This window comes from Megascapheus bottae, chromosome 4 (genome assembly GCF_031878675.1).
Source record: "Megascapheus bottae isolate mThoBot1 chromosome 4, mThoBot2.hap1, whole genome shotgun sequence".
Classification (NCBI taxonomy): domain Eukaryota; kingdom Metazoa; phylum Chordata; class Mammalia; order Rodentia; family Geomyidae; genus Megascapheus; species Megascapheus bottae.
Window position 1 is genome coordinate 5,859,866 of NC_143512.1, and position 72,089 is coordinate 5,931,954.

A 72,089-nucleotide genomic window follows, 5' to 3' on the forward strand; every position below is an offset into this window, starting at 1 on the left:
GCCACCATGCTTGTTTCCTAATGATGAATGTGCAAGAATATATCCCTGTCTTCAAGCAATGCAGGTCTGAATTCTGAATGGAAAAGCCAAAAGGAGCTTCCTAGGAGGTCTTTTACACCATTGCACTGATCAAACTTGTCCTATGAAGAAAAAGCTAAAGTTTTAGGGGATCTTTACGTCCATGCCACTTCACTCAGACCCTGCTACCTTTCTCGTGTGGACTCCTTCTACTCTCCTTCCTATTCCCTTTTCCCTTAGCCGCTTTCATCCTTGACATTTGCTCTCCTCCTTACATACAATGTGTTTCGTTTCTCTCAGATCTATACATGCTCCCTCCTTCACATCACAGTGTTAACATGTGGGACTAAAACTACAGCATATAGCTGAGCATATGCTGTTAGACAAGCATGTCATTGTGAACACCACCCATCTGGTATCCAGTCTCCCTGTATTTCTTGTTTCAGGAAATCAACTAAACCCAACACTGGATTTGCAGAGTGGCAAAGCCTGGCATGGCAGTGAGGCTGGGTTTCAAATGGAGGCTGTGTTGACACCTCAGTGTAGGCACCCCTGATCTTTCCCGAAGTCTTATGGGTCTCATCAGGACCTTTCCTAGACACTCTGATGGCCTCATGATCTGACCCATTCTCAGTTTGCCTCTGAAGAATTGCCTCACAGCAGACATGTAACAACATGTCTCTCAGGAGTGGGTGCTTTTCTCACGAAATGTCGTATTTCCCAGGCGTGGCTTAGCAGCAACATGGAGGAAAGCCTTGGTTAACATCTGATTTCTTCTTTCTTCTTCTAAGGGGACGACTTGCTTTGGATTCTTGGAGTCAGTATTATAAGACTTTTTTTTTTTTTAAATCATTTTTGTTGTGGAAGATGGCTCTGTGTATTATACAACTGAGTAGCAGCAATCTTGGCTTCCATCCACCAGGTGGCAGCAGGGCTCTGCTGTCTCCTTAAGGACAATAGGTCATGCCTCCCCGATTGGTTTGGCTCAGTAGAGACAAAGCACTCTGGGCTGAGAATGGCTCCCTTAGACGCACTCGTGGTCCAGAGGCTAGAAGGGAACCAGTGAAACCCCTCACTGGTGTTGGAATAGATAGGCTTCATTGGATCCATCATCTTACCAATGTTCTATCCGCATTGTGCACAGATCAGTACTTTCTCAACGGGGTCACTGTGAGGCTTTGATAAAGGCATAGGAGTGATTGGCACAGCGCAATTATCAGCACAAGTCAGCAAAACAGAAAGGTAAATTATCACGTTCTGTTGGCAACGTTGGACGCTGGCTATCTGGTGTTGGTGGCTTGGATTACTGACACTGGCCTTAGAGAAGCAGGCAGTGATCTTGCTTCTAAACTGCAGAAATTCCAGATAAATCTGTGCCAGATGTTGGTGTCTTGGTGATGAGATGCACCTGCAATGGAAATGGATTTAAAGGCAATTAAAACATCAAGTGCAACAGTGTGACACAGCTAAGGAAATAATAAACACTTGTCAAGTAGTACATTCCACTGTGATGTTTAGAGTCAACTTGCTACCTCATTCAGCTAAGTGATTTGTGAATGAGAAAAGATTCAAAGAGACAAATATACTTAGTTTTTGATTACAGACCCTGGGTGATTTATTCCTCTCTCTCGGCACTTTAATGTGATTGAGAAGAGAGGATATGGATGATTCTGGTACTGCATGAGGGGATACATAAGCTCATTCTCACAATTAGTATAAGAGTCCCAGGTTTTGAGGAGAGGTACCATTCACGCTGCAACCGAAGCCTGTTTCTGCTAAGACTCAGTTTCCCTACTTAACATGAGCAATCTAAGAAAGTCCTTTGGTCTTTGTTCCCGTGTAAAGTTCCATCCCCACCCCACTCCAGCTCTGTGTACCCCCAGAAGCATGCAAAGACCAGAAGACCAGAGTGAAGGGATAGTTATCCTCAGTGACTGTGCAGGATGCCTGCTAACTTCTCATGTCTTCTCTTTTTCTCCCTAGGTATACAGTTCTGCATAGCAGACACCACCAGGAACTTGAGAAACTGCCCATACACAATGATCCAGAATCCTTGGAATCATGCTTCTGACAGAGGAAGCACCTTGCCCTGTAGTCATTCATTCTCATTCATGTTTGTATGAACTGGACAGGACAGCTGGTGTCATTCCAGGTCCTTATCACCACCAGTGAGAGATGAAGCAGGCAGAGCGGAGAGCCTGGCAAAGGTACCCAGAAGGCCGCGATGGACACAACACCTGCAGTCAGACATTGAAGATCTCAGAGTTGTAAGGAGACTTCTGGGTTTAGGTCAGATGTCCTCCCTCTGCATCACAGATATGGGGTCGGTTTGAACACACTGCCAGGGAAAAGAGTGCACCGATATTAATCCTGTTGGGAGAAGGGGCTTGCGCTGTAAGGAAGTCAGGTCCTTGGCTGGAACACAAGGCGGTCATGAATCCAGCTTCCATCTAGGGCTATGAAAATGCCCACATGTTAGCCCTTAGATATGGGGAAAGAATGATCTTGATCTGCCACCCTCCTACCACCCATCCTCACCCCGTCTTCTCTCAAAACCAAACATCTCCAATTTCTCCTCCAGTTGTACCTGGGGAGTGGAATTCATCAGGAATTCATCTTTAACTTCTTTATGAAGCTAGATGTCTAAGAGCGCAGAAATACAATGAAGTGCAGCTTGGAATTTGGGTTTACACTGCTTTTATCTTATGGGTTTGTTTGGTTTTATGGTCTCTGGATATGGCTTTAGAGAGAGTGCTTTGAGATCCATTATCAAAAGGCACCTTTACAGTTGGTGGTGGTGGTATGGTGTGTGCCTACTTTGTGTGTGTGTGTGTGTGTGTCTGTGTGTGCAAAGTTGCCATTTCTTTACTGCCAAACTTGTGACTGAAGCTCCTCTTTCATGACTGTGGGCAGAGGTCCTGCCCCGTAGTGTGGGAGGGAAATTGAGCCCGTCCCAGAAGGGAAAGTCAGCCTGGAATCACAGTCTGAAAAAGGAGAACCACTGCCACTTTTCTTTAGTTGGAAACAACATTGAATCTGTATGGCTTCTGAGACTCTATTTTTCTCTACCATTTAGTAGCCTCTTATTCGCTCCGAATACCTAAGAAGGTGCTTGCCTTGCAGTGTGAGAGCTTCCACCATCTTAGTGCATCTAGAGTAAATTATGCCCCCAGATGCTGACCTCTGAGGACAATTCATTTGGTTGCTGACATATATTTCTTGCTAACTGTGGCATTATGACAGAAAGGCGATGGAATGCAGTAGTTCTGGTGGTGGGGGGTGATTCCTGTGTTTCATGCACTACTGGATCAAGATGTATTAGGTGTTCAAGAAAGAGCTCTAGACTTCTCTCTACCCTTCTACTTGGTCTATCAATCCTTCTCTGTCAGTGATCTCACGCCACAATTGCCTTCTTGGCCCCTATTTTATCCATAGAGGCAGAACTCGCTGTCCTTTCTTCTTTCCTCACTTACTGTGAGAAGAGATGGTCAGATTCATGCAGCACCAGGTAGGTGAAGAAGCAGTTTTTATTATTATTATTATTATTATTATTATTATTATTATTATTTGTTTGTTTGTCGGTCCTGGGGCTTGAACTCTGGGCCTGGACTCTGTTCCTGAGCTCTTCAGCTTGAGCCACAATGCCCCTTCTGGTATTCTGGTGGTTAATTGGAGATTAGAATCTCACAGACTTTTGTGCTTGGGCTGGCTTTGAACTGAGACCCTCAGATCTCAGCCTCCTGAGTAGCTAGGATTACAGGCGTGAGCCACCCAGCTCAGGCATCATTTTTGCAATGAGAATCCCATGACTAGGACACTGGGCAGGTGGTTGACGAGCATACTGATGGGACTGTCCTTGTGCTGAGGAGATGACTCACTTCTTAGACAAGAAGAGTTAATGCAGAGACCCAGAGTTCCCCACATGCTTTCTGGATATTGACTCCATTCTCTAAGCACAAAGTACTTCTTAGGAAAGGATAAGTCCAACAGAAAAAAATCATGTTATAGGAAATCAACATCTGCTTGGTGCTTTGAGGCAGCTGCTAAACTGTCAGTTTTGCTTAATGCCCCCATCAATGGGCTCTATACTACAGAGTACACACACACACACACACACACACACACACACACACACACACACACTCCTTCATGAAATGCTTCTTTTCCTAGGCTCTTAGCCAACATTTCCACTTAAGTAAAATGCTATTTCTCACTGGCAGATTTCCCATATTCAAACGCTATTTAGACCCAAACATTAGAACCTAGGTAGGAAAGCGTAATCATGTTCTATCTGCTCATGTTTCTGGTAGCCAGTCCATGATTCTGTCAGGGACCTATATAGAATATGAAAGAACAGCCATTGCAGAAATTGTGTGCGTGTGTGTGTGTGTGTGTGTGTGTGTGTGTGTGTGTGATCATTCTTAAGCAAGTTGTCTCTTTTGCTGATAAGCATCTTACAAGCATTCTTTGCTGTCTCTTTAGACAAGGGTAGGGATGACATGGTGACAGACCATATGTCCAGAGTGGATCGTTCCTGGATAGGATCAGACTTGTTCTGTCTAGACGGCTACTAGCCCGGCACTCGTGAAGTGGGTAGTTTTCTGAATCTAGACAATAGCGCATGTGCATGAAACTCAGAAGGAGAAAACACCTAGCTATGCAAAAACAGAAGAGACTTACATGAGCCTTGTTCTCTTGCTAAGAATACTCTCCTCTTGTAGGAAACCCACATCAGGGATTGTTGCTTCTGAGGCTGAGAGGGCTGTGCTCCCAGTCATGTCTGCCAGATTGGTCTTGGCAATTCTGAGAGCTAAGGGACACAAACAAACTGTGTCCAAGCCTGGGAAGAAGGGATTCACGATGCTTCCTCTCAACTTGACTCTCCGTGCATAAGAGTGTGCCATCCTGAAGTTCCCAATCCAGCCTACACTGTTAGCAGCCAGGAAGCAAAAGAAGTAAAATCTACTCCTTCAACTGAAAATGTAAAAGAACTTGGCCAGGAGTAGTATCTTTCTTCCCAGCTGTCCCAGCTACTTAAGGGGAGAGGCAGAGATCAGGACACCAACTGCTTTCTCTTCCCCGAGGGAATCCTTTAGATTTGGCCAAGTGTAAGGGCATTTAGAAGAGGAGAAACTTAACATACTTTAGGAGATCATTGATTTGTGTACATGGTACATCTTACCCTTTAGGAAACAGAGAATTAAAATCACCATTATATTTGATTTAGATTGTTTCTTTCCCCTTCAACCCATCCAGAATGGACACACACACACACACACACACACACACACACACACACACACACACACAGAGGCTATATGTAGCAGGCAATTTGCTTCTCAACAGTAAGCCTAGAAGTTTTCTTCAGGGTTGTGTGTACATGTCGTGCTATCAACACTATAGAGCTTGCAGTGTTGATTCTTTGAGGTTCTTGTATATTCTGTGTGAGAGTGGGGCATTTTTCTGTGACTGCACTGACCTCGTGAAGGTTAGCTTAGGTGGTTTCAGGTTGAAAGGGCAGCAATAGCTTACACTTGGCAATGACTCTGTCACTCAAGGCACTGTGTGATGGGCTGTATCTGCCCTCCTCCACTGAGGGCCTGAGAAATTGCACAAAGTCTATGGGCTTTGGAATCAGATTCATGACATCTTGTTTCCACTAATTCTTAGATGAGTGCTTTTGAACAAGCCAATCATGCCTATGTTCTCTCTACCAATCTAATGTTATTTTCAAGTAAAGAAAACTCTCAGTACTTAAAAAAAAGTTGTTTTTTTGTTTTTTGTTTTTTTTAGCATGTTATCCTAACTACACAGGAGCCTGAAATTGGATGATGTTTGGGAAATACCCACAATGAAAAAATTCACAAGATCCCCATTTCAACTGATTTATAATTGGGTGGATGGAGTAGGATGCACCAGTCATCTCAGCTATGCAGAAAGTATGAATAGGAAGGTTGTGATCCAGGCCAATCTGGACAAAAGGTGACATTTCTGTTTGTGAAATGGATCAAAATTAAAGGGGAAGGGTTCTAGCAGTAGAGTGCCTGAAAGCATCTGAATTCAACCCCTCTGTGGACCCCTCCCACACACAAATAAAAGCTGCTAATGTTCATGGTATGTGAGTACTGTGATGGAATCACCAGACCTCTGCTCCCATCATACATCCAGGGCACACTAAAATGGGAAGATTAGTCCAAGAATTACCTCAAATTATAGTGGATGTAATGCCACCTGTTTGCATTGTGCTGTCCAGTCTCCTGGACCATCACCCCACTGAACTCTCACCACTGCCACACAGAGAATATTAGTTATAAATTTCCAGATGAGGACATTCAAGCTTCCAGGCTGGGGCTGTGACTGTCTCTTGGTCAGGCAGTGGTTGAGGAAATCAAAATATCAACCCAGGTCTAATGGCTCCATGAATGACCCAAGAATGATGGTACCCGTAGTTTGGAATCACACATCTGGCAATATGAGGTAGCAGATTCTGATACTGATATGCATTTAGTCATCCATCACCTATGAAATACGTAAACTTTAAAACATGCCAGGCACTCCCACAAGCTCAGTGGGTGAAGAAGGCAACTAAAACAACAGTTTTGTACAGTAGATGTGAGTAAACGGGACTGGAACTGGGGAAGCATACCCGGTCTGTAAGACTTCAGTATGGTTTTTACTGGGTAAAACATTCAAGAGTAATATTTTGTGATGTGAAATTATGTGAAGTTCCAATTTCTGTCCATAAATAAAGTTTTCTGGTAACACAGCTGTCTGTTCATCTATATTGTTGAAAGCTTATACATTGTGAAGTTATGTCCCAATATTTACAACATATAACATTGCTATAGTTTGCTGCCCTCTGCTGTTGGGCAGTCATTATGCAGTCTTTCCGATGTAGTAATCAAATGCCTACACTAGTGGGCATCTACTTAGTTTTCAGTTGCCATCTTAGCATCTTTACAGTAATTTTAGCTAACCCTGCCATTTTTTTTTTTTTTTTAGGGTTTTGGCTTAGAGATAAGATGGTTAAGCCAGAAAGAATAGTGACCTCTAGTTGCTGAAGCAAGATGACTTCATTGTTCAGTTACTGTGAAACAGGATTCCAATGGGATTTACCGAGATATGGGGATTTGTTTGGAAACAGCTTGAGTAATTCTGTATTTTCAATACAAGGCAGAAATAACACCAATTTTAATACAAATAGAATATTTTCCTAACTAAAAGACAGGTTAAGACAATATAACAAACAGATGAAAAGAATGAAGTAGCCAATGAAAGTATACTTCATAACAGAAATTAGTTCAAAAAGCATTGAGAGGCCTTTGTAGAAAGACATTGATCATTATTTACAATGGCTGTGTTAGAAAATCTTACTGGCACCCTCATTAATGGAAGAAGTTTCAGTAAATACAGAGGAAGTGCAGTGGAATTAGATTCCTGCATTCTTGTTCTACCTAGAATATACCAGGTCCTGAAGACCAGGTGAGGAGCAGTATTTCTTGGAGCATCAAGTAATCCCCAGAAACTTGTGGTAAGCCAATTGTGGAGACCCTTTATACCGTACACATCCCATAATTCCTGTCCTTATGTTAACAAAGTTTCCCAACGATCTGCAGCTTACATGTTTTGTTAAGGTCATGCAGCTACTCAGTGCAAACCCTGAGGACACTGGAGTTGCTCTAAAATGTTTCATTTTGACTGAAAATCATACTATAACTTCCATCATTGCCAAGTCAGGGAAGCCTGTTTTTAAGAAAGAAAAAAGCCACCTCCTGATGACCTGATCAGTTCGGTAAATTTCACCTATGCCAATGTTCTGCTATATGAAGTTGAGTTAAATGCTGTACAGCAAGAGAATGCTTCAAGATTTGAAATTGGATAACAGAATTTAGACAAATGTATTGCTTCTGTGTAGTACGTTCTTTAAAATGAAGGATTCAAGTTCAAGGCAAGGCAAGTTTTTAATAAACTTTTATTTTTTATATTGAAGATAAAGCATATACACAATTGGATATGGAAATAAATAACTAGAAATGCTTTGGAAACACTTCCATTTCCCCTTCAAATTCATTTTTTTAAGCTCATGAATTCTTTTATTTAAAATATGGCAACTATAACACTAAGAAAACAAAGGAATCACATCTTTGTACAGAAACATATAGCCTTCTTTGACTATGGAATTTAGTGGATATTTTAGTAACAAAAAAGCACTCAAGACACAAACACGCTTCAACAGATTTACTCAAACAGCATTGCTCGAGAGGAAAAAGGCACAGATTGAAGGGGAGGGTGGTGATGACGAAGAATAGAGGAAACAGGGCTCAGTTCAAAATGACACTAGGAACGAAAGGTGTGAAAGATAGAAACAAAATGAACTCCTTCAAATATGCGTCTTCATTCCAAGGAAATTTTAAATTAAATTGTACAGACGATGATAAAGTTGGTATTTTGGAGAGAGTGTTTGTATATTTCCTGTATGTACAAATCTTTGTACACAATCTCCGTGTTCCTCATACAGATCCTACATCATGTACCAAACTGAGCCAGGGCCTCCCTCACCCACGCCAAGCCCCAAGTCCTGGGAAGCACTCCAGCAGCACGTGGATGGCTCCACCTGACTCCTGACAGAACTGCTAGGAGGGCGTCTCAAATGTAGTCGTCCTCAACTGGCTCTCCGTTGACATCACAGTAGTGGATAAATATGGCCACCACTCGCTGAAACACGCCCTTCTTCATCTGACGCATTTCTGAGATCTCCTCCCCTATGGTTTCCATACAGATGTCCGCAGACAGCTGTCCTTTCCTGCGAGGAGCATAGATGGTACCTTGGGAAGAGAAAGAGAGATGCACATGGGAAGCAGAACCACTCAGCAGGTATATGTGATAACCTAGTCCATGGACATGCCTGTATCTTACAGCTGATACATGAACACGTGTGGCATACATCCCTAATTACTTCAGTGTTATGCCAAGTCTAAAGCCTAAGACAGCAGACATGATTAAAGTCTCACTGAAACAACAACAACAAAACTATTAGAAGCTTCCTCTGACTAGGCGTGGTGATGCATGACTCTATTCCCAGTGATAAAGGAACCATCATAGTCTCAGACCACACGGGGGAAAAAAAGGCACTGAGATCCTATCTGAGAGGACAACAGAAAAGGACAAGGGGACAGGGTATAAGTGGCAAAGTACCTACGTAGCAAGTCCAAGGCCCATAATAAGCTTCCCCCGAATTCCTATACCTAAACCACAACAAGCTCCCACATACTGTATAAATAGGTCACAAGGAGCAGAAATGCAACTATTTCGAAACATTATTTTTTGATCAATTTTCCAAGAAAGTAACATGATTTCCTAAGGCCTTGGGCTCTATCTCCAGCACTAAACAGATGAATTACTTTACTACAGTAAATCTGTTGGAAGGAATTCTCCTCACTGCGTACCTCTAGTCCACTGAGAATGTACTGTACCAATTCATAGCTGTCTTCCTTGGGGTAGTGTGTGTCTATGTATAAGACAGTTACATGAAAACCCATTAAAGCTGCAGTGCTGTCACCCAAAGTATTACAAACAAAGTAGGATATACTCAAATTAGAGAATACAAGTCAAGCCAGGCTAGAATTACTTTCTTCATCATCTTCAAAATCGTATCGGGCAAAGCTGTTGGGCTCTGCTGCTCGAAGGGACCTCAGCCAAGGGAAGTCAGAAATCATGGAATACGGAGCTCCATCCACAACACCTACAAGAAGAAGACAAAAGTTCCACCGTGTGGGCGTGCTAAGTGCACTGGACTGTATAAATGTAAAGCAGACTGAACCAGGGACCCATCTGTCTACTCTATGTAGGGTACTCATTTAGGTAAATGATCCTTGTCTGGTCCCAGCTTCTTGCAGGAACTCAAATCACTCATTATTCTGCACTGTAAGACTAACCGTGCATCCAACCTAAGACATTTCCCTACATTAGTTTTGATCAGCAGCCAGTACTCACCCTCTAAAGTATAGATTTCTCTCCCCCAGGGGTACTTGGGGTACTTTTTTAAGTCTTCTTCAGTTCGAGTGGCTTCAGGGAAGAATTCATATTTAATAAGCTCTCTGGAAACAATGGGGAAAATTAAATAAAAATTACAAAGCTGAAAATGTAATGGTAAAAGGTAGAACACAACTGTGACATAAGTACTTAAGGCCAAGAGTCTACCAAACATGTGGGACAAAGCACGGAATCACTAACAGCTCCCATTTTCTCAATGCCATAGGTCTAGCCAAGGTGACATGCTTGAGTATCTTTGAACTCGCAACAAAGAAAGCAAGCATGTCACCTTAGGCAAATGTTTCAAGAGCAGAGGGTGCTTAATATAATATTTATCTAGCAAATACATAAAAGGCCCAACTTTGTGACAATGAAAAATTCTAGTTTTAAGATGCTCCACCTCTTTCCCATTTCCTACAACTGAGGACACAGTCAAACCTACACGCAACGGATTCTTGTCACTGTCCTCTAAGCTTGGACATACAATGCTGCATGTATTCAGTGAAGGAGCAGGCCTTACGTGAGGCAGCTCCCCTCTCCGTGAGGAGGCACGGGACAACTTACTGATTGATGTTGGCTATGGTGTCCATCCAGCTGCGAATGCGCACCTTGTTCCGCACATTGGGAGGGTTACTGAACTCATGGATGATGCAGATGTGGTAGGGGTAGGGACCACTGAACAGCTTCTGCTCTAACGTCAGGGTGTCCACCTGTGGAAGCAGCAGCAGCAATAGTTGTGGTAAGTGTTTGGACAGAGAAACAAAGCCTTGTAACACTATCTCCTACAGCCTGTTCTCTTCTGAAAATCAAATAGTTACATTCAGGCCTGACCATAGCTTGCTGTGCTGAGACAGCACAGTGAAAATCCCAAGTCAGGTAATAGATGTATTTTTATTATTATTATTATTATTCTGTCAGTTCTGGGGCTTGAACTCAGCATGAGTGCTGTTCCTGAGCTCTTTTTGCTCAAGGCTAGCACTCTGAACCACTCCAGCCACAGCACCATTTCTGGTCTCATGGGGACTGTTCTGCCTAAGCTGGCCTTGAACCATTATCTTCAGATCTCAATCTTCTGAGCAGCTTGTGAGCCACCAGTCTCCAGCAACATGCAGCAAATTTAGAATATGAAGACACTCAAGACTTTATTGAACCAACTCTTGGTGCTTGGCCCATATGTTAACTCCAAGGGTTGTTTAGTATGTCTTTTCAACTATCATATAAGCTTTCTCTTAAGAATAATTGCAGTCATCATACTGTTTATTATGTAGCAGCAGCTGATCTGACATATCACAGGTACTAACTGAATTATCACAATAACCCTAGGCATATTCTTTTATTTTAATTCTATGCATGAAAAGATGTGAGGAATGTGTTACATGTCAGAAAGAGAACTTCAATCAACTTCAAACTTGAGATACAGATATGAGACACAGGCAACTGAGCAACTGTTAATAAGAAAAATCACTTGCTGAATAAAAACTCAGTACATATAATTTACTAAACATCTATAACCATCTAAGAGAAGAATTAACAATACTAAGCATGTTACCTGCTGCATTGGGCGTAGGTAAATGATACGGTTCCTCTCAGGAGGCATTCTTAGTATCTGGTCTAGAACCTGATCCATATTGAGTTTCTTGCACTGGGCATAGTCAAATCGGTTCACAATTGGTGCATTTTCTACCTTTAAATGCTTCAGTACCCTGCACCTGGTGGCTACAAATAAGAATAACAAACTATACAATGTATACAACCAAGAGAGTAACACATAAACCATTTGGAAGCATATCTGGAGACTGAACTTTTACTAGCACAAGACACTGCAGCTGAAAACATCTTTAACTAGGGTTAAGTACTAGCACAGAGGAATTATACTGAATTATGCTGTCAGTTGATTTTAATCATAGATATGAAAACAGAATCTTGAAAAGGCCTAGAAATACTTCAGTCTGAAGCTCTGTGGTACAGTATAGTAGCCATTAGCTACCTGAAGCTATTTAAATTTAAACAAACTAAAATATAGTAAAATTACTAATTCAACTCCAGAAGCACTAGTCATAGTTGGAGTATTCAACAGTCACATGTGGCTACTGGTTATTAGATTGAGTAGCCTAGAAACAGAACACTTCCAATGTTGCAGAAAGATTTATTGAAAAAACTGACCTAAGACATTACTAAATAGTGCCCTTGTTTAACACGTCAAATCCCAGGTCACAGAAAGAAGTAATTGTGTCTGAGTGTATCATTATGCACTATTAAAATGAATACATCTTACTATATTAGAAGTCGTGCAACTTAGTGTATTAGCATGCCAGCTTAAGAAAAATTTAATCTTGTGTTGTGTGCATGTGTGCGCGCGTGTGTGTGTGAGATATGCTTGGACTTGAATCCAGAACCATGCGCGTGCTAGGAAGCACTCTACTACTTCCAGTGCTCCTTCTTTTTTCAGATCGCAAATTTCGACCTGGTACACTTAAGAAATGAGGATTAAAGAAAAGCAATTATGGAACCATAATTTCCTTCATACACACACACACACACACACACACACTTTTAACATTTTCCTGGTATCTTCTGTAAGATCCTTGACACAAATCTCATCATGTTCCAAAGCATTTTACCATTTTAACACTAAACCAGTGTCCTGAATTTGACATTCATTTTCTTCATGTGCCATGGAAGAGCAATCAGTTAGAAGCAGGAAGGCAAGAAAGAGGGAAAGGATCAGATTGTGATAGGACTGAATGATTCTGTAAAATCAAACTGTTTTAAGTTGGCTCTAATCTCATTTAGTAATCTCATCGGCCACTAATTTAGTTAGCTAGTGTCTAGACACTAAGCATTTATCTAAGATTCTCTGGCTGAACTAAACAATCTGGTTTAAAGGGCAGATGGCTGAACCTGATATATGATCCTTCACTGTTGGAACAGATAAGGGGAGAATCAAAAGTGAAACTCAATGAAATTCAACAAGAGAAACCTTCTCCTTCCCTTCAAAGAAAAAGGAAGGGGATGTCAAGGAGCAATGCCTGAGGTTCTTTTAGATGCACAAGAGCCTGAGCTTGGGGTGCTAAGAAACTGGCAGAAAGAGCAACTTTGCTCTATGATCTCTGAGATTTGAAGAACCTTGATTTTCTTTTCTAGAAAAAAACTCCTATAGGAGACAGTGACTTACCAGATATTACAAAGACCTTAGTGGTTGGGATGGAGAAAAGTACTAACTCTATACTGAATAATTTCCAGGGTTTTATGGAATTCAGTGGAGATGTATTTAACTTGTTTCATGTTGTTTCTGTAATTCTTCTGCTTTGACAAGTGTTTAGTTAAGTGCCTTTTAATGGGGTTTGTTCTGTTTACTATCAATATCATAAAATGACACAAAGCTCCTTATAATAGTTTTTGCTATACTGATAGGATACAAATGAGTATTTGCCAGCCACTTACTAGAGGTCAAATCTCATACTTTGTACATGTGTATATCTACACATGTATACACAAACAGTACATTCAACTTTCACAAATGAAATTATGCATATTTCACAAAGCAAACCAAAAACTGAATGTAGAATATATAACTTGCCCAAGGAAAAATAACAAATCTGATCTTGATATTTTACATGGATATCAAAAATATAACTTAGAATGGAAAAGAAAAAAGGTAGTTGAATGAACGTACTATATAAATTCTTAAAAGCTCACAAAAAACAACATTCTATATTTAAGATGGACATATAGTTAGGGCATGAAAAGTATCATAGAAGACATACACTACAGCTGGGAATGTGGCTTAGTGACAGAGTGCTTGCCCAGGGTGCATGAAGCCCTGGTTCCAATTCCTCTGTACCACATACACAGAAAAAGCCAGAAGTGACACTGTGGCTCAAGTGATAGAGTGCTGGGTAACCTTGAGCAAAAGAAACTCAGGGACAGTGCTCAGGCCTTGAATTCAAGCCCCAGGACTATCTAAATAAATAAATACCTACCTACCTACATACATTAAATGCATGACCAAACATGGTGGGAGTGGAAGGCATCAGTAAGAAGACAATAATTTTAAAAATGTTCCATAGTGTTGAGAGTGTACGACACACATAAATACACAGGTAATGTTGTAGTATTGGAAACTCATTCATGTGGCTTTTGTACAACATAGACCCAAATGCATACCATGGATGAACATCATCTTGGGACAGTCTTTCAACACGAGGTCTGTAATTCCACAATTGGTCATGGTAACTCCAACGAGGTTTTTGGATTTTAATACAAGAACCTAAAAAAAAAAAAAAATTACAAGTTAATTGTGAGTGTAGTTTTCTGTTCTTTTTTAAGCTGAATTAAGAAGCAGCTGTTCCCATTTTTTTTCTTTAGGATGAAGAAACTACACAAAGATCAACATCTCAGCTTCTTTGCATTGCTCAAGAACAGGACAGGCTGGGAAGGAAGGCCTTTTTCTTTACCTGTACATGGTCATCTTCAATCACAGGATCACTGGTGCTGGTGGATTTATCTGCTGTCCGCTTCCGTTTCATGGCATGACGTGGTTTTGTTTTGGCAACTTCTAGAGAAGGCAAAAATAATTTCAAAGTTTAGTTTTGAAGTTTATCCTTCAACAGAGTATATTCAATCACATACTCAAACTCCATCAAACCAATTCCCAATAGAACAGTGACATCAGTACCTCAAGCAGCCGCCTCGACCCTCATGGCTCTTTTCATACTTGGGTCCTTCCAACAACCTCAGCCATCAGTAGTCTTTGCTTTTGGTCTCTCTGACTTACCCTATCCTTAAGATCACTGATGGGTTAAACTTACAACTTGCCTGCTAAAAATTAGTAAATAATTGAGTGCTGCTTCATAAGCATGGTTCAGTGTCTGACATTATTTGGGAAATACTTTTGCTCCAACTATTCTCAATCATATTCCATACAAACCCTAGTCTTCACTACTGGTAATACTTCCAATAATCACCCTAGCAACTTCTGCCAAGATCTCTTTCCTTAGTTTACCTTTTGAAATATGACACATTCCTATATGGTCCAACTCATTAGCCATGTGATTCTAAAAACTCACTCTGGACCTCCAAACTTTATATATTGTCCTGTAGTTTCCTGAACTTTTTTTTTTATTGTAATTTATAGAGGGGTTATGAACTTTTTTTCTGTCTCCACATTTAAACCAAGAGTTCTTTGAAAGCAACAACAGCCTTATTCCATTTTTGTTTCAATGTCAGCTACTAGCAATTAGCTCAAAGATATTTACTAACTGATTTGACAGGCAACAATTGCAAAATGAATGAAGGCATCACAGGTACATAAGCAGAATAAAAAAATATTCACTGAGCACTTACTGTGTGTCAGGCACTGTTCTAAGGGATTTTACTTATATTCATTTGATCCTCCTAACAGCTCTCTGAGACAGATTTATTATTCTCTTCTTTTAGTGTGTTAGAAAATAGAGGCATGAAAGTAAAATAGCTTGCCAAGTTGCTCAGTGAGAACCAGGAGCCAAAACTAATGGTAATTTGCCATTAGTCACTAATCTAGAAAACCTACAGTATTTTTTTAAGCCCCTAATTTACTTAATAGTACTGTACTAAATATTCTGATTTTATTTAAAAATAAGCATATATGCTCTAAGCATTAAAAGTTACAGGGCTTATCTCTGATACCTAACACAAGCACACACATGGTTGACTTTTTTAAGTTTCACATTATACACACTATTTCCCGTATGCTGGATAACCAACATTTCATTTGGTAATTCTATAACCTCAAGCAAAAGATCTTAGAGACAGAGAAATGAGGTGGAATGCTGCCAATTGCAAAATGCAGAAAAAAAATTTGAAGAGCGAAAGATCTACATGAGTTTTTAAAATAGAGGAACCCATTTCTTTCACCATGTGGAATGCTTGTGAAGGCCTACTATGCAAAATGATCAAAGGATTGAAAGGAGTCTTTGAACAAGGACCCTGAAACAAAGTAAAATTCTGAGGTTCTTAAAAGAATATGGGAGCTACCGACCCAGGTAATTATCCTCAATTGCCAAAATCAAAATACTTATTTCAACCTCCTGTCTTCCTTCACATTATTACAAAAATGAAAACCAAAAACTACCTTTGTTTCTACTCTCCAGGACAGTGTTCTAATGAATGTTCTCTAATAACATCTTTTCTCTTAAGATAGAATTTATCTTACAGAATTTCTCTCTTCCCTTCCTTTTATTGATTAAAAGATGGGATTTGAAGTCATGTTTCCTACTCATAGGATTCAAGGTTATCTTTCTTAATCTCCACAGTACCAAAATTGTTTTTTAAATTTTTTAAATATTTTACTAATAGATGATCATGAAAAATAAATATATACTCAAATAATAAGGCTTGTTGTGTATTTTTAATATTTTTATACCTTCCTCTGTTTAGGAAAAATTGTTTTAGGAAATTTCTAGTGATTTCATACATCTAGCACAACTATGCTGCATATGATGGATTCTACACTTAACACCTTCCCAACTGTTAAGCACATATATAAATCGTGCTAGAAGCTAGGAATATGATGGTGAACAAGCACTGTATGTCCTCTCATAGTTTTTAGTCTACTGGAAAGATAATAAAACAGAACTATAGCAGTGTGGTTCACATAGTATCAAAGATGCTATAGAAATAAGAAAAAAAGACCAGTCTAGTAGTCTTTGGGATATCAGAATTTGTGAATTATTGTATGAGAATAAAAAGAATGACTTTCTAGTACTTGTTTCTGAAATACAAAATCACACACAAAAAAACCATTAACTTTTAACATGGTTCTACCACTCAAGGCCATGTATCAAAACTAATAACAAGTATTTCAAAAGCTATTTCTAAGCATCAGTGGTTTACACCTGTAATACTAGCTATTCAGGAGGCTGAGATCTGAGGATGGTCCCAGCTAGAAGCTGGCCCAGGCAGGAAAGCCCATGACATATTTATTCCCTAATAACTATCAGAAAACTGGAAGTGGCTCAAAATGCTAGCCTTGAATGAAAAACCTTAACAACATCCAGGTCCTGAGTTCAAGGCCCATGACTGACAAGAAAAAACAAAAAACAATAAACAACAACAACAAAATGCCAGAATAGTAAAATAGGTTCTGTTATTAGATCTCTTTCATTAAAACTGTTAAGAGTAGAAGGGCTTTAATAGTTGATAATAAGAAATTATAATAAAAATTTTAAGCCGCTCAAATAATACTGTGATTCCAAGACACCTAGATTATATCAGTAGTAAATAAGTTTGACACTTCCCAAGAAAACTGTCATTGAAAGTAAACAGGATTTGTTCAGCAGGAAATAATTACCTACTATCAATAGAAAACTTTTTAAATTGAAAAATACAAAGTAAGATCAGAAAAATAAGAGGAAGAAGTACTACATAAATGAGACTTTCTTAGTCCAGGGAATTATTTAATATAAGAAAAAAATCTAGTCATGAAAGAGTTCAGAAAGCTGATCAACAGAAAATAATGCAAAAACTAAAAATAGCAAAAGCACAACAGTTAATATGAAAGATGTTGAAACAAAATAAAAAACCCACCACCAGACCTACCACTATCATCACTACCACCATTATCACCACCACCAGCAGCAGCACTAGCAGTAACAATCTGTAAAAATTTACCAACAGTCACAAGACAAATAAAATGGGAGATATGATGCAGTATCAACGTAGGAGTAAGGCCTGTAAAATGAAAACCACCTCTTTAGTTATCAATGTAATACAATCCTGAATTCTGAACTAAAAAACTAAACTGACCAAGTAAAGAAAAAGATGTAAACATTAATTAATTAAATAGAGGTATTTTACATAACTTTTCTTCTTTTCTAGAAAAAGAAAAATGCCAGTTGTGGTGGCTCATGCCTGTAATCCTAACCACTCAGGAGGCTAAGATCTGAGGATCAAGGTTCAAAGCCAGCCTGGGCACAAAAGGACCCAAGACTCTTTATTTTCAATTAACCTCTAGAGGTGGGGCTTGGCTCAAGGGGGTAGGGCAGTAACCTTGAGTTGAAAAGAGTTCAGGGACAACGCCCAGGCTGAGTTTAAGCCCCATGACCCACAGGAAAAAAAAAAAAAAAAAAAAAAGAAGGAAAGAAAGAGAGAGAAAAAGAAAAACATGAAGCTGTGCACCAACGGCTCACACTTTGTAATCCTAGCTGAGATATGAGGATCGTAGCTCAAAACCACCTCAGGGGAAAAAAATTTGTATCTCTAACAAGTAAAAAGTGGGAAGTGGAGATGTGGCTCAAGTGATAGTGTTAGCTTTGAGCAAAAAAAAAAAAAAAAAGCTAAGGGAGAAAGTGAGGCCTTATGTTCAAGCTCCAGTATGGACACACACGTAAATATACCACACACTCACACTCAAGAATAGGAAAACAAAACATTTAGCTCTGAGTTTACAAATATTTTAAAAAGGTAAAGTTTCAGAATTACTTTTTAAAGATTGGAGCTTTAGCTTGGGATAATGAAAAGGTTTAGACAGATGTTTGGGACAGCTAACAGGTCCATAAGGCCAGTGTACACAATTCTTCAAAATGGTAGTATAATGAAATGAAATCTTCAAACTCATATATTTATGAGTTTTTTTTCTATAATTTTAACATAATCAAGGTCTCATACTTGTGAAAAGTTAGACATAAGCTTAGCTTTAAGCTGCTTATGTGCAGTTAAGATATATATTTGCTATACTGGAAAAAGCACCACCTTGCAGGATATGGGTGAGTCACAACTATAAGCCTAGTTACTCAGCTGAATCTGTGGCCTGAGTAGGGAAGCCTGAGAGTCTTTGATCTCCAGTCAATCACCAAGAAGCCAAGTAGAGCTGTGGCTAAAGCTCAAGGGACCATTAGAAGGCCCTGAGTTCAAGCTCTAAGACTTACAGCAAACAAACAAACACACACACACTAATTCTGCCTATGTTTTAGACTGACTTAAGTTGTTTTTTTTTGTTTGTTTTTTTGGCCAGTCCTGAGGCTTGAACTCAGGGCCTGAGCACTGTCCTTGGGCTTTTCCTCAAGGCTAGCGCTTTAGCACTTGAGCCACAGCACCTCTTCTGGCTTTTCCATGTATGTGGTACCAAGGAATCAAACTTGGGTCTTTGTGCATACTGGGCAAGCACTCTACTACTAGGCCAACCCCCCCTGTCCTGCCTTAAGATTTTTAAAGTAGTACTTGGGAGAAAAATCAAAAGCTATTATACACTAACAGGTATTAGTAACTTAAAAGACAGGAAGAATTACTTAAAACCAAAATCAAACTGGAAACAGAATGGCCTTGTTTACTTAATACAGACACCCAGGACATACACATACATCCAGATGTTTGGAGTATAGATACACGTGTGTTTGTATGTACATGTACATGTATGCATGTGTATAAATGTTCTAAGTACATCTTAATCCAAATAACGTAGCAAAACTACTTACCTGCTTATCTCCTAGTAAATCTAACTGGAGGAAAAACTAGAGTTTAGAAAAAAATATCACGACATATGCCCGAGGCAGGTATAAGAAAACATCTGAAAACTACATTTGAGAGTTTACTGTCCCAAGTAAAGACTCTCAAGTTCTTGCTTGCTAGCCTAAAGTTTAACTTTCCTATGGCTTCCCTAAATATGGGAGACTACCTGCCAGGGCTTAGACATTAGATTCTGTTTTGTGGTCTAGCAAATATAAGAGCCTGAATTCAATCCTCAGGACCATCAATTAATTTAAAAAAAATTCTTTTTAGTGTAAATATATACAGTTGCATTTTACTTAAAAGTAGAGTATTCTTATATTTTTCTGTGTTGAATGTTTCACAAAGCATTTTGTATTCCCTCTCTTGGTGAAAATTAGTTCAAGATCTGTATGGACCAAAGAACCCTCCCCCACAATTTGCCCAAAGTGCTTTTGTAAAGCACCTCATGGTACAAACTCAAGTCCTTCTCCAGCCCTGCCCTGCAATTGCTTAGTCTGGGAGCATGGTCATACCTGACTCAGATACCAGCGGTACATGGGACAGTCTGCTCCTGGCCCTGGTTAGGGGCCTCCGAGGGTAATCTTCATTAGACTGCACGTCACAACTCTCAGGCTGGGAGCTCCCCCTCCTGTCCTCACCTGTAGCCCCAGAGCCACTCCCATTAGTCCTCTCATCATGTGCTGGGCCTGAAGACCCCCCTTGTGGCAGAGTCCTAAAGGAAAAGGCGGATCTCGTACCATCCGGGCCATTCACAACACAGGCTCGGCTGGCTGAAGGACGTTCCTCATCAGAACATCTGCTAGTTCTCCTTTGGGAATCCTGGGGCCTGTGACAGCAGCATCTGGGGCAGACAGAACTCTCTGCATCTCCCTCCTCCATGGCCTCAGAGTCCTCTGACCCACCGGGGGAGCAGACACACTGCCTGGACACATCCACTTCTGTAGGGCTAGGCTCGGAAGAGCCGCTGCTGGTCACCGTCCTTACAAAGTCGGGGCTCTGAGAAGCAGTGCTGTGTGAGCTGGAGTTTCCCACTGTGCTGGCCGTGGTGCTGCTGCAGCTGGGATAAACATCCTTGTTTTTTTTCTTTTCAGGAATATCCCTAGCTGCTTTCATATCGGCTTTGATCTGCTCACTGGTGACCTGACAGCCTTTCTCACAGCTGCTTTCCTCGAGGGGAAACTGCTTCGACTGGCCCATCTGATGGGAGTTGTACCTCTTTCGAAGTGGAGTCTTGCCTTTTCCACTTACTGCTTACAGAAAAAGAAGAACGGCCCGAGGAAAAGAAGAGATTTCAGTACAAATTCTGGACAAAAGGCAAGAGTAAATTTGGAACAGGAAACAATGTACACTAATTTTCCTAAAGTAAAACTTATCACATTTCTATGCTGCTACAAAAATTCTCTATGGCTCCTTAGTGCCTACCTGATTTATACTCACAGCTCAGCTGACAAAACTCACCATGCTCTAATTCTAACCTATCCTCCCATGTATCTTCCTCTACTTCCATTCTGTGCTCTCTCTATCCCAATGGTTGTCAGCATCCCTCTGCTTCACTGCCTCAGTCTTTGATCTTACAAATATGTCAGCCTGGGACCTTTGTGTCATCTCTTTTGCACCCCGATAAAGCCACTGTGGTTTAAGCCCTGCAGTACCAGACGCTTACAATCTGACTCTTCAATTAGAGTAAACATTCCATAGAGAAAGACCATGACTTGATTTCTCCTTGTAACCCCACAGTGCCTAACACAGTAAGGCTCAATGAATATTAAAAAGATTGAACTGATAAGGTTTCATCCTGTTGCCCAATTTATAAACTGAACTTTCTAGCAAACTTTACAGGTTAGTCACACTATTTTTCCTATATCTGAATGCCCAAAACACTTTGCAACCAAGTTAGTTTTCTGCATTTATTAAAATGAAGAGACTAAAAACTGAATAATCAATGGTTAGTAAATTATCCCAAGTTCAAAATAACTGAGCTTTCCACTAATGAAAGTGTATATATACTTCAGATAGTGTGAAGTATATACTGAACATTCAAACATGTTAAGGAATAAGGAGGGAAAATGAATGCACAAATTAGGAAAATATCCGTCCTTTGCTACAAGCAAATGGTTCCGAGAATTAAGAGGGAAGGCAAGACAAGGAAGAAGTCTATTAACCTAAGAGAAATACAGTGTCGTATAGTGAGGCAAATGGTGTAAGTTGTTGCCCAGATTTAAAGGGAGGCAAAGGGATTCTACAAACATACTTTAAGACTACCCTCAAGAACAAAACCATCACCTACTGTGGTATTTCCACTACGGATCACTGGACAGTATCAGATGGAAAATGATTATTTCTCCTTGCTCGGGGTGAGCTCTGGTACCTCATGCCATACCAACCTCCAACCCCCACTGAAGTATTTGTAATCCTTACTCCTCCTCTCCCCTGTACCCTCATTCTACAGTTGCTGGGCTATACTTTGCCACTATAGTACCACCCAGATTCCCTTCTTTCTTGGACTACTGGCTTTCTTGCTGCCTACTGCACTCTGTAAGAACATGTACCACAGGCTGCAGGTGGTACATAGACCAAGTATGTTGGTGATGACTCTTAACAGTCCAAAGTAAGACACCATCTCTCACCTGACAGTTCCCTGCCCTGCACTGACTCTCCAGGTTTTTCTTCCCGCTCTGAATAACGCCGAGTGCCATTCTTAGGAATCCAGACTTCTTGGAGTTCTAAACTATCCTCCTCATCGTCGCTCTCTGAATCATGAACAGTAATTGGAGTTGGTTTTACCACACGCTGAATACCACTGGGTCCTAAAATGAAAGACAGACCCAATGGTTTACCCAATGGTTTACCCAACAAAAGCTCCCATAGAAAGTACAATTCCTCTGGGATTACAGATACCTTTTGTTTTGTGGTCTATTTGTCAACAGAATATAAATCTGGATGAAATGCTAAAAAAGAATTTTAACTGTATATTTTTTAACTATAAATCATTAAGTCAGCACAAAGTATGACAAGAATACCAATCAATTTCTTATGTTCTATATAAAATACAAGCTCACACAGCCCAATAGCCCAAGGATCCTTCACTATTTCAAAAAGTTAAACAAATCATCTTGAAAACAAAATAAGTCATAATAATTTAAAAACCAAGTTATGCATTTTTCTAACAGAAATACATGAGCGAGGCAAAGCAAATGAAGATTACTTTCTCACAAACATATGGGACTAGTAAGCCATTTTCTACACTCTTTAACTGATTATTCACATTACATTTTGGTTATGTGAGTACATATATTTATGTAAAAATGCTTTATTTGCTTAGCAGTTAACAATTTTAACCCTTTAGTTCTTTGGATACAATTCTCTGACAAGTGACTAGTATTGCTCCATCAATAAAATTCAAGTTCTAAGGAACTTTGCCTGTCTTTTTCCTGTTACACTGTACAATGCTTGGGAGAGTTGGCACTCAGAAGTTTTCTGATGAAATGCATCTGTACAACACTTAAAACAAGGGCAAAGATATTTTCAACTCAAGCTGGGCACCAGTGGCTCATGCCTATAATCCTCTTACTCAGGATTATGGTTCAAAGCCATTCTAGGCACTAAAGTCCCTGAGACTCTTATCTCCAGTTAACCACCACAAAACCAGAAGTGGCACTGTGGCTCAAGTGGTAGAGCACTGGCTTTGAGCCGAAGAACTCAGGGACAGAGCCCAGGCCCAGAGTTCAAGCCCCAGGACCAAAAAAAAAAAAGGATATGTTCTACTCTCTCAAACACAAGGACACAAGGTTAGATGCAAAAACACTTGAGTTTATATCTCAATGAATCAGTCTCAGTGATCACTCGTTCGATGATGTTGAATCCCTCAAGCTTTTCAAAGTATTATTTTCCCCATCTGTAAAGCAAAGGCTGCATAAGATCATCAATGACTCAATAGTCTGCCATAAGACATATTCTGGTCTGATTTCTAAACCAGGTCAACCACTCCACTGCTTGTCTTCCCCTCTGAAATGGAGGGAAGGTACAAGTGAAATATTTAGTGAGATTGGTTTATTTCCCCATCAATACCCTGAGTGTTTTCTTTTTCTACACAGAGTGAGAGAGCATGAAGGAGAGAGAAGAAAGGGTAGAGGAAAAGTGAGGGAGGGAGTGAAGAAGGGAGGGAGACAGAGAGACGGAGACAGAGAGAGAGAGAAACAGCTGTTGTTACAGTTAAAAATAAAATTAATAACATCATTTGTAAGATACATGCACACACAATAAGAACACTGATGATCTATTATGTCTCCATAATAAGAGCAAAAAAAGCATATCAGGCATCCTAAGATTAGAAAATGTGTGTTCTTCACTACAATCAGGCTTGTTTTCAGAATAATGTATGTGGGAAGTCACATGATTACCTGCTTGTTCCTCATCGACATCTACAGGGATAACTGCCTGACTGTGAGCTGGTGTGTCACTCCCACTCTCGGCTATCACTTCTCCATCTTCTTGCACCATGTCTTCCATCTCATTCAATGCTTAAAAACAAATGGAGTCAAGGTAAAAACCAAACGAAGTATAAAAAGCCACAGTGGCTCAGAATTGTGGCAGCCTTGAGAACTGAACAGCCTTTCTGATTACTAGGTCCCTTCTTAAAGAAGACCCTGTGTCTATGCTTCATGAAGAAAGATATTAACAAGAACTTTTGGATTATCACCTAGGAGAAAAAAATTATATAGACGATACAGAACATTTGGTGGAAAAAGTAAACTACTGCAAGATAAAAGCAGAGAAAAAAGACATATCTAAGAAAAGTATGGGTTCCCTCTGGAAGATGTTCTCAAGAATGTCTATATGGTCTGTCTCCCTCTAAGGTACATACTAAAAGATGGTAAAGGCCAGCTATTAGAAAATCTTGTTGCTTACCAAATGATCTCTGAATTGTGCGGTATCAGTCAGCTGAATCAGGCAACATTAGGCCCGGAAGCCTGAATTGCACCAATTCCTACTTTCTAAAGGCAAAGTTGTCAACTATTGGCTGTTGTATAGCAAAGGATATTAATACATGATGTACATTTTTAACTTTTTAATATACATGATGTACATCAGTCTTCACAACTGCTCCTGGCTATCAAAATGAATATGAGATTCTGTTCTTATATTATTTCAAAAAGTTCTGAGAAAAACTTCAGACTGATAAACCAGTAAATACAATAACACATAGCTTTAGAAGTTTCTTATGAAATTAAATCCAAACATCTCAAGTCATCATAACATTCAATCTAGTACCTTATTATGCAAGATCTCTAAGAGTCAGGGCATGAATATGAACACTTCACATTGAATCTGTGATTTCACAACGAAAGGCATTCTCCAAGCTGATGGGCACATGGTTATCTAGTGCAATTTATAATCTGCCCAGCCACAAGTGACATTTACATAATTTTGTATCACATGGATTGTGTATGTTTTCTCAAGTTTGGGTTTTAAGGCTTTAGTAATCTATACTTATATGATAAGATCTGAGATAAGTCAGAGATAATACCTAATTTTATAACTCCTCTCATCTACAGTTACTTCTCTTTGTGAACTCTTTAACATATCTTTTTGTGAGGAATGCCTAAGAGTTCTCATGTGGAAATAAAAGTGTTGAGCTAGCAATGTTTGTGAAGTAACGCACCTTCTTTTTGGCGAATATAATGTAACTCTTCTATTCATTACAATAAAAAATAAATTTAAAGAAATGTTGAGCTAGGTATAGTATATTTTACTTTAAAAAGGCAGAAAGCTCAAGGCTGTAAGTCAAGATTTGGAATGCCATTGTATATTATTAATACTAATGTTATGATACTGTATGAAAATGCATAAAAAGGGAGGACAAAGGTGGAGAGGAGGTGATAAAAAGCAAAGGAAATCGAAGGGGCAGGTCATATGAGGTGAGGAAAATGCCTGCAAAGCTGCTGAAAGAAAAAAAGTATCTCAAGAAAATAGAAATAGACAAAATATTAAATACAAGTTGTCCGAGGCGATGCAATGTAGATGGCCAAGATTTGACTTAAAAATAGACAAAAGGGGTTGGGAGTTTGGCCCAGTGGTAGAATGCTTGCCTAGCATGTACAAAGACCAAGATTTGATTCCTTGGTACCATATACATTGAAAAAGCCAGAAGTGGTGCTATGGCTCAAGTGGTAGAGCTCTACCTAGCCTTGAGAAATTCAAGAACAGTGCGTAGGACCTGAGTTCAAGCCCCAGAACTGGCAAAAAATAAAAATACAAAAAAAATACAAAAGTCACTGATGACTCTTCAATGACACACAGGCAGGCACGCATGTGTGCACATACACACACGTTGCACAGAATATGAAGGTGAAAAGGTAAAGATAATGTCTACAGATGAGTCTTCTCATAGTATGCATTCTTTATAAACAAGGTAACATAGCATGAGTGCACTTATTTTGTGTGAATCATTCAGTCTAAGGCAGTGGGCAAAAGAACAAAGGGTGGCTAGAAATTTCTTTTCCAATTCTCAGGAGAACCTCATAAGAAAAGAATCACACTCTACCCTCAATAATCACTAATTAACAAAGGAGTAGACAAATTCTATTAAAGCATGGGCTGGCACACAACTTGTCCAGTAAGTCTTTATTAGCTTATGTAGTTAATTTTGCTGAGTTGCTATGAAACACGCTCATGTCCATGGTAGTCATTTTTTTGTTCTTGGAACATCTAACTAAAAATGCTGTTCACATTCATGCTTTTAAATGTAACTAGCCACTGGTCAAGATTTTAAAAGAGGCTCTCTCCTTTGCCTAATCTATCAATCTCACTTAAGCTAGGCCTTCAGTGCTATCAATGGATGCTAATTCCATGGCCTGTCAGTCCTTCCAATCCTGTGAATATTCTTACAGATTTAGTAGACAAGGATAGCCTTGCAAACAAGCAAACAGGACAATTTCATGCTCGTGGTCATTTGCCTTGTCAACCAGCTTCCTTCAGTATAGAAGTGACAAGGTAAATGGAATAAGGGAAAGAGAATCGAATCAGAGAAATGAAAGTAGAAGTCAGTTTTCTCTGGAGCTCACAAAAGATCTGGGTTACCATCGGCTGCAAACTGTGGCTCTCCTGGCTGTAGGTCTTGTCGAAAGTCATTTTCATCATCTGAGTCATCAGGGAGGTGGTGATTGTTGTCATGGAGGTTGGCATTGTTATTCTGGGCATTATTATCATTGTCATTGTTGGAGTTTTGGTTGCTAACCAGGGCTGAGGAAACTCCAATTCCTGTGCCTGCACTCAGACCAACTCGAGCACATCCCTAGAGCAAAAGCAAGCCATAATTATTGTGGTTGGTATAGAAGATCTCATTAACATCCCCTCATTTCATCTTTGTGTCAGAACTAGTAATTATGTAGCATGAAATGCTTTCAAATGAGCATGAAAGCAAGACAAAGTATTTCTAGCCAGATCTACAGATAACACAGGAAGGTACTTGTCCAGGAGCTCAAGACCAGTATGTGGTTGCAGACAGAACACAGAACCCAGTATTCTGACCTTAAATGCTGGGTTTCTCCCACTATACTGACTTCAACTGCTTCAACAGTGGGAATGTAAACATTAATAAGCAACAGAAAGGAGCACAACAACTGAGTTTTTATTGACATAAGATAGATTGATTCTATCTGTGAAGCAGTTTTAAAGTAAAATTTTGTACAACAGGGTATTTTCAGATTTCCCACACCATATGAGTTTAGAGATAACTTATTTCATCTTTAAACAAGCTAGCAACAAACCAAAACATCTCTAAAATACGTTTTTATTCTTTTCTTCACTAGTGACTTCCTGATTAGAACTGTTGACAGCCCTAAACATCTAACTTGATTCAAATTTTGAGCCTTATTATTATTCTACCTTCACAGAACTAATGGAGACAGTATTTCTCTTTTCTCTGGAGGCCCCTTAATATTAATAATGCAAGAAAAGGCCATACATTCTGAAAGAACAAAAAAATAATAACTTTTAGCCAAGCATGGTGGCTCAGCTACTCAGGAGGCTGAGATCTGAGGATTGCAGTTCAAAACCAGCCCAGGCTCTAAAGTCCGTGAGACTCTTATCTCCAATTAACCACTAGAAAACTGGAAGTGGCTCTGTGTCTCAAGGTGTAGGGTGGTAGCCTTGAGCTGAAGAGCTCAGGGACAATGTCCAAGTCCAGAGTTCAAGCCCCATGACTGACAAAAAACAAACAAACAACAAAACTTTCTGCTTTCACTGTAAAAAACTGTAACACAATGAAAGCATAACATTAAAATGAAGAAAAAAAACCCCTCATATACACAGACATTGTTTGGTTTTCTTCCCCTGAAAAGTAAAACATAAAATATATAAAAGCGTTCTTTTATATATACCTTGGGTGGTTCACGAAACATCTGGTCCAATGAAATAAATTCTAGGCTAGGTAACAGTTCAACGAACTGGCCAAAGGATTCCAGTTTCAAAGCATGGCACCGTACGAGGTTGATATCAACCAAACGAGTCCATCTTGAGTGGTCTGTTGAGAAATGGTATGATCAAAACAGAAACTACCACAAAAATTTTCCATTTCTGAGGAATTTTCCTGTAGGTCACAGAAGATTTTCATATTCTTTTCAAGTAACTTTTCTCTGATTTCTTCATCTCTAAGACCTGCTGACTCTGTAGTATGATGTTTCTGTGCCTTATTCCACTGGGAGAACTAAAGGGCCTGGGAAACAGGAGCCTGAAACCAAGTCAAATCCAATTTAAATGCAATCTACTTAGCAACCTATATACCTGTCAACAAGTGGACACTAGGTAGAAATTATGGCACAGTCATCTAATACAACAGTATGCAGCCAGAACAACAAAGAGCTGAGCATGCTTCCTGATGGGGAGAGAGAGCCCTCTCGAAAATGTGCTCAGCACAAAAAAATAGGGCAAAGACAGGACAGTGGACACATGGAAAGATCCTTTTGCATATATCAATTATTTTTAAAAGCCAAATATGTATAGGGTGTACTAATCACAAAATAATTTGTCCAGAAGAATATACAACAAACTGTCAATGATGGTTACCTTGAGAAGAGGAGACTTTTCATTTTGTACCTTTCTGTACTGTTTGAAATTTATCAAGAGCATGTATTACTTTTATTTTTAAGTGTTAACAGGAGTCTGAGTGATGGGATTATAGGCCACTTTTTGTTTTCTTCTTTATACTCTTCTGTATTTAAGAAAAACAAACCAAAAACCCAATAAATGTTATTTTTTAAAGTGATCTACACCCCTTATATGCAAAAGTTTATATTTCCCAATAATTTTTTGATTCAGCTGGGCCACTGACAGAATTTAACTTCTGGTGAATGAGACACAGTGGTACTAAGAAATGATATTAGCAGAGGCCCCAGGATTCTGAAATAATCCTGTAGGTGGCCTTTTGAAAAGACATATGTAATTATGAAGTGACCTGACAGCAAAAGGGAGCTTTTTGGTTGTCAAGGAGGAGCTTTGCTTGATTAAGACATAACACACAAGAACTCCTAGCTCTGGATAGTTTGGAAGATTTGTGAATTTAGGTATTTAACGACTTTTAAAACAACAAAAAATTTCCTTACAAGGAAAAATGAACTGCAACCACAATAAAAGTTCAAAAAGTCACACTTCTACAAATAGAACATCAGGTGGGAAGAGGTAAAAAATGGAGTAGGAGGAAGTGGTGCTGTGGCACAAGGGGAAGGGCAGTAGCCTTGAGCTGAAGAGCTCAGGGACAGTGTCCAGGCCCAGAATTGAAGTCCCACAACCGGCAAAAAAAAAAAATAAACAAAAAAACAAAAACGGGATTTCCAGTCTATAGGTTAATGATGTGTCACCTAACTGAAGTTTTCAGAAATACATCTTTATTTTGTTCTTTCAGTGGATGTGCCATTTTGAAACTCAAAGGGAAAAAAAAAAAAACTACAGTAGCTCCTGGTAATATTTCTTAATCTTATATGCTGTATCTAAACAAGTCAGACTGTGCAAATTTCTAGGCAGAGAACTTCAAGGGCTCTAAGAAGCATTAGCTATACTTCCAGCCTGGTTATCAATTCTTCTCAGAATTTTTACAGACAGTCCATATAGAATACCTATATTTTACATTAGTAATGAAATCAAATCATATATAGAAAACAAAGACACCTCTTATTTCATTATCAATAAAGTGCAGCAGTATTTCTAAATCTATAGTACCTGAGATCCAATTGTAAGGGTTATGTAGATGAGGGCAATTATAAATTGCCAGATACTTGATACAGGAGAAGACTTCATTAACTGCTTTCATCCCTATATCAGTGATGATACCAGGGTTTTCTACGACATCAGCCAAACCATACTTCACCAAATCTGCATTAGCCATCCTGCCTAGAAATAAAATTTTAAAGAAAGTCAATTTCTTAAGTGTCATGAAGATTACCCATTTTGAACCTCAGCCATCACTGTTTCACATGCTTATCCATTAAGTATGGTTTTAAATATGGTAGCATTTGTACAACACAAAAAAATTACAATTACAAAACATATGGATGAACTGTTTGTCAATGACTCTAACTACTCAGGAGTCTACTGTCAAAGGGTCAAAGGCTAGGCCTTAAGACTACCTTTAATTAATTAGCAAAATTCTGGTCATGGTGCAAGTGCTACAATCCAACTGTGAGCAAGAAAGCTGAGCAAGGGCCAGGAGTTTGGCCTAGTGGTTAAAGTGCTTACCTAGCATGCACAAAGACCCGGGTTCGATTCCTTGGTACCACATACATACAAAAAATGCCGGAAGTGGTGCTGAGACTCAAGTGGTAGAGCTCTAGCCTTGAGAAAGTCCAAGGACAGTGCGCAGGCCCTGAGCTCAAGCCCAGGACTGGCAAAAAAAAAAAAAAAAAAGAAAGCTGAGCAAAAGCACAAGGAGCTGAGGTCAAGCCCTGGTACTGGCAGAAAAGAACAAAACATCAAACCAACCAACAAAACAAGCAAAAAAATCTAAGGGATAGGTAGTAGGAAATAATTACTTAAAACTATTTAGAAAAGAAAGAACATTAAAGTATAATAAAAAATACATACTCTAGGCCGGGAGTTTGGCCTAGTGGTCGAGTGCTTGCCTAGCATGCAGAAGACCCAAGTTCAATTCCTCGGTACCACTTACATAGAAAAAGCTGGAAGTGGTGCTGTGGCTCAAGTGGTAGAGCTCTACCCTTGAGAAAGTTCAAGCCCTGGGACTGGCAGAGTATGTGTGTGTGTGCACACACTCTTGGTTCAGGCATTTATTTATTTATTTATTTATTTATTTATTTATTTGTGGGTCATGGAGCTTGAACTCAGCCTGGGCGCTGTCCCTGAGGTCTTCAGTTCAAGGCTACTACCCTACTCTTGAGCCAAGCCCCACTTCCCGTTCTCTAGAGGCTAATTGGAGATAAGAGTCTCAGGTCTTTTTGTACCCAGGCTGGCTTTGAACCTTGATCCTCAGATCTCATCCTCCTGAGGAGCTAGGATTACAGGCATGAGCCACCATGCCTGGCCATTTATTTATTTTTTAAATTATCATAGTGATATATAGAGGGGTTACAGTAATATTTGTAAGGAAGTGGGTATATATTACTTCTTGAACATTGTTATTACCCCTTACCATGTTTTTTCTCCCATTTTCCCTTTCCCCACCCCTCCCAAGTTGTAGAGTTCATTTCAACATACTGCCTTGTAAATATCACTGTTAAACTGGTTCATCCTTTGACTCATCATCTTGTTTTTTCCCTTCCCTTCCCTGACTCAAGTAAGCAAATAGATCTATACACAATGTACCAGGTTCAGGAATTTTAAAAAGGAAAATTGAAGCTTAAAAATGCAACTCCCTCATTGTATAGGAATTTTTTTCTGAAGTCAGTCTATGGCAATTCAGATTCAATTTTAAATCTCAAAGTAAACATTTACCTGTCCTCTAAAGAATACTTTTAACTCTACTGTCTGATCACAAACAAAGAGAAATTGGTATAAAAGAAACTAGTAAAGTATCTTCCATCCAGACCATACCGCTGAGAGCCATACTCACCCACTGGCTCATATCATCCCTTCTCCTATCTGTGCCATTCCCCCTCTAAGAGTCTGACTATGAGAGGTCAATAACTAATGCTGTTTATAGTCCATACACAATTGCCTGACATATAGTGCAAAAAAACTCTACTTCTCTAGGTGAAGGTGACATGAATGAGCACTAGAACCCTTTATACTTTTGACTTGGAATATGCTGCGACTAGTCACCCTAGACTCTTCAAATTTCATTTTCTACTTATTTCTCACACACTCTTATTTGTGTTCAATTTTGTTGTTTGCTAGTAATTCTTATGGACCTTATCTTAATTCATCTTTTACTATTTAGTTCATCAGTAAGACCCTGGAAAGGATCTTATGCATGTCTTTTGGAATTTATGTGAAACTTGGCTACTTTCTGTTAAAAATTATTAATTGGCCCTGTTTTCTGGACTGTCTACAAAAACACTGGTCAAACACAGCAAAAGCAAGCTTTGCCCTCAGTCTTTTGAGATTACTGTCCTATCCCTGCTCCTAAATCCCCTAATTAAAATAATTCTTCAAAACCCTGTGGTATCAACTTAAATTCATTTTTTTGTGCTTCATCTCACAGAATAGGTAGCAGTAACATGCTACAGCTTATATTGTCATAGATTATTCTACATATTACATTGTTTTAATTTTCTCCTTTGAGCTACTCAAAAGCCAAGTAAGAAAGTATCTTATACTTTTTTAAAAAGGGAAAATATTGATTTAATTTGCTACAGACTCATGATTAACATTAGGCAGGACTCAATGCCACCTCTCTCCAATCCTCTACATCTAAAGGGTATTTCACATTTCTTCTAAGGTATTGTTCTGTTTTACGTCCTTCACCTTCCATATGAATTGGTGAAATAATAAATCCATGCTGAAAACAGGATTTTCTAAGTATTCATCTTTGGGTCACTGATTTTTTTTTTTTTTAAGACACATCAGGAGTGCCTCTGCATAGGTCAGTAACTAAACTACTCTGATCCTATTTCTTCATTCCTAATACACAGCATTTATCTTCTCAAACTGTTGGTTAGGTGTGCTGTTTATATATCTATGCACGATTGGAGTTTGAACTCAGAGCCTACTGCTTACTAGGCAGGCATTCTACCACGTAAGCCTCCTTGATTTCATTAGTTCTTTGTGTGGAGGTTAACATTTATTTTTTTATTCTTTTATGTGGGATCTAAGGCTTGAACTCTGGGTCTATATTTCTCGTTTGGCTTTGTGGCTCATAGCCTGTGCTCTGCCACTTGAACAGCATTTCCCACTTCCAGCTTCTTGCTGCTTATGGTCTCCAGAGCTGCCTTCAAACCTCCATTAACAAATCTCTTCCGAGTAGCTACAATTAAAGGTATAAGCCACTGGCTCCAACCATAATGGTTATGCTTTGAGATAAAGTCCTGTTTTATGCCTACGTTGATCTGAATTGTGATTTTTTTAATCTGTGCATCTCCATCAAGGAATATGACAAGCTAATGTTTGAAATGGTCTCTTGAATGTTTTTGTTCAAGCTGTGTCAAACACTCCCCTGATCTGTCTCCCAAGTAGCTAAGATTACATGCCTAGCTCATTCCCAATCTTGTACATAAAATCTTAATGTTAGAAAAAGATGTTTCTATTGAGTTTCTTGACACTCCTTTCTAATAAAAATGGTGTGACTCAGGTTTCAGCAGAGTGACTCATCACCTGCTGGAGGGATACTTCAAAGGCTAAATGAGATAACTGAAGTAAAAGAGCATGAGTGGGCAGTGTTGTCAGATGTGCATGGCACCTGTCCTGAAATAGAGAATCCTCAGAGGTCTTTGGAGAAACACAAGAGAGTTCATATAATGGAGAGGAGGAGAGATAAAAACAGAATGGGTTATACAAGGACCAAATGACTGCTAAAGATAAAGGAGACTACACGAGAAATTATACTGAAAACATAATAGCAGTAAAGAAAGTTTTTTATACTAAGAAAATCTATGAGAAGAAAGCTATAAAGAAACAACTGGTTACACACATACTTTAAGCATCTCTCACCAAAGATAATTCCTAAGTAAATCTAACAGGGGCAACAGTGAAGATTAAAAAAAAAAAATCATGTTTGAGCTTTCAAGAAAAAAAACAGTCTAGACACTATTTCTAAAGTTACTTCATAGATATTGTAGAAACATTATCTAGCAACAATACTCAATCAGAAAACTTTGACATCAAATGTTAATTTCTTTACAAAAGTACTCCATCTTAATATTTAAATCTGTGTTTGACAAAATCTGATCATTTTCAAGTACATACATTTAAAGTAATTAAACTGTCTAGAAAGATACTTTTCTAAAAATACTGCATCTAGCCTAAGGAGAAATGCATCATTAACAAAAGAGAAAACATGTCTATCATGTAGTGAGGGAAATATTGAACAAAAAATTTAATGACAAAAAGTTATATTCTTTACCTGACTGTACTGATAAGAGAAATTAAGCCTTTTGTTCTTCTAAAATGCAAATCTGAGTCAAAGAAAAAAATACCAACTGGTAGAAAGTTCAGTTGAAGGACTACTGCAAATTACAGGAGAAAGTAAGTAATTTTTGGACAAATAAAACATGGTGGTAGAAATAGTCTAGGATGTCTTACTAATGCCATGTGGAAAAAGGTCTGAAAAACAATATACATTTACACTCACAGGAACATGTTCCCAATTGTAAATCCATACTAGAAAGTGCTGTTAACAAGCCATAGATATTATCATTCAAGAAATACTGACCAGGGCCGGGAGTTTGGCCTAGTGGTTAAAGTGCTTGCCTAGCATGCATGAAGACCCGGGTTCGATTCCTCGGTACCACATACATAGAAAAAAGCCGGAAGTGGTGCTGAGGCTCAAGTGGTAGAGCTCTAGCCTTGAGAAAGTCCAAGGACAGTGCTCAGGCCCTGAGCTCAAGCCCAGGACTGGTTAAAAAAAAAAAAAAGAAATACTGACCATTATGTGTTCCCACTATCTGAAAAAGCCAGAACCACAGCCAGCTTACTATCGAAATAAAGAGTGTAGGCTCAACAAAATGGGTACTCATCTGCAAAACATGTGGCAGATTTAATTCAAGAAATGAAACTAAGGATGTAAGTCTATGGGGGGAAAAACTGAAGCAAAATAGCAAAGAAACGAGCAATAAAGTGCAAGAGGATCTTATTTTTGTACTATCAATCATTACACTTTCAATCTTATGCTAACATCAGAAGTATTATGGGCCACATTTTTTTTTTTTGGTAGGTCATGGGCCTGGGCGCTGTCCCTGAGCTCTTCAGCTCAAGGCTAGCACTCTACCACTTAAACCATAGCACTATTTTCTGGTAGTTAAGTAGAGATAAGTCTCACGGACTTTTGTGGTTGGACTGGCTTTCAACCGTAATCCTCAGATCTTAGCCTCCTGAATAGCCAGGATTATAGGAGTGAGCCACCAACACCCGGCAATCAGACATTTTTGAATGAAAATTTCCCTTTCAACAAGTGAGAGCACCTGATTTCAAGTTATAGTCAGGAAAACACAGCACATCCATGTTCAGATTTCAATCCAAGTTACCTTTTTATTGCCATTCCTGGGGCTTGAACTCAGGGTCTGGGCACTGTCCCTGAACTTCTTTTTCTCAAGGCTGGCACTCTACCACTTGAACCACAGCACCACTTCTGGCTCTATTTATGTGTAACTGAGGAACTGAACCCAGGGCTTCATGCTAGGCAAGCATTTGACCACTAAGCCACATTCCAGCCCCCAAGTTTTTTTCTACAGTACTTGTAGGGAATAAAAGATATCTCACTCTGCAGTAAAAATTCATCCACATATCCCAGATGAAGAGTTTCAAACTGAGGAAACTCCAATTCTGCCATCTTTAGGGCAGAAAAAACACCATCTTTGGTTAGGGAAGGCTGGATCCGAACTTCATGCAACCTAGAAGAGAAGAAATGGCAGAATGAAAAGAAAGCCATCAGTATCAAATTCTTCCCGTTAGGTTCAGAAAGTTTAAAATTTTATTAAGTATTAGATACTAGATATGTCAACAGATTTGTCTCCTATCATTAAAAAAACAAAACAAAACAGAAAAGAGGTATTTCCTTTAAAGGAGTACTTACAAAGTGTAGGTTCACCTTAGGCAGTACATTGAAGCTACAGTTCTCCCTCGATAGATTGCAGCTCACTTACTGCAGTGGCTTCACTGTATCAAGGTGTGTTTTATTTTTAAATGCGTAAATAATGATTCCTAACCTACTGTGGTAGCTATGTTCCAGAGAAGCCTTGATAGCTGAAAATCCCCAAGGTTGCTAGAAATAAACCGAGATGTAGTGAGGAAGGAGTGTCTAACACTGCTGCTTCCAGGAATCAGTGTGTGTGTGTCACTAACTTTTTGTCCAGGGTCAGCCTCCAACTTCCACCTTCCTGAACTCTGCTTCCTGATTAGCTGAGCCTACAAGTGTATGCCATCAAATCTGACTTTCCAAGTGCTTAGTCTGACACTTGAGGTGAGAGTCTACATTGCATACTGGAATGTCTTTAACATGCTTGTTAATGTTTCATTTCAATAAAGAATATTCTTCTGTAGCAGTAATATAGGTATTACTAATACTAGAAAATTTTCATTTATTTTACCTATGTTCTCAATCAGTATTTGACTGAAAAATTAATGTTAAAATATTTAAAAATTAGAAAAAATACACAAATCAAAGTATAAACATTAAAATGTGCTACCAAATAATAAGAAGATATGGTTAACACTATTAGGGTCAAATGTTGCCAATTTACAATGATGATTTCTGAGTCTATCAGCAAATAAAACAATTCAGAAAACCTTCAGAGACAGAGAAAAGTATTCATTCCTGAGAGGAGTTCCAGTACCAATTTCAACTCCAGCTTCTGTTGGACTCAGATATTTCAAGAGTCAAGTGCTTTCTCTGATATGAGACCACACCCTTAGAGGGCTATCTAGGCCTGGAATAAAACTAGTCCTAAAATTAAAATGACCATTAAATAATACCATCTGCCACTTAAAAAGCTCCTTAGTATTTTAAACTAAGTACTGCAAAACCTCATAGAGAAATACATACATTCCCCCAATTTTTGTTAACACTGGGGAAAAAAAACTTATTTCTAAGACAAATGGCAAAGTAAGAGAAAACCTACCTACGAGCAGCAGTGATGATGAGGTAACCAAGATCTACTTCCAGAGCATTTTTGCAAGCTCCTAAAACAATCGTGTGCAAATTTCTAAAACCTCCTAAAGGAGAAAAACAAACATTTCTTTTATCACAATAGGTAAAATTATTTACCTAGATCTTAAAATAAGAATTATCATTTAAAAGTAAATATGTTGGGACCGGGAGTTTGGCCTAGTGGTAGAGTGCTTGCCTAGCGTGCACGAAGGCCTGGGTTCAATTCCTCAGTACCACATACATAGAAAAAACAAAAGCTGGAAATGGTGCTATGGCCAAGTGGTAGAATTCTAGCCTTGAGAAAAGTCTAAGGACAGTTCTCGGACCCTGAGTTCAAGCCCCACAACTGGCAAAAAAAAAAAAAAAAAAAAAAAGTAAATATATTTTACTTCTGCATCCAAATGAATAGATAACAAGAACAATTATAGTTGCTAGTTGGTTCCTTAAAACAAAGGATGATAATCATTCTGCAAATATACTTCAGTGGCATCTGAAAACTCCAGAAGCACTAGACTAAGCAAGGATTTTCAGAAAGGTAGATCTTCCAAAGGAAACTGTAAAGAATCTACAGTACTTGATTAACATTTGAGCCATCAGCTGCCTGTAATCCTTGTTACTCAGGAAGCTGAGATCTAAGGATTTCTGTTTTTGAAGCCAGCCCAGCCAGGAAAGTTCATGAGACTCTAACCACCAAAAACTGGAAGAGGAGCTGTAGGTCAAGTGGTAGAGTACCAACCTTGAGTAAGAAAGATCAGGGACAGTGCCTAGACCCTATATTCAAGGTCTATGACTGACAAACACACACACACTGAGCCTATCATGGAACAAAATAAACATTGCCTTAGCTTCAACTTGTATCTCTATACTTTAAAAATTTTTAGACACAAAGAATTTTCACAAAGGATTGATTTATCCATCCTGAATTTTACCAATAAAAGTAAATTGCATATATTTTTGTGTCTACTTTCTTTTTCTAAACATCTCATTATGAGGTTCATCTGCCCTATTGAAAGAATTTGTAGGTTTAATTGTAATGCTTCATAGTTTTCTATGAACAGGCCACATTTTAATTGCCATTCAATGGCCGATTGGCATTTGCTTGTTTCCATTTTATTAAAAGAAACAGTAATTCTAGGAACAATCTTGAGTATGTCTTATTAAGAATACACCTAAGCATTTCTGTTGTGTTTAAAGCCAGAAATGTCCTGTTATGTGTGTGGTCAATGTTAGTAGACACTCTTGTCAGCGATGTATGAAAGGCCTGGCTGTTTCACATTCTAGAAAACATTAACTGCATGCATGCTATAGTTATTTTAGAGCTGTGTACAGCACTGTGATTTTTCATCTCCCCAGTAATTCAGTGAAATTGGTCATTTTTTAATGTTTACTGGCTATATGGATAGCCTCTTATGTGAAGGCTTTTCAAGATTTCTAATAAGTTGTCTGCCTTTTTCTTATTAATTTCAATTATTTCTTATTAATATCACAAGTCTGCTAACAGATTTGTATTGAGAAGAGTTCTTATTCTGTGGCTTGGCTTTCACTTTTTATTATGCTTTTTGATATACATATAAAAGATTAATGGTATTAAGTTTTTATGGTATGTGCCTTATACTGTCTTATTTAACAAATCATTGCTTCCACAAGTAATACATTTGGAATTATTTATTGTGTCAGGAATGTTGACTCCATGAGTAAAAAAAAGGCAAGCTATTTTTACATACTGACTAGAAAAGAAAAATCTGTTTTCCTTCCAAGATCTTAAAAAAAAAAAAAAGAAATCCTTGGCTTTGGTACAACTCTTCTAGCCTTTTCTTTTTTCTTTCTTTTTTTTTTTTTTGACAGTCCTAGGTCTTGAACTCAGGGCCTGGGCACTGCCCTTGGGACTTCTCAAGGTTAGAGCTCTACCACTTGAGTTGCCATTTCTGGCTTTTTTTTATGTATGTGGTACCAAGGAATCGAACCCAGGTCTTCGTGCATGCTAGGTAAAGACTCTACCACTAGGCAAAATTCCCAGCCTAGCCTTTTCTTTAGTAAATGACACTGTGTCACTTTCCTGTAACTTTCGTCCTATTAGCTGTAACAAGAATAATATAAATGATGTTGGTCTGGAAGAAGTTTGTACATCCTCTCAACTCAATGTAGTGAAATGTACTTAAAATAACTGACATAATGTCTATCATCATTGTACTTTAGCAGCATTCACTACAATAACTATTACCAATGACACGAGGTTTTCTATTGTTTCATTTTATTTATTTGAATTAGATCTTTCATTTCCAACTATCAATTATCTAGGTAACCCTTTTTCCATTGCAATGAGGTGATTAACATGAATCACATTCTACTGCATATCATTTCTTAGCTCTGTGTAAGAGACTGAGACTGCAACTTTTTTGTGTGTGCCAGTTTTGAAACTTGAACCCACAGCCTGGCACCATCCTTGAGCTTTTTGCTCAGGGCTAATACTCTACTACTTGAACCACAGCTCTATTTTATATACTATACAACCAATACAGGCAGCAATATTACTAATGCACAAGTTCTTTTGAAAGTCTAGGCTATCCAAGTCTAAAATATCTCATCACCAAAGAGAGGAGAAATAGCTGTTAACATTTCTAGGAAAAATTTTGAATATAAGATATGAATCATTATCTTATTGATAATAAGAAGACAGGGGTAATAAGTATCACTTGACTATTTTGAGAAAACTAATCAACTTTCATTAAAAAGGAAGCAACTACTAGCCCATATATTCAGGGACACCTATCAATCAAATAAATACAGCAGGGACAAAAAGCATTTTCTTTTTAAAGCATTTTCTTTTTAAAGACTTGAAGGAGTTGGGAGTTTGGCCTACTGGTAGAATGCTTGCCTAGCATGTACAAAAGACCCGGGTTTGATTCCTCAGTAGCAAATACATAGAAAAGCCGAAAGTGGTGCTGTAGCTCAAGTGGTAGAGTCAAGGACAGTGCTCAGGCCCTAAGTTCAAGCCCCAGGACTGGAAAACAAAAACAAAAACAAAAACAAAAACAAAACAAAGACTTGTAACTAAAGTACAACAAAAGTTTTTGTGATTATTTTTGGCAGCACTGGCGTTACAACTTAGGGCTTCTAACTCACTAAGCAGGTACTGAACTACTTGAGCCAGCCTTCAGCCATAAAAATTATTTATAAAATACTTAGTAAATGAAGAAAATTAATACCTGATCGCCAACTATCTTCAACTACATGTTGAATAAGACCTCCAAGGAAAGGAACTCGAACCATTTCTAAATGTTCCAAGTTTCGGGCAGAGGCTAAGCCTGTTACTAACGGGACATATTTCAAGGAATTAGTAGGTCCTGGGAAACAACAAGAAAAAAAAAATTTAATGGATCAATGCAAATTCCTAAAGATAAATATTCAAATCAGCAACTGAGTATATTATAATCTATCTTAAAAGGATAAGCAAACTGCTGGCTTTCTGAGATCTGTAATTCTCACAAAGGAAAGGTTTAGTTAGCTGTTAACCATAAGCTTATTAATCAACAATTTTTTTAATAACACTGATAAAATATGAATTATTTCTTATAAACACACTGAAGTCTCAATAACTTTGAGCTAAAATTAACTTATGGGAAAACTCAATATGAAAATTTGTTACTTTACTCAAGTAAATAGATCAACCATAACATCTCTTTGTGAGATATTTGTTATTAGAAACTATGGATTATATATTATGTATTAGGTACATCTGAAAGCTCATAAAGCATATGATTCTGTCATTAAAAGACCTGAAATCAGCATGAAGATACAACATGAATCACTGTAGAAGGACAAAAAGCCAGAATGAATCCAATGAGAACTCCTGTCCATAAGAAAAAAAAAAGTAAGCCAGAAAAGCTTAAAATGTATGTATCTTTGAGCAAATGTATTTGTTTATGTAGGTATAGAAAGGGGGAAGTAGTAGTACCTATTGTAGGGTAAGAAGGAAATAATATAGAGGAAGACATAAAAGTGAACGCTGTGTAGTTGTGTAGATAAAAACGAATGAGACGTTATCCGAAAATATGGTAGATGTAGAAAGGAGTCGTAATATGCATATCAATAGGGACCCTGATAACGAACTTTGGAGCATAGCAGTTTCCACCTGATACTCTAAGGAAGTAGCAACAATAAGGTTTTATTCAGGAAACTACTATCACAGAGGTAGATTAGGCCAGGAGATCAGAGATAAAGAAAGCAGACTGAAATCTACTAAAACAATCCCACGGAATATAAAAAGGGCTTGCAAGATTATATTCATAATATCCTTTGTGGCTTCATTTTTTGATCAGGTTAAATACAAATTCAGGCTGGGAGCATAGCCTAATGGTAGTTGTGTTTGACTAGGATGCACAAAGCCATGAGTTTGATTCCTCTGTACCACCTATACAGAAAAGGCTGGAAGTGGTATGTGACTCAAATGGTAGAGTGCTAACCTTGAAAATGCTAAATGACAGTGCCCAGGGCCTGATTTCAAGCCCCAGGACTGGCCAAAAAAAAACAAAAGATGAATCAATTACAAAACATAAATAGCAATCATATAATTTTAATTACAAAAACAGCTTTGGGATAGTTTGGGATAGTTTAGACTACTGCATGTTTATGTTTAACTCTACCATAACTGTGTATCATTACCTGCACAGTTCCTCATGACGAAAGTTCTTAAGCTGATGCAAAGGAAGTCTTTAAATGGCTGTGGTTTAGTGAGTCTTACCCACTTCATATAAAGATGCCTTAGCATTGGGATGCAAGGAATTTCAGGAACATTCACCCCTAAAACACATATAAAAATGAGAATAAACAAGAAGATCACAAAAATATTCTGTACTTAGTAAGTTCAAGAATTCAGTTTTCAAATCTACAATTTATATACTTCAAGGAGACTTTGTCAGAACAAGTTGCATGAAGTTCATTAAATGTGGCATACTTTAAAAATGCTAGTAAAAATAACTTATATGGATTAAAATAAGGTTATCTCATCTTTTTAGAAAAGGTAAATCGTAAATGTGGTTCAAATCATACACTATAACCCTTCCAAAATACATTTACCCAAAAGATAAAAAATGACCATAAGTTTCTGAAAGAAGCACTGTGAAAATGGAGATCAAATACACAAACATATCATATAATTATCATGGCAGTTGTCCTTCCAGTAAGAAAACTCAATTTCTCAGTCACAAAGTAAGGCTACTAAGTTTCAACATAGTCATTTCTAGAAGATAGATAAGACAGTTTGAAAAGTCATTTCCACAATTACATGAATTTTAAAGACATATGCAGGAAACTCTAGCTTAGCTCTAGAAGAAATCATAAAGGCATTTAATAGCTCAAACTCATGATATTTGTCTTGATCAATAAGGGACTTGGAACTAGAAACATGAAACAATGCAAATGACCTAGGAAATAAGTACTCACCAACTAAATGCAAAGTTTGAATTTTTGCTCCTATAGGAATTTTTAGTTTATTTTCAGGAGGAATTGGAAATGCTCCATTTCGATTACGAAATTTCCCCAGAATATGGACATGTGGCATATATGTCCAAATGGATTCTACCAACTCCAAATGAGATGTTTCCACACCCTAGAAAATAGCATTGAAACAAACATAAAAAGGTTTTTCATTTAGCAAATGACTGTAATGCTTCTTTCTGTATTATAATACACTAAGTAATGGAAGAGAAAAGTGTACTACAGATAAAATCTGCATGTAAGCCAATATATTCTTATCATTCTTCTGATCCATTATATCACCAATCAGTTAGTATCAAAGTACCTAGTCAGTTGCACTCACCACCAAGTTTGGGCATGCTTGTAAAGCTTCTAGGACTCCTGGAATGCTGAAAGCCTCATGGCCCCTTACTCTTCGCCTCTCAAGATATCGAGGGTGAAGGCCATATAGCTGTTCAACATCTGGCATCTTCTTTAAAAGTGTTAGAAAACTGGAATCTGTGAAGCCTGAGAAGCATTTAGAGCCAGGGTCAGAGCCAGGGTCATCTTTCTAATTTGCTAGTAAGTTGTATTTTTTATTTATGCATTTGCATGTTTATTTATTGGGTGCTGGTCCTGGGGTTTGAACTCAGGGCATAACATAGGAATTCTGCTACACTTCCTCATAAATTCCACATCCAGAATTTTTGCTGGCTTAATCTCTGCTAAAGCCCTTGATGTTAAAACCCTAAATGTTTTCTTGTCTACTATAAACCATCACTTTATGGAAAACATGATCGATTTTCCTAAAGGATGATTTTTTTTTTTAAGGTAACTGAAGACACACTATGGTAAGTTTCTACAAAACTAGGTTCTAACCTCAGGTATTCACATTTCTCCTGAAGGCATACATAACTACTGCGGCCAACTGATAAAGTTATCAGTGACCCTGGAAAGGACACAGAAGCCAAAATACTAACATCACAGCATAACAGCACTTCCGAAGCAGTCTGTTTTGTGGTGTAGAACAAAACAAGTTAATTACCTCTTCAGCCCTTCATCTCTATTAAAGGATATTTTTTTTAAAAAAGATTATTGTTGGGATAATGTATAGAGGAGTTACTGTTACATTTGTCAGGTATTGGGTACATTACTTCTCAAACCTTGATATCCCTTCTTGTGTTTTTGTCCCCCTTTCCCTCCCCTCACCCTTCCCTATTATACATAAATAAACATATATACAATATACCAGGTAACAAAGTCAGATACAATAACCATGAGATTAACCATAAGCGGAAAAAAGAGAAAAGAAATAACTTCACATAGTACATTAAGAACAACAATCACAAAGATGAATATCTTGTTTCTATAACCTAGAGCTCATTTTGTTTAGTCTGATCCTGTATGACTATATATACATTGGTTTTGAGCTATTGTGATCCTCTGCTAGAATCCTAGATGTGTATTAATTATGACAAATGAGGGAAGCCATGGAGCCTATATTTCTTTGGGTCTGGCTTAATTCACCTAATATGATTTTTTCCAGGTCTTTCCATTTCCTTACAAATGGGGAGATGTCATTCTGACAGCTGCATAGAATGCCATTGTATGTAAGTACCACATCTTCTTGATCCAATCATCTACTGAGGGGCATCTGGGTTGGTTCCATATCTTAGCCATGGTAAATAGTATTGCAATGAACATAGCTGTGCTGGTAGCTTCAGTATGCCCTTGTTTCTGGATTTTTGGGTAAATACCAAGAAGTGGAATTGCTGGGTCACAGGGGAGCTCTATATTTAAGTCTTTTGAGGAATCACTATACTGCTTTCCATAGTGGTTGGACACTCCCACCAACAGTGTAGCAGTGATCCCTCCTGGCCACATCCCTGTCCGCATCTGTTGTTGTTATTAGATTTCTTGATCTTGGCCATTCTAACTGGAAGGAGGTAGAATCTCAAAGTAGTTTTGATTTACATTTCTTTCATGGCCAGAGATGTCGAGCATTTCTTCATGTGTCTATAGGCCATTTTTATTTCCTTTTCAGAGATGTTTCTCTTTAAGTCTTTAGCTCACCTTTTAATGGGATGGTTGTTTCTTTGAGGTTTTGGTTTTGAGAGATTCAATTTTTTGAGCTGTAGATATTTTAGATATGAGGCCCTTGTCTGCTGTATGACTAGTGAAGATCTCCCATTCAATGCTCATCACATGTTCAAAGCCTCATGGTATGGATATCATAGAAAAAGGACTTCTAAGCAATAGTAGAGCACATTCATTCATGGACTGCTGACCTTTTTAAAAAAAATCTTTAGCCTTTTTATTTTTTCCTTTCAGGTGTGCTTTGCTTTACCAACTGCTTCTATCTGGAGAACCTAATGGCTGCTATGTGTTACAGGTGAAGAACTAAGATTTGAACATCTTTTAAGTCTTAGGACAGGATGGGTTTTGAAAATGAAAGCTATACAAGTGCAACTTTGGCAACCAAACCATGTTGGAGAACAGAAACAAATATTTAACTTTATTTGCAAAGCTACAGTTAAGCTAGAGAAGAGAGTCATGATAGAAAATGTCACCACTCACCAGAAAACCTACATCACAAAATATAGTCAATCAAGGGCTCAGTCTAATCATATACATGTACAACAGGCTAACATAGCTCTTTAAGGAGAAAGAAATGAAAAATACAAGACCAATAAAACAATAAAGCATTGGGCAAAAGCATGTGGTGAAAGCACCAACCTAAAATGAATTAATTTCAATTATTTTAACTTCAAAACACAAACTGACTTAGATTGCCTTTAAAGCAAAAAAACTAATTCTAAGGACCCACTCTTACTACTTTCCAGCAGCCACAATGTACCTTGCAGCTGTACCTACTTACCACTTGGCATGTATTCCCACCACCTCCCAGCACAGAGGTCCACAACCCTTACAACTCTGAGATACAGAGTCACGGCTTCCTTTAGCTTCCGGGAAAGACATTCCATGCACATGATATCCTGCAGAGGGAGGTACCTTTGTAAGAAAAAGAAACTTACATTTATCAAGTAGGCAACCACTTCCTTTCACTAGATACGTTTTGCTTCTACCATTTTCCTACCATATTTCAAATGAAATGAGATCTTTGGAATTTTCTCAGGACATAAGGTTTTATTATAACGAGTCAGCAAATTCTAAAGTATCCTTTCCTTCTCCATATAGAGCATTTGATTAAAAAATCAAAATAAAACCAAACAAAAAAAAATCAGGTATCAGGGGCTGCGAGTTTGCCCTAGTGGTAGAGTGCTTGCCTAGCATGCAAGAAGACCCAGGTTCAATTCCTCGGTACCATATACATAGAAAAAAGCCAGAAGTGGTGTTGTGGTTCAAGTGGTAGAGCTCTAGCCTTGAGTAAACCCAAGGACAGTGCTCAGGTCCTGGACTCAAGCCCAGGACTGGCAAAAAAAAAAAAAAAAAAATCAGGAGTCAATGGTTTATACTTAGGAGGCATAGATCAAGACGAACACAGTTTGGAAGACCCCATCTCAACCACAGTGATGCACACCTGTCATCCCAACTTTAAGGAAGTCTGAGATTAGGAGGATTATGGTTCAAAGGTCAGTATGGACAAAAGAAGGTCAGAAGATCCCACTGCAACAGAAAAACCTGGATATGACTGTGTGTGCCTAACATTCTGGCTGTGGCAGAAAGCATACATAGGACGATCAGAATCCAGGCTAGGCTGGACCCAAAAGATCTTACCTCAACAATACTAAAGCAAATAGGGCTAGAATGTTGAAATAACACCTTTATATCTATCCTTAGTCCATAGCTGGTAAAAATGGTCAATCTAAAATTGGATCTAGAGAAAAACTGCTATTTTTTTTTTTTTTTTTGCTGAAGGGTATGAATAACAGACAATGACCGAAAGACAGTAATGGAAACCGAAATGACATTTTCATTTTTGGTTTCTTTGAGGGTTACAACACAGTTTGGGTAAAAAGAGAATTTTAAAAACAATTTTCAAAGAAAACCTCCATAGTGTTTTAATCATAAAGCCACTTTAATATACATACTGCATATAGTATGAATTGTAGTTTTTTTCAGAAATATTTTATATATCAAGAAAATATTTCTCACTGCAAGTTACAGAAAACAAACAAAAAACGACAAAAAGTGTGACACATGATAGTTTCATGATGGAATCGCAGTCAACCCGGACATGCTCATCTACGGAAGGGAACTTTTTGTGGCAGAGAAACACTTCTGTCATAAGTAGCTAGCAGCCCAAAGCTGTCCAGGCCAGTAGCTACTAAACATACATGCTACTGAGATTTGAAATATAGCTGGCACCACAGAGGAACTGAATTTTCATTTCACTTAAATTTCAAAGTTTTGCATGTAGTTTAGGGCTACCACACCAAACAATACAGCATTAATTTGCTCTTATTTTTACATTCTAGGCAGGTGAAAGTCAAACAAAATCCTACCTAAAAATATGGCAAAGTACTTCATGTGAAAGTTGATTCATGTAATCCTTTGTTTCATCTGATACTGTTTCCTCTGTAATTTCACTATTCAGACATGTTTTAACATTTTTCTTTCGCGGCCCCATGGCTGTGTTATCTTCAGTATCAAAGAGCAAATTTCCCCTTGTTTGAGATCAAAGCACCTGAAATGCAAACCAAGAATAGAATGTACACTAAAGAAATAGACTCAAATACAAAATCATTTCTGTAACAACACAGGTAAAAGTGTATTTGAAATACTGGTAAGAAAGTTTTAAAATATTGATAGTAGCTTATTAGAATGGTAAGTTGCATGTTAAAATAAAGAAAAGCAATCATTTATCCTGTTGGAAAAGCATATAGCTCAAATTATATATATGTATATCTATATATACATATATATATATATAAAATCAAACAAGGTAATCAAAACCTTTCAACTCTAGAGGCTTGTATTCAATATAATGATAAATGCAATGTAAATGAATAAAGACATGCCTGAACATGAACCCATGAATAAACCTTTCAGTTGTCAATACATGCCATCTTTCCATCAGCAATTCTCTCACCTGAGATACTAAATGAAGAGCAACTCCTTTCATGAATCTGATAAAAAAAAAAAAAAGAAAAAAACCCAATCTTCTTCTCAAAACAAAACACTAACCTGGATGCTGATGGCTCACGCCTATAATCCTAGCTACTCAGAAAGCTCAAAGCTAAAGATCAAAGTTGAAAGTCAACTATGTCAGAAACGCCCAAGAGACTCACCACAATTAACTACCAAAAAGACAAGAAGTCCAGCTGTGGCTCAAGTGTAGCATGGAGTACAGAAGCTCAGGAAGAGCACTCAGGCCCTGATTTAAGCTCCAGGTCTGCCACAATAATGAAATAAACTTCAGGCCCGGCACTGGTCCCTAATGCCTACAATCCTAGCTTCTCGAGATGCTTAGATGTAAGGACCAAGATTGGAAACCAGTCAAAGCAGGAAAGGCCAGTGAAACTCATATCTCCAACCAACTAGTAAAATGCTTGACCACATGAGCTCTACTTCCAGAGATTGGATGAGATTAGTGAGAAAAAAAAAAAAGGAGAGAAAAAAAGCTCATAGGCTTTCCTGCCCAGGCTCAATTTGAAGTACAATCCTCAAACCTCAGCCTCCTAAGTAGCTAGGATTATACCCTATTAACTGGCATATGCTATTAACTCTGGCTTGACTCTCCTTTATCTTTCTCGCGTATAAACCCAATGACTGTGCTCCAAAAAGTGTTGCCTAAATATTAAGTCATCTATGAAATCAACTATTCCATTTGAGTTCTCTGTTGAACTTACCACATGCCTATATAGCAATTAGTGAAGAGTCTTAGTCATATTTTTACCAGGAAAAGGATCTCTATCTTGCCTCCAGGTGGTAACAAGTCCTTACACACAATATATCCTCAAAAGTCTGACTTAAGCGTATCCATCAGTTTTTCTATCATTTCATACACAGCTACTATCAGAATGCTGCTCCTAAGAACAATTTCATAGGGCTGTGAACACTACTGATTGCTACAGCAATCAATGATCTCAGCAAACATATAATCCAGGTCATAATGCTAACAGGTTCTGCATACCAGTTATCCTCTATGTATGCAAAAGCCCCTAAAACACCATTAACCTATAGTCCAAGCCATGTAATGACTGAATGCATCAGTTAACTAACATCTTTTATGATTGTATCTTTGATTGTTCCTCATTTTGCAATGCTATAGTTTTTGGAGTCATATTTACTAGCCCCAGTATATAACCTACACTTAAATTTTAACCTAAACAACCTATACCTGAAATATCATTACATCTGCAAAATTCACTTGTTTTAAAACTCAAAACATGTTTACAAAAACATTATACACATTAGGTGGAGGCTGTGAGGTCTCCAGCAAGTCACCCCCCTCAAATCTACTTAACCTGTACTCTGCATTAACTCTAAATACCAAAAAGCCTAAATTTGCAGACCTAACAGAATGTTAGGTAGAAGTATAATTGTACCTTCTGAAGTGGGCCTTTAAGATCTGATCTCATAGTTACCACTTTAACAGGTAAAATAGGAGCCCTCTGCTCTAAATCTCTGGTGGGAAAAGGATTTGAGGAAATAAAAAATGGGATAAAGCATATTTAAGACAAGTAAGGACCTATAACCAGAGGGAGAGCCATCAACCCTCTCCGGATCTCTCTGGAAATGAGCAGGAAATAAAAAGCTTCCCCAGTAAAGGACTAATTTATCTCCCTCACCACACCTCCATCTCAGTCTTGACAAAGAATAAAATTCCTTCAACTAAAGTTGGCTACAGGCCGGAATTGGCAGTTTACGCTAGTAACCCCAAGTACTTGGGAGGTGCAGATCAGGTGTACTGAAGTTTGAAACCAGCCTAAGCAAAGTTAGAGAGCCTCCATCTCAACAAATAAGCTGAGCACACGGTATGTATGATTGCAGCTGTGTAGAAGGCATAGGTAAGAGGATTGTGCTGTAAGACCAGCCTGAAGCAAAAAAGGAAATCCTATCTGAAAAAAGACCTAAAGGAAAAAGGGATGAGAGCATGTCTCAAATAGTAGTACCTACCAGGTGCATGGCCTTGAGTTCAAACCATACCACTACCAAATGCAATAATAATACTAATAATAATAATAATAAAGTTGACAACACAATCATGTGAGTGAAATACCCAGCTAGACTATTCCAGGCACTGTATGAAAAGAAAATATTCTTCCCCCCGGAACTTTTCAACACAGGGGGAAAAAAGGCCGTAGCTAGGTTTTTTTCCCCTTTCTGCTCACCCCGTTTGCCAACATTCTACCTTTTCTAGAGAAACTCAACAAAGCCTGAAAGGTCCAAAGCAATAGCAAGTTAAAAAGGAGAGTAAAGGAAGGAAAATTTGCTGAGCAGCAAGGGAGACAGGTGGAGAGATGTGGCGGTAGTCATGTGGTGATGACCTGGTTAAGTATAAGATCCCTATCTTATGTGAAGGCTGCATTTTTGCAGCACCACTTGTTATTCTAGGTTTACCAAGCTCTAGAGGCTCAGACTCAGAAACACAAAGAAAGTGTCACTTGGAGTGAATTACACATCTCCATGGCAATGTTAAAAGCTGAAGAAAGTCTTCAAAAGTCACTCAGAGAATGTTAAGAACTAAAGGGACCTTCTGCAGAGTCACCCTGTTTATTTTGTGAGGGTTAAAAGGCATCTGAGAATATGATAAAAGTGTTAGATTTTTCTCCCTAGTTTCCCAAGCATAGAATTTCAAATGCATTTTCAGAAGATTCAAAACATCTAGAGAATCTTATTCAAATCTGGCCCCCTAGATTTTAAGATCAAATAATAGAATAAGTCTCTTGCCAAAGGTCACCTAGAAAGGTCAAAACCCAGTTTGGGATTCAGATGCCCGCCCTATATTACACACCTTATTATCAAGTTAGCTTTCTGACTCTGTAGCTTGCCTTCCTGCATTCCAGAGCTATGTCCCAGAGACTGGAAATGGATAGACCTGCCTCTGACACACCTTCCTTCACAAATTAAGGTTTGTAGTGCATCTAATTTAGTCTTCCACACAATAGACTGTAGCCATCCAGGCAGCCTACTATAATTTCTTGGCCAACTATTTAAAGACTATAGCTAAAGAAGGCTTTACATGTGTCCTGGCACACTAGGCACATTAAGTCTGAGCTGTTTGTGAATATACTTTAAGCCAAAGTCCCTCAAAAATTTATCACTAAAGAGTGCTTTCCTCCTTTTGTTCGGTCAGTCCAAATATCTTCCTTATCCCAAGTGAAATGATAACATTCCTATAAATTTATTTGGGTCACCCTCCAAACCATTCCTACCTTTTAACTCTTAGAGCTCAAAGTTACCTGTACCTCTTAAAAGGAAGCCAAAGCATTTCCTGGCTTGCAAAAATCAAAATCTTCTCTTCGTCTTCTTTCCCATTATCTGTATCTGTTTTAACATTCATAGTTCATAATTCTAATAGTTGATACTTGTACAATCTTTACTCCTTAACTTTCTAAACCTTTCACATTTAAGTCTTCCTATACCTGTTCCACCTCACCAACATCCTCTATTCCTGACTTATTCCACTAGCTACTTTCCTCAGATCATGCTAAGTGCTCTAGAACATGTTGTCTTTTACTAGCACTTCATAGAGCACTTTGTCTTGCAAATGGCCAAAAATTCATCCATCTCTGTGTGTATATGTATATTATATATAATATTTAAACACATATAAATCTATATATATAATTTTATAATTCTTTATAAGTTTGTTCATTTTTCTTACCCAAACCTGGGCTTCATTGAACTCAGGGCCTCACACTCCTGGTTGACTTTCTTCATTTGTTAACAACTGGCATTCTACTACTAGCTCAGCTTGGTTAAAAATTAGAGACAAGAGGTCTGGGAGTTTGGCCTAGTGGTAGAGTGCTTGCCTAGCATGCATGAAAACCCGGATTCAATTCCTTGGTAACACATACACAGAAAAAATGCCAGAACTGGTATTGTGGCTCAAGTGGTAGAACTCTAGCTCTACCAAGAACAAAGCTCAGGCCCTGAGTGCAAGCCCAGGACTGGCAAAAATAAATAAATAAATAAATAAATAAATAAATAAATAAATAAATAAAATTTAGAAACAAGTCTTGAGGATTCTTCTACCTGAGCTGGCTTCAAACTTTGACTTTCCAGGTGTCAGCCTGCTCGGTAGCTAGGATTACAGATGTGAGCCACTGGCCTGACTTTTTACTCACAATTCTGAATTTATTTCTCAGTGTTTCTAATTAATGACAATTCTGTGGAAAAAACCGCTTATGGATTTTCATATCTAATCATCCATTTAGTTAATCAATTTTTCATTTACTATCAAGTACCCAGTAGTGGTAACATCTAATGAAGCTCACAGTATTGGACTGGAGCTTTCTTACCTTAATCACTTCATTTCCCTACAACTTAATACTTTTCACTAACCTTATCAAAACAACTATACATATATATATATATATATTTTTTTTTTTTTTAATTCAGCCAGGCATGGTGGCTCACACTTATAATCCTAGCTACTCAGGAGGCCAGATTTGAGGATCGTGGTGCAGAGCCAGCCTGGGCACTAAAGAACATAAGACTCTTATCTCCAGTTAATCATTAGAAAACCGGAGTGGGGCTGTGGCTCCAGGGGTAAGGAGGGTAGCCTTGAGCTGAAGAGCTCAGGGACACCACCCAGGCCCAGAATTCAAGCCACAAGATGGACAAAAAAGAAAACAAAAAAAGGGAGAAAAATTCAAAACACCTTATTACACTTAAAACTTCCTAATGACTTCAACGATTCTATGGTCAAGAGTTTCCCTGACCTTCAATTATCTAATCCCTTTTACTGGCTTCAACATGGCATGTCAAAGTCATCTTGCATGTCACTTAACATTAATGAAATAACTTTTGTATTTACTGTCTATAACATTGTTGCCTAAAGAGAAACTATGTGTACCACAGTAATCTGAAAAAGCAGAATTATACTGCTGAAAACATCATAGGTATCCATCTCAGTCCTTTATTTTCACAGTGAGGCCCAAAGAAGATGAGCCTGCTCAAAGCAGTTGAAATATTCCATTGTTGAAGCAAGGATTCTAGCCTTCAACTCTAGTCCAAGTCCAATTTTATTTCACTATGTACCATCTAATCCTACTGAAAGCAGTAACTTCATTTTCCTTTTTATCCTATACGAAGCTTTAATATCTTTATAAACAGTACCTCAGGTTCACAGCCATTTAAACATGTGCACACATGTGTGTAAATACACTCATACACATCTATATTCCTCACTCAAAGCAAATAAAATTATGTCATCACAAATTCTTAAGAGAGAGGTGGAGGCTAACAGATCATTCTAAAAAAAAAAAACCAGTCATCCTAAAAAATAGAGGCTTTCAAACGCACAGACGAGATTTTTCAATCCACAACAAAGTTTGAGTCCTCCACACCATCATTTTTTTTCCTCCTCCAGAAAAATCATGACTTTACACTATCGTTACTTTATCCTTCAGTTTGATGGAGTGAGAAAGAGAGGAAGATTAAGAACCAGATACCTAAGTACCTCAGGTGTCTTACTGCCTTTTGGAAGCTCTGGTGTCTGGGAAGAAACACCAATGGCATCTCCTACCCCAGCAGTCAACTCTTGGGAGGAGAGACGCGCTCTTCAGGCCTGCCTCTTAAGGCTCCGTGAGGGGGGATTGACTACGACTTCCCAGCTGGTTACCATATAAGAAGTACTCGACACTTTTTTTTTTTTGAAACACAGAAGCAAATTGTGGCAGGGGGCGGTGGGCCGGGGCAGTCCGTGGACCAGGCAGAACAGAATTCGGGGCTTCTGATCGTGCCAGGCGTGTCCTCGCAAGGGCTGTGGCTTTGGGAAAAACATGTCCCCCTCCTGCCCCCCCCACACACCCCGCAGCACCACCCTCGGCCTTCTGCAACGCGACCGCACAGACACCGTTTTCGCATTTGAATCGGGGGGTTCCGCGATGCTCGGCGCATTGTCTGAGGGGCAGGGGACCCCAGTCCAGACCAAACATCCCACTGCATGGAGGCCCAGGGTGCAGACAAGGCCCGGGCGCCACCGCTACGGATCCGACCCCTCCTCTCCCGGGGGCTCCAGGCCCACGGGTTCCCGAGCCCCAGAAGCCTCGGTCCCGCCGCCGCTGCCCTCGACCCGCACCCCCGGCTGTGCCGCCCGCCTCCGGGTTCCGAGGCCCCCCCCGGGTGCCTGCCTCACCTATGCCGGCCCACCGTCTGTTATTGTGGTTGAGAGGGAGGGAGACACTCCACAGGAACTTCCCGCGGCCCCCACCTCCGGGGAACTTCCGCTTCCGGCGCCGCTCAGGCATTCCGGGATGTTGTCATCCGGGAACCATCGTGGGCGTGGCTAGGTCCTGGCGCGGCGGCCATGTTGAGAGTGGCGTTCTGGGCGGCCAATGGTGCTTTTCCCCTCAGCCCGGAAGGCCCGCCCTGCACCGCAGGCACAGGTCGTTGCCCATCCTGGAACCAAATGTATGCCATGCACCATCCGCATTCAGGACCACCGGGCTGAGTCTTTATTTGCAAATGAATAGTTTTCAAAAATTCATTCAGCTAAAAGTACAGAACCTGCAGGCATGGGCATGTGCAATTAAGTCATTCTGTGACTTCCCTACATCATCTTTGCACATAGTTAATAGTATTTTGTAATCCAAAGGGCTTTCGTTGTGAAAACCTTAGATGGCTGCCACATGGTAGCAAACAGCCTTTTCCCCCCTCTTTACTGGTAAGAAATTATCTTTAGAGTGACACCGATTGGGATGCCTTGTACTTAAAGAGGGGTGACCCGCACAGTGTCACACAGCTCAATTGACATACAAAACTTCTAAATCTCATTCTTACACTTAATGCTCACATAATTAGCCTGGGCTAAGTAATAAGTAAATTCAGATGTCCACAGGGACAGTAATCTGCATGAAATTCATGGAAGATACAAGTTGACTTAGGCTCAGGGTGACTAGACTATGTTATTGGAGAATTACAGTCTGGAATAAGGGATGCTGATGCTGGTCTTTTCATGCTTTTCTTTATCAATGCAAACTTGCTGGGTCTTCTTTCACTACAGGGTTTGTGCCTGTAGTGCACAGGTATCTTGCACATTTGAGAATGTGTGTGAGGGGGAAAAAAAAAAAACTCTCATCATATTCATATATTGTTCTTTTTTGTTCCTTTCAGTGGTACTGGGATTTTGAATGCAAGGCCTCAGTGCTTACTAGGCAGGTGCTCTATCATTTGACCCTGAACTTTTTGCTTGATTTTTCACATAGGGTCTCAGGTTTTTGCCCAGAGCCAGTTTGGTTCTGTGAACCTCCTAATGTTATAAGGTGAGAGTTCACAGAAGCCATGTTTTGCTAGTTTGAATTTTGAAGTCTTTATTAAAAGTCCAGTGCCTACATGACAGACTCTTGTCTCAAAGTCCAGCAGCCAGAAAACACACTCATATGCTTAGGAAACAGGCCAGAGATGACAGAAATAACAAATACAATACCAACACAATTCAGCTCCAATGGAGAGCTGACTTGGGACTCCATGGTAACTAGAGAACATCCAGGGGACAGGACTCAGGATTCAAACATGGAGACATGTGACATGGAAGAATGGTTTCCTAAGCTGGTTCAGGCCTAATAGGATCAGGGCAGGGGACAGGGTCATAGAAAACAACCAGTCCCAGGTACTGGACTGATGGCCTAGTAACCTATCATCAGTCAAGTGCCCACCCCTGTCTCCAAAGATGCTTTACCTGGGGGAGCAAGTGCTTCACCTTCCCCCAGACCTTCATTTCTCCATATGCAAAGTTTTCCTGAGGCAAGCAGAGCCTTCAATCTACATACACTGAATTGCCTCTCTAACCTCTGGGCTGTTTAGCACTGGGTAAAGAATTGTCTCTACTTCCTGGGAGGCACCAGGATGCTTGAGATGCTAACAGCTCCCCCAGCACTTGGCTGAATGTTAAGATCATTATAGGTGTATCACCATGCCCAGCATATTGATTGAGACAGGATCTAACTTTTTACCTGGGCTGAACTTGCACCCCTAATATCCCATTCTTCATCTTCCATGTGTCTGGGATTACAGATATGAGCCATCTAGCCCTGCTCATATAACTATTTCTTTGAATTTTAGCTTTTATAGTACTGTGGAAATAATATCTTCTGAAAATGAAGATAAAAATGTATTCTTATGGTATTTGTTTCTGTCAGTATCATTTTGGGCTCAGCACTGATTCAGTATTGTCAATACTAATTTTGGATTTTTTCTGTTTAGTAGATGGTTCTGAAAATAAGAATGAGCTACCAGGGGCCGGGAGTTTGACCTAGTGGTAGACTGCTTGCCTAGCATGCATGAAGACCCGGGTTCGATTCCTCGGTATCACATACATAGAAAAAAGCCAGAAATGGTGCTGAGGCTCAAGTGGTAGAGCTCTCTAACCTTGAGAAAGTCCAAGGACAGTGCTTAGGCCCTGAGCTCAAGCCCCTGACTGGCAAAAAAAAAAAAAAGAATGAGCTACCAAAAAAGTTTAGTATAGAGCCTGGCATGTACAAAAAGCATTCAGTAAGATTGGGACGAAAAGAATTTGTTTCAGCATAGTTACATTGAATTTTTAACTCAGTTGAAAAATTGTTTCATGAGAAATCCTTGTTTATTAAGAAGCGTCATGAGAAGGCAAAAGTATTTTTGACTAAGGTTTCCTAAGCTCAAGTTTAGAAAAAGTAAGCCAAATCATATCAGGAAATCATTATCAAAAATGCGTAGTAGACACAACACATTATGTGAGAAAGTATACTTTACACCTGGGGGGAGGGAGAAAAAAGGGGGAGGGGACAAGAAATGTACTCATTACCTTATGCATGTAACTGTAACCCCTTGATACATCACCTTGAAAATAAAATTACATTAAAAAATTTAAAAATGCCTAATAGAGTTGTTTTTCTCTACAATGCCTAATAATGTACCAAATTTCCAGTTTTGCTACATAATTACCTGTATTTGTTTCTTGTGAGGTAATATTTGTAATCCATTCAGAATTACCTAGCATGACCCAAACACTCCACAAAAGTTAGCGGTTATTTAAGATCTATTTTCCTTCCCACTCCTCGGCTATTTCTAGATTATTGAAGAGTGAAGGCTGAATTCTTAGCATTTTTGTTTCTGAACTTTACTTTCAAAATACCCTGTTTCCCCAAGTTATATAGAGAAATACAGCAAAAGAATATCTTATTAGGCAAATGCATATATAACAGCAATTTCAAAACCAATACAAAGAAGATATTAGGAAACACAGAAACAAAAATACATACATAAGAAACTTTTCATTTATACAAATCTGAGTGCTGATTAAGCTTTAAGCAACACGGTCAGAATGGTAATAATAATTATAATTATTTGCCAGTCCTAGGGCTTGAACTCTGAATCTGGACAGTATCCTTCAGCACTTTTGCTCAAGGCTAGCGACTTGAGCCACAGCACTAGTTCCAACTTTTTCTGTGTACCTGGTACCAAGGAATTGAACCCAGGGCTTCATGCATGCTAGGTGAGCACTCTACCATTAAGCCATACTTCAGGACCCTCTGAGACTCTTTTTTTTATAATAAATCACAGGAAAACGCTGGAAGTGGCACTGTGGCTCAAGTGGTAGAGTGCTAGCCTTCAGCAAAAGGAGCTCAGGGACAACATCCAGACCCAGAGTTCAAGCTCCAGGATCAGCAATAAATAATAAAATAATGAACAAACAAACTCAAAAAGTTAAATACCAAAGAAAAACTTTATAATTAACAAATGGGCAAATTGAAAACACAGTTCTCAAAAGTACAATTGGCAAAGAATTACATCACAAATGGCTCAACATGCTTAGAAACAAAGAAAATGTAAATAAAAATAATATTGACATTTCATCTCATCCTAGTAACAAATTTTATCATAAAAAGCACAAAGAACAGCAGGGTCCAAGATGGGAGAAGGAATCCTTTACGTTGTTGTTAAAAATATGAATTTGTGTAGTCACTATGGAAAACAATATGGAGGTTCCTAAAAAATGATTGTAATATCCTGTTATGTCACTCTTGGACATAAATGAAATCAACCTGGATATCCAGGAATGGATGAATAAAAAATAATACACACAAACATTACTCCACCATAGGATGAGTAAAATTTTGTGTATTGCAGAAAAGTGGAGATCATCATATTGAAGAAGATAAGCAAAGCTCAGAAAAACAAATGTTGCATGTTTTTGATCATATGTGGAATCTAGACCTAAAAAAATGACAACAATAATAATAGTATGACAGGATTGTGAAAGGAATCGGGGATAGAGGAAGGGAAACCAGCAAGAGAGGGTCTAAGAGCTGCAGAGGGATGATAAGACCTTGAGCTGTGGCTCAAATGGTAGAGTGTTCACTTTGAGAAAGCTCAAGGGCAGTGTCCAGGCTCTGAGTTCAAGCCCCAAGATTGGATCTTCAGATCACAGCCTCCTGAATAGTTAGGATTATAGATGTGAGCCATTGGTTCCTGGCTTCTTTGATATGTTTTATATTAATTGTTTGTTTGAAATCTTGAAAAGGTTTTCTCCATTTAGTGTAGTGTCCTTTCTGGTTAACTTGTTTCCTTGTAGAATTTTATTTAAGAACAATCCTATTTATCATTTCTTGCTCTTATTTACTGATCAGTTAAGATTCCTGTTTTGAAAGGTGTTACCTCTTGGGCGGAAGGGAAATTTCACTCTTGGTTTTCATCATTTTTGATGGAAATGTCCTGATAACACATCGAATAAAACACAGAATGTATGCTATGTTGTTGTACTAGTTTTCCTCTTCAGAAAACATTCTTTGTACTTCGTAATAGATGGAAAATGAAGATAGTGGGAATTAAACATGGACCGATGTGCAGGGAATGAAACAACTCATAAAACTGAATGAGGGATCAAGAGCTCTGCAAAATTAGGAATGCAGAGCAAGAGGTAGCTTGAGAACATACACACCCTGGGGTCCTCAGAATGGGGAAGACAGCAGACCTTCCAGCTTGGTGGATTGTTAGATCAAGTTCTTTTTCTCTAGGGAACATTTTCTGGCATTTAAACAATTAAAAAAATCATTTCACTTCCCGAGAACATCATGGCTTATTATGCCTAAACTTAGAAAAATCAATAGCTGTAATAGGGAATCGAACTTTGGGCAGGTTTGAAGGCAAAGATGGCATACCAAGCTGGAGTGTGAAAACATCTGTCTTTTTTGCTGTTTTCTTCCTGGTGGTATTAAAAGGTATGGAAAGAGAGAGGCCATATTTTGAGAGGTCAGACATAGGAGTCTTTATTAACAGGCCCATGACTGCATGCTACACTGCTGTTTAAAAGACCGGCAGCCAGCAAATACGCTTGACACTATTAGGAAACAAGAACAATACCAGCAAGCCAATTCAGCTCCGATGGAGAGCTGAAGTGGGTTGCCATGGTGACCAGAGACCAGCCAGGAGACAGGACAGGAACATGAAAACACATGGCATGGCATCCTTGCACCAGAAAGGGTCCAAGCCTAAATGGGGTCAGCTCAGGGGGCAAGGTTACAAAAAGAGTCTCAGTCCCAGGCACTGGACTGGACTGCCATTTTGATTAACCTGTCAGCCTAATTCCCATCCCCATCTCCAGCAATTCAGGTACACCCATCATCTGGGGCAGGGATACTTCACCTCACCCCTTACCCACCATGAAGACAAGATGCCAGACCTTACATGGACATACTCAGGTATAAGCTCATATACCAGCAGAACTTTTCCATCTAGGTAAGATATACCTTAATCTTCCATAGAAGGTCTACTTAGAGACTACTCAGAAGCTGGTGATTGAAGCCATTTAGGGAGTTAATCAAGGCCTGGTCAGAGCATGCTCTGTGCAAAGCTTTACTAAGGCTATGCTATCTGCATTTCTCTGAAGCAGAGTGCTCCTCACTCACCTTGAACTGGTTTCTGCATCCAATGAATGGCCTCTCTCACCTATAGGCTTTTCAGCATTGTGTGGAGATCTATCTCCACCTAGCAACAAGCACCAAGATGGCAGTAAGAAACTATTTAGATTCAGCCTCCTTACTTCACAGTCACTTTGAGTTGGGTATTCTATGAATGTGAAGAAAGGAAATGCAGTATCCTCCAAGTGATTTGCCCACTAGAGGGTGTAGTTCACTCATTGAACCAGGAGAAAGCAATGATAATAAGTGCCGACAGCATTCATTGTCAAGGAGACCTCTTGTATCAGCTACAGAGTTCGTATCCTTGGTCCTTAGAAGGATTAGGACAGCAATCAAATGACCAGGCTATGGTTACAGGCATGGAAAAGGGAACAGTTAATGTGGATATGGCATATTAAGTGGAGATACCATATACAATTCAACAATTCTAGAGGAGTCAGAGAGAATGACACATTGTATTTATAATCTGATTTGTTGAATGGTAACTTCTCTGGACAACTATTTGAATATAATAAAAATATAAATTAAAAAATCATGTACTCCCAGTCTTTTTTCTTCCTTCTTTTCTTCCCCTTCCTTCCTTCCTTCCTTCCTTCCTTCCTTCCTTCCTTCCTTCCTTCCTTCCTTCCTTCCTTTCTTCCTTCCTCCTTCCCTTTCTTCCTTCTTTCTTCTTTCCTGTGTGTATAGGGGTGGGGAGGAGTGGTACAAGGCTATGAACTCAGGTCCTATTACTTGTCACTCTGCTGCTGAGTCATACATCACATCTGGTTGGGTGTGGAAGCACATTCCTCCCAATCTTAATGTCTTGCAGTTAGGAACTTCCGTAGTCTTAAAAAGAAAAACAAGCAAAGGACAAAAATGGCAAATAGGTTTTCTCTTCCTTGCTAAAATGACAACAAAGTATGCTTGGACTTGTATGTTGAGATTTTGAGGCCATGTGCTGTTCAGTGCAGCATACTGATTCCTGACCCCAATGGGAACTTGGGAAGCAAAAAGAGCAATAGACCCACCTGGGGGTGAGATGTTTTCTTTAGGAACTACATTGACACATTGAATGGATCATCAGTTCATTCTGAAATAGGATTGCCTAAAGCACTGCAGAGCCTTTGTCACTAGAGTGACAAAGTATACGATCAGTAATACCACTTTAGATATTAAGCCAATACTCAAGTCCTCCACCTACTTGAAATGTAATGAATGACATGGCTTCACTTGAAAACTATTAGACTTAGTGAGGAAAACTGTTGGGAACTAGAGTAGGGACTAAATTTGGCACTTGACAACATAATCAGGCTGCCTTACAGGATCATTAAGGAAATCCAGTGTTTGCTGGGTAAGGCAGTTCCTGGCATCAAAGCTGAATCAGATGAAAGCATTGCTTGTTTTCATGTAGTCATTGGTGGTACCTTTTGACAGAGGGCCTTTTAAAAGTAAAATATTGCTCCCAGAATACTCTATGGCAACACCTAAAGTATGTTTCATAACCCAAAATTATCAGAAAAGCTGAAAGAATGTTTAGATATTTTGAAAGATAATTGGCCTTCAGCAGTGCAGATGTCCACAGTTCAGTTATGAATCTAGGCTTTGCAAAGTGCTTCTAAACTACATGACCTATTAGCAAGCAATGTAGCAGAGCTGTGGTGACTAATACAGCACAAGCCATAGAACCAGTACGTGGATCAAGCTCTGTGTGCTATGAATGATATTTAAGACAATCTTTTCATTAAGTGTGCCCCACCCTGTTTTGCTAAGACCTCTTCAGTTTTTTTCACTAAATGTACATAGTCATAAAAATATCACAGAATATGAGCTCAGACATCTTCTTTTGCCCATTGGCAAGTTTGTAAAACATGAATAGAGGCCCAAAGTATAATCTGGATTGTAAATACTGCATAATCTGGAAGTACAGTCTGGATTTTTAAAAATAGTGGGTTTCTGCCTTGATTCCTCTCATCATGGTATAAAAATAAAGTGAATGAAAGTAGTCGTCAGAGTTAGCTATGGGGTTATGAGATATATTTTTCTTTATTTTATAGGAGGAAAATAGGTTGAATTTTATAGGCTCCTTCCTTCCATTTATCTGAGTCTAATCATATTGGTTAAAGCAAATAATCAGTTCTTTAAACACTCTAGTCAACACTAACTAGACTTGGACTGTAGATGGACAAGCTTGGTTGTCTGAACCAACACTGGAACATTAAACACCACAACCATTTGTCACAACACTGAGACACTTCTGTCAACTGTAGATTCTCCCTTCATAAAAAGCTGTGCCCATGTTGTATGCCTTTATGGAAATTGTATTTTAGTAAAATACTTCTGTTTTCCTAAAAAAAGAGAAATTTTCACTAGATTAGAATGAAATGTCTTGGATTTGCATAATAATTTAGTTACATTCATAAATTCTTCAAGGCTGAGAGTGGAATGAGGTAGGGGGATAAAGACATTTTCTAGACTTGGAAAGAACTGGTCTCAGCTCTTCGTAAGTAGGAGATGGGCACTGAAAATGGGCTGTGGATGAAACATATTCAGCAAAGAAGGCAATGCTTGCAGTGACAAGAGATCTGACAAGAGGTGATTAATGTTAGGAAAATGGAGGGGAATGAAAAAGCAATAGGCCAGACTCAGTGGCGAGGACTGGGCACAGACCTTCCAGAGGATTTAGGGGTTGTGTGAGGGAGTAAGTAAATTTGGGGTCAGGCTTCTATGGAGTTTGAGTAAGGAAGCAGAGGCTAATGAAAAAGCCATTAAATCTAGGGAGTTGGAGGCTCTTTGGTTGGGTCCACTATGAATGTTTACAGCTGGCCTTAGGCAGATTGCCCTGTCTGAGCCTCAAGCACCTTCATGCATTCCTAGGGGTTTTGCCTGGTGCCTGTATGTACCTGGGATAATAAAGGTAGAGGTCAGTCCAACAATTAACACTTGCCCTTGGTTTTCCCTCCCCTACTGTGGAGGAAGAATCTCTGCTAAGCCCCAATCTTATTTGGGGTGTCCTCATTCTGATCTAGAAATACAATGTCATATCCCTTTGGCCAGGATGTCATCTTTGTAAGCTTTCCGATCACTGCTCACATTTCCTATCATTGCATGTCAGCCACCTTAAATTGTGTTTGGAGTAAGGCAGATATAAGTCAATGAATGTATAGTAAATGAATCAAATATTCCCTGCCCCTTGCTTTCAGTGAGTCCCAAATCATCTATTTTCATATTGTTTTTGCCTCTGTAAATGCCCGAGCAGAGAAAAGTGAGGGAGGAAAAATGGCTTGAGCAACAGGAGCAATAGATTTCTCTTTTCAAGTGTTGTTTTGTCATGTCTTCATCAAAAAAACCCCGCTAAGAATACATTAGTTATATTAAAGTTGGATTTGCTCTTCCAGAATCATATACATGGGGAAGCCAAAGGACATCTCAGCAGGAGAGCACTGGAAAGGACCTGGGTAGGAATGGGAATTATTAGGCACATTTTGAGGAAAGTTTAGAGAAGAGACATTTTACTTTGGCTTGGATACCTACACAAAGTGGAAGTAATACTGTAATCTTTTAAAAACCTTATTTAGAAGGAAGACAAAAGCCCCAGTTGTTGAAGAAACAACAGTCACTCATTTGCCTTAGATAAGAGGATGTTTGGTATTCTGTGGCTGGGGTAATGTTCATTCTTGGTCTATCTTCAGACATGATTATGGAGTGCTACTGTCTTTGTTATGATTTATCATAGTCACAAAGTAGCATTGTCAGATGCAAATGTACTATAAAATTATTTCAAGGGGACAATAAAGCCCTTGTGTAAGTAGAAGGCTCATGTGTCAAGCTGATAGATGGCATAGGTTATTATTTTTCTATCTATCTATCTATCTATCTATCTATCTATCTATCTATCTATCTATCTATCTATCTATCTACCTATCTATCTATTGGTCATGGGGTTTCAACTCTGGACCTGGGAGCTGTCCCTGAGCGCATCAGCTCAAGGCTACTGCCCTAACCCTGAGCCACAGCCCCATTTCCCCCTTTCTAATGATTAATTGGAGAGTCTCACGGACTTTAGTGCTTGGGCTGGCTTTGAACTGGGATCCTCAGATCTCAGTCTCCTGAGTAGCTAGGATTACATGTGTGAGCCAATACTCCCTGCTTCATACATTTTTATGTTGTTTAATACTCATTTGTTTTCTTACTTCCTCTCCATAACTGTACAAACCTGTTTGATTATCACTGAAGACTAATAGTTTAGCCAAGTTTCTAAATCTCATAAGAACTTAAATAGAATTTACTGAATAAATATTCGGATTGTCTAATTTACTTTTTAAGCTGGAGTCGCTCATAGCCAAGGGTTACTTTCTAGTCAGCTTTGCATTTCTGTATTCAAGAAAAGTTCTTACATATCTCATTATGTATGTCTCTAGACAAAGAGGAGCTTTATGTGAGATAACATTTATTGATTAAAAACTAGAGCAATATAACAAATTCTTTTTGAGGAAAAGATGATGCATAATTCAAATGACTTCACTCATGATGAAGAATAAACAGGCCATATTCAAGAGTCAGACTTCTGGCATTTTCCATGGTATTGCATTTGAAGAGTGAGATTCAAAGCTCTAAGAGAAATTAACATAAATATTTAGAAATCATTTGCAGAAATAGAACTTTTCTCCTTCTTAACCTAGATGTATTACAGTAGCAATTTCAAGAGAGGGAAAACCTTTATTCAAGAACTACTGACTTACAAGTAGCCCACGGCTACAAAGATTTATCTCTCAACAAATGCTTTCTTCCACTGTGGAATCCTCTATATTTTGTAGTCATGGTAACTTATGTACAAGAATGTGTAGCAGACATGTAAAACTGTATGATCTGAAGTTAGTGGAGGAAGCAATTTCTTGCTGAGGCATTAGGTAAAATTTTCACTACTCTGAATCACAATGACTATAGCTTTATAATTTTAAATTACTTTAAAATTACTGTATCTTTAAAATTTTGGGTATCTCCTCAGAGAACATTTTTGAGTCTGATTGTGAAAATGGTCTATTACCTGTAACCAGGAAGGATATAAACACGACAATGGCCAAGAACAAGACAAATACGGGAATATAGAAAACATAAGGAAAAGTATTGGTCTTCAACATGGGAATATAGAAAACATAAGGAAAAATACTGGTCTTCAACAGAAGAATAACAGTAGCAACTCAATTACCACACTTTATACTAAATCTTACTCAGTGGACTTCTGTTTGCATGTCTAATAAAAGGTCCATTTGAAAACTAGCCACATGAGAGAGAAATTTTTTCTTTTGGTGATGGGGTTTCACAAAGCTCAGAGGCTTTGTGCTTCCTGACAAGTGTTAGGGCTTGAGACATGCTGTCAGCACATAAGAGCTACTTGAAAGGATGTGTTACTTATTTTTTTCATATATTTTTATTATAATTAATAGAAGGGTTTCATGATATTTGCCAGATAGATGGTGCATTAATTCCCATACATTGATACCCTTTCACATGTCTTGGTCCCCATTTCCCTCCCCCCACCCCCAACCCTCATCTTGTTTTCCCCCCTTCCCTATCCAATTTCAAATAACCAAATACAAACATATCCGATATATCAAGTAACAAAGTAAGATACTGTAACAATATGAGATAACCAAGGGACAGCAAAAGAGATGAGAGATAACATAGTACCTTAAGAACAACAATCATTCATTATATGGCTTATGTTTCTATATCCTAGAGATCCTTTCATTTAGAGTCCTACTATATGGCCTTTTGTATCAAGGTTTTGCTCTATTGCAAATCTATGCTGAGAGTCCAAGGTTTCTACAGATTATGACAAATGAGGGAAACCATTGAGCCTAAGTTCCTTTGAGTCTGGCTTACTTCACTTAATATGATTTTTTTCTAAGTCTTTCCAAAGGAGTTAGTTCTTTGAAAGAATTAACAAAATTGACAAACCCTTAGCAAATCTTACCAAAAAAAGAAGGGAGCATACCGAAATACACAAAATCACAGACGAAAATGGTAATATCACGACAGAAATTACCAAGATCCAGAGTATCATGAGGGAATACTTCTCAAACCTTTACGCCAACAAATTTGAGAATCTAGAAGAAATGGACGAATTCCTAGACAATATTAACATACCCACACTGGACCAAGAAGAACTAACCCAACTCAACAGGCCTATTTCAAGCACTGAAATAGAAATGGCAATAAGGGAACTTCCACCTAAGAAAAGCCCAGGGCCAGATGGAGTCACAGCTGAATTCTATAAGGTCTTCAAAGCAGAGCTCACACCAATACTCCTCAAGCTCTTCAACGAAATTGAAAAATGAAGGCTCTTTACCAAACTCATTCTATGAAGCCAGTATAACTCTCATCCCCAAACCAGACAGAGATTCATCAAAGAAAGAGAACTATAGACCTATTTCTTTGATGAACATCGATGCAAACCTTCTCAACAAAATACTGGCCAACCGTCTACAACAACTCATCAAAAAAATTATACACTATGATGAAACAGGTTTCATCACAGCGTTACTTATTTTTTGTAAATATGGACAAGACAATTAACTTTATCTACATAAGAATAACTCTTCTGGGCCGGGAGTTTGGCCTAGTAGTAGAGTGCGTGCCTACCACGCACGAATACAGGGTTTTCGATTCCTTGGTACCACATACATAGTAAAAAGCTGGAAGTGGTGCTGAGGCTCAAGTGATAGAGTTCTAGCCTTGAGAAAGTCTAAGGACAGTGCTCAGGCCCTGAGCTCAAGCCCAGGACTGGCAAAAAAAGAGAGAATATCTCTTCTATGCCCACTTGTAGTAGTGGTGTGAGTTGTTAAGGGCATTGCTAGGGAAAATGCTTTCTAAAAATACAGTGGAACAAAGAGTGAACTAACTCAGTAGTGATACTCACTAGATACTGTGCTGGAAATGAACTAAACAACTTGGTAGGTAGGGGGTTTGTGAGGGAAAAAAACTGGGAGAAAATGAGGGAAAAAAGAACACTGTTCAAAAAGAAATCTACTCAGTACCTGACCTATGTAACTGTAACCCCTCTGTACATCACCTTTACAATAAACATTTTTAAAATGTAATCTGTTCAAAATCATTATTTGAATTAATATATGTGTGTGTGTGTGTGTTGTGTGTCCTTTTCTACCTCTAGAATTCATGGGATATATATTGACCTCATGGAATAAATGGAAAAATTTCAAGCATTTTTTGGAGGCTCAAACCCAGGGCTTCATACATGCTAAGCAAAGACCCCACTGTTTGAATATGTTCAAATCCCATAACATTGTTTTTGAAAACTCCTTAAGTTTTTGTCCTTATGAATCTGTGTTCTGTTTTCTTCCTGTGTTATCTTTGATACATTGGATAAATCCCTATATCTCATTAGATTCCAGTTTCAGTATCTATAAAATGGGAGGTAAGAATAATACCATGTTTGTAAGATTATTTTCAATAATGAATAAGATAATTTCAATGTAGAGCCAAGCACTGAGCCTGGTACACATAAACACAAAATTAAAACCAGATGTATATATGTTTTAAATGATTACTAATCAAATATTACTTTTAATACCTTACATTTCTGCTGACAAGTAATGTATTTATATAATATAAATTATAGAAATAAGTATAGAAATAATTTTTATGTATATATAGTTTGAAGATATGATGCTTTCTCATTGTTAAGGTTACTTTTAGAAATCTTGTTCTGTACTATTGAAGTGAAATTTTTTTCTTTTTTTTGCCAGTCCTGGGCTTGAGCTCAGGGCCTGAGGATTGTCCTTGGATTTTTCTCAAGGCTAGAACTCTACCACTTGTGCCTCAGCACCACTTCTGGCTTTTTCTAACTATGTGGTACCAAGGAATCGAACCCTGGTCTTCGTGCATGCTAGGCAAGCACTCTACCACTAGGCCAAACTTCCGGTCCTGAAGTGAAAATTTTAAAAGATCATATATGAGGATGGGAAGGTAAACCAGTGCTATTACACATGTTTAGCATGTATAAGGCCCTAGGTTCAATTCACAGCACTGCAATCAACCAACCAACCAATTAATCTGTCAATTAGAAATGGCTTTATAAGGATGAATATTTAAGTAAAATATAAAGTTATAGATCTTCAGAATGTCTTCAGCGAATCAATTGTCTAATTACTCCAAGACAAGAGACAAAGTACAAAACATCCTGAATTAGCCTGAACAGCAGAAGGAGGTACATGTGCAGTTAGTGTAAAGGAATGATTAATTTCTTCGCTTTATCACTAATATGACATGGCCCTGCATTTGGAATGCCTTGATATTCTGAGAAGAAAGCAACTTAAGGCTAAAGGAGATGAATGTGAAAAGTATGATATCAGATAATGCTCTTGTGAGAACTCCCTCTGAAATGTTGGTGGAAGAGGCAGATTGGATCTCCCAAGTATTTTGGGATTGAAAAAGATGGTCACTAATGTGGAAACAAGAGCTTTATCTTGAGTGATTGTTGTTCTTAGTGTACTATGTTATTTCTCATCTCCTTTGTTGCCCTTTGGTTAATCTCATATTGTTACTGTATCTGACTTTGTTACTTGGTATATTGTATATACATTTATTTGAAATAGGGAAGGGGAAAAACAAAATGATTGGGAGGGAGTGGGGGAGGGAAATGGGGACAAAAACATGAGAAGGGGTATCAATGTGTGAGAAGTAATGCACCTACTATCTGGTGAATGTAACTGTAACCCCTCTATATATTACCTCAATAATAAAAAATAAAATGAAAAGACCGTCCCTAGTGCATTGGTGTGCTAAACTTTAGGAATGCTGTGCATAGCCAATGATATTTAAGTTGCAAAACCACTAATCTCATTATTGTCACACTGGGAAGTGGAAATCTTAGAAAATAATGGTTTTTTTGTCAGTAAAAGTAGTGAGCATTGGAGCTACTGGTAGTTGTAGCACTATCATACCTAATAACAAAATTCACTTGCTAAATTAGCAAATGTCCTATAAATTATTGAAACCATTTTTTCCTGTTATTTTACTCTTAAACTATTATACTACACCAATTTCATTATTCTATGAAAATATCATTGATACTTCCTAAGGATAGGAGCAAATTTGAAAAACACAAAATTCCTGTTCTCAAAATTTAAACTATAGGAACAACTATGATAAAGTATAGTAAGTACTGTAACTACATTAAAAACTATAGTAATAAAGACAATCTGGTATTTGTATAAAGCAAGTCATATAGATGAATGAAACTGAAAATTCAGAAATTGACCCTTATATTTATAGTCAACTGATTGTCAGTGAAACTGCTAAGATGAATCAGTGAGGAAAAGAATAGAATGTTTCAACATGTATAGCTGAGACTCAGAAACAAAGACTTTGGATCCATTATGGTATTGATATAGCAACAAGAAACAAAAGAATTGACAGAACTGACGATCAAGACATAAGAGCAGAAACTCTTAGAATAAAACATGCGAGTAAATCTCCATGATCTTATGATAAGCAATAGTTTCTTAAATATAACACCAAAGGACTCTTCTTTGCTTCTAATGACATCAGTGATGAATAATAAAGACAAACTATATTATGGGTATATTTGGAAATCAACATGAGATAGAATCTAAGGAAACAAAGCTTGGCACAAGTGGTAGAGTACTGGCCTGGAGCAAAAGAAAACTAAAGGGAGGGTCCCGAGGTCCTGAACTCAGATCCTGAGTTCATACATCATAATCAGCACACAGACAAGACAGTTTATATCTAGAAGGAAGAATGCTTACAACAGTAAAGAATGATCTGGAAGTGGAGCTGTGGCTCAGAGTGATAGAATACGATCCTTGAGCAGAAAAGCTCAGGGACAGCTCCCAGGCCCTGAGTTCAAGCCCCATGACTGAAAAAAAAACCGAGAATATTTTATATATGAGGCCCTTTTCCAATGTATAGCTAACAAAAGTCTTAATCTTCTTCCATTTAATGGTCTTTCTATTTCTCTTGTTATCTATGTCCTTTGTTATGCTGAAAGTTTGACCCAATCTCATTTATCCAGTCTACCTTTCATTTGTTGTAATTCTGGATTTTTTTTTAAATGTGTCAGTCGTGGGACTTGAACTCTAAATCTAGGCACTGTCCTGAGCTCTTCAGCTCAAGGCTAACACTCTGTCACTTGAACCACAGTGCCACTTCCAGTTTTCGGGTGGTTAATTGGAGGTAAGAGTCTCATGGACTTTCATGCCCAGGCTAGCTTTGAACCATGATCCTCAGATTTCAGCCTCCTGAGTATCTAGAATTGTAGGTATGAGCCACAAGCATCCAGCCTTAGGAAATTTTGCCTGCTGGCAAGGAGTCCCAGTGTTTCCCCTATCTTTTCCAGGAATATTTTCTTGATATCTGGTCTTACATTGAGGTCTTTGATCCATTTAGAATTGATTCTGTTGCAGGGTGATATATAAGGACCTAGCCAATTTTTCCAGCACCATTTGTTGGAGAGGCTGTCTTTTATCAAACATGGTTTTTGTCTCCCTTATCAAATATTAGGTGGCCACAGGTCTAGGGTCCATTTCTGGGTTTTCTATTCTGTTCTATTGGTCCTCAGAATTATTCTTGAGCCAGTATCAAACCATTTTTATTACTCTGGCTTTGTAATAGGGTTTGAAGTTTTATACTGATATTCCTCCAACACTGTTCTTCCTGGTAAGGACTGGGTATTTTATTAAGTAAATCAGACCCAAAGAAACAAAGATTGCATAGTTTCCTTCATTGATGTAACTAGAAGGGAACACACTGGATACTAAAAGACAAAAAATACACTTGGACATGACAAATAGTTCAGGTCTGTGACATTCACACAGTGAGACCAAAGGAGAATATTCTTAGGAGAGGATCACAAAGGTTTCAGTTATGTGCATATGATCATTACCACATGATATTTATCAAAATGAATTCCAAGAAATGAAAATAAGAGGTTTGTTTTTTTTTCTTTTCCTTTGCTTTTCTTTTGTCTTGTGTGTGAGTTTATCTTTCTTTGGGAGGGGGCAGGGTTGGAGCACAGAAATGGTATGACAAAGGATGAAAAACTGCAGCAGTGATACTCATTACACACAATGAACTATACAACGTGTGGGTGAGGGCACAGGTGGAAAAAACTGGGAGAAAGCATGGGAAGGTGTCACATGATTCCAAAGGAAATGTATTCATTCGTGACTTATGTAGCTGAAATCCCTCTGTGTATCACCTTTGCAATCACAAAAAATTATGAAAAAAGAATTATCTAATTTGAAGGCGAGCAAAGTATTTGAATAAATCTTCTCCAAAGAAGATATATGAATGGCCACCAAGGTCTGTGAATAACAGTTATTGTTAGTTATTTGGGAAATACAAATCCTAAAAATGAAATATACTTCAATCCTGTTAGGACAGGTGGATAAGAACACACACCTGCTCTGTGGAATTATGAGATCAAGACTAAAAAATCTTTTTATGATTTTAAAGACAGGGTAAATCAAGCTTATGAATGCATTGATAATGCATTTATACAACCCAAGAACGATTTGATTAAAGGTGTAATTGATGCAGATATTCTTATATGATGGGGATACTTTAGTTACCACTTACCTTACAACTCTTCATGGAGCTGATATGTGGCGATGGGTAGAAATGAAGAACAATTAAATCACAGAATCATGTTTTGCATTCACATTTTCTATAATAGTAATAGTCAGCTATTATCACGCAGATACCACAGTAGACTCTCCAGAGGGCTGGTTGCTGTTTAGGGTTCATGTTTTTACTTACACGTTGGCATAGCAGTACGCACAGGAATTAGGGTATGTCACATTATTAGAAGCACACAATGGACTGGATCTGATGGAACATATGTGTCTCTCCTGTGCAAACTTCTTTACATAATGATTGCACGAAATGACCTAAAGCAGAACTCACAGGTCAGACTTTCTATATTAAAAGAATCATAGCCTTCACCTCCCCACCACCTTGCTCTCTCTTTACTTACTGGTTACTTTATCTCATGATTTTAGTTTTAACTATGATGGTCAAAATTTTCTTCTACCTTTGCAGCCAGCCGTGATTACAGGCATATACCAGTATAGCTGGCATTTTTGGAGGTGTGGTCTTACTGACTTTTGTTCATGGGGGCGTCAACTCATAATTCTGATCTCTGCCTTGCAAGTAATTAGGATTATAGTCATGAGCCACAGGCCCAAGTCTATAATAATCTCTTAATAGTTTCTAATTTAGCTGTTTGAGTATTTCAGTTTTAGCAAAGAGAAAAACATTAGAAATTGTCTTTTTAAAACCACAACTAAAATAGCAAAAGAATGTCATACTTGGAGTGTTATGACCTATACTTAAAATCCTAGCATGCAGGATGTAGATGCAGATAGAACTTGTGGTTCCCCAAGTTCAAGTTATTTTCCCAGCATGGAAATATAACAAGACCTTGTCACTAATATATAAAAACAAAAACAACTAGTAAACTCTGGCATGTTAAATCCAGCAGCCAGAAACTTTGTGATGACTGTTTTACAGGATACCTCTGGCTTTGTAGCCCAAATCTTTGGCCATGTAATTCCTGTCTTCAACTTGTTAGAAAGGTAATAAAAAAAAATGGCTAAAATCTTTAGACAGAACTGTAACCACAATCAAGTTGCCTCTGCAATTGTGGTTTTACTTCTTCAAAGCCACCTTGTAACTATAGTTTTGGGGACAAAACATGTTATGCAGTCCTACTCTTATATAAACTGTATTCCCATCATCTGAGCATTAAGAATCTTGAATAGTAAGAAAAGGGCTGTCAGAATTGAATCTTCCTCAGT

General features: G+C 38.5%; 2 protein-coding genes across 6 annotated transcripts in view; both read right to left on the minus strand.

Annotated features, from left to right (window-relative positions):
- Positions 1–8,241: 8,241 nt before the first annotated feature.
- On the minus strand, positions 8,242–53,622 carry Fbxo38 (F-box protein 38). Of its 5 annotated transcripts, none has more exons than XM_090331267.1 (22): positions 53,489–53,622; positions 46,705–46,866; positions 45,117–45,250; positions 42,603–42,766; positions 42,227–42,392; positions 41,447–41,584; positions 39,991–40,128; positions 36,756–36,849; positions 35,398–35,528; positions 29,752–29,922; positions 27,918–28,060; positions 26,617–26,830; positions 23,937–24,056; positions 22,164–22,343; positions 20,049–20,783; positions 14,508–14,608; positions 14,218–14,320; positions 11,600–11,766; positions 10,615–10,760; positions 10,012–10,115; positions 9,647–9,760; positions 8,242–8,843 (listed from the first exon to the last, which is right to left on the minus strand). In XM_090331267.1, exons 1-22 carry the CDS (start codon positions 53,620–53,622, stop codon positions 8,665–8,667), a joined length of 3,738 nt encoding a protein of 1,245 aa, XP_090187393.1. In that variant the 3' UTR covers positions 8,242–8,664. The 5 variants fall into 5 exon arrangements, with proteins under 5 accessions (XP_090187393.1, XP_090187391.1, XP_090187390.1 ...); XM_090331265.1 differs by having other exon boundaries at positions 20,274–20,783; positions 46,705–46,886; positions 53,511–53,592; XM_090331264.1 differs by having other exon boundaries at positions 20,175–20,783; positions 46,705–46,886; positions 53,511–53,592.
- A 10,058-nt stretch (positions 53,623–63,680) lies between these two features.
- The window catches only part of LOC150063910 (ovomucoid-like), a 12,032-nt gene continuing 3,623 nt past the window's right edge, over positions 63,681–72,089 (minus strand). The window contains exons 3-4 of the mRNA XM_090331079.1: positions 71,050–71,180; positions 63,681–63,860 (exon numbers count right to left, since the gene is read on the minus strand). Coding sequence (XP_090187205.1) covers positions 63,800–63,860; positions 71,050–71,180 — 192 coding nt within the window. The 3' untranslated portion in view covers positions 63,681–63,799. The remainder of the gene's footprint in view (positions 63,861–71,049; positions 71,181–72,089) is intronic.

What these genes read in the sequence shown, in the direction of transcription:
- Fbxo38 (XM_090331267.1), bottom strand. Translation starts at nt 53,622, where the DNA reads ATGCCTGAGCGGCGCCGGAAGCGGAAGTTCCCCGGAGGTGGGGGCCGC. An exon ending in CGTCATGAGGAACTGTGCAG is followed by an intron (nt 40,129 to 41,446) that starts GTAATGATACAC and finishes GTTGTTTCCCAG; the next exon opens with GACCTACTAATTCCTTGAAA. An exon ending in GGATGAATTTTTACTGCAGA is followed by an intron (nt 29,923 to 35,397) that starts GTGAGATATCTT and finishes TTTTATTTCTAG; the next exon opens with GCAGGATGGCTAATGCAGAT.